A 72,089-nucleotide genomic window follows, 5' to 3' on the forward strand; every position below is an offset into this window, starting at 1 on the left:
GTCTGTGTCTGCCCTGGTCCCACGTCTCTGTTCCCTGTGTTGTAGTGCCTGCATGTGAGTCTGTGTCTTTTGTTCAGTCTGTGTTATGGGTTTCCTGTTTTACTTTGAAAGTCCATGTCTGATGTTAATGTGTCTGGTTTTGCTTCTCCTTGTCTCGTTAGGCCTGATTTGCCCCAGCTGTGTTTCCCTCCTGTTACCCATTCCCTGATTGCTCCCTCTGTGTATTTAAGCCCTGTGTTTCTCTGTGTCTGTGTTGTGATCTACCGTTTACCTAGCTGTGTGTTCTGGCAGTCCTCTGGTTTAAGTTTATTTTGATTTCCCCCACCCCCCCCCCCCCCACCCCCACCCCCACCCACCACCCCCCACCACCAGTTATGTTATATTTTGAGTTTTACATTAAAGCTGTTTTGAGTTCACGACTGTCTCCGGAGTCTGCACCTTGGGTCCTATTCCTGTCTGCACACAGCCACACATAACAGAAGATCGCGACCAGAACATGAACCCCGCAGACTCTTTTTCCTCGGAGTACAACACTGAGATGGAGCGGATGGTGAGCCTGCTCGACCGCATCGCACAGTCCCCGGATTTAAGGACCATGGCAGTTGGGCTGAGTGCGGTGGAGGCCATTATTCAATATAACCCCCGGCTTAGCCAGTTTGCTAAGGACACTGAGTTGGGGAACACCATAACTGCCTGGAGAGAGCAAGTCAGGGCTGGTGAGCTTGCTCTCTCACTCACTACATCTTCCCCACCGCCGCCCCAGGACAACGCACACTCTGCCTCATCGCCACTGCAGGCTTCCTCTCCTTCCCCACACCAGCCGGGACCTTGTTCGCCTGTCCATTCGCCTGCCTTTTTCCTGGTGGCTGTGTGGTCGGAGGATGAGGAGGAGGTCTCCATTTCTCCACCGGTTCCTGTTCCCTCGTCTAGAAGGAAGCGACGCCACCGTCGCTCCTCTCCTCGGTCATCCGTCCAGCAACCTGCCTCCGCTGGAGGGTCCGAGGGGCCCATCCAGCCTCCTGCCTCCGCTGGAGGGTCCGAGGGACTGCTTCAGCCGTCTGTTCCCGCTGGAGGGTCCGAGGAACCGCTCCAGCCGTCTCCTATCTCCGCTGGAGGGTCCGAGGGGCCCGTTCAGCCTTCTGTCTTCGCTGGAGGGTCCGAGGGGCCCGTTCAGCCTCTTGCCTCGTCAGCTGGGGGTCCGGGACAACCCAGCCAGCACATCCCAGTGTCTGCTGATGGTTCTGGCGAGGCCATTCAGCCACCACCGGCTCCACCGCCTGCAGCCTCTGCAGCTCCGCCTGGTCCAGCCTCTGCAGCTCCGCCTGGTCCAGCCTCAGCCTCTGCAGCTCCGCCCGGTCCAGCCTCCGAGTGTTCAGCTTCGTCTGCACCTGAAGTCCCCATGCCGTCTGGGCCTGCTCGGCCTGCTCGTTCCGTCCGGCCTGCTCGTCCTGCTCGGGCCTGCACGTCCAGTCCGGCCTGCTCGTCCTGCACGTCCCGTCCGGCCTGCTCGTCCTGCACGTCCCGTCCGGCCTGTCCGGCCTGCACGTCCTGTCTGGCCTGCTCGTCCTGGACGTTGTTGCCGTCATGGACGGCCCCCTGAACTACGCCGGTGCCTCCCGCCCGGCCGGCCTCCTGACCTGCTCCGTCGCCGCCGGTGCCTCCCGCCTGCCCGGCCCCCTGAACTGTTTTCTGGGCTCTTGGGCCGTCAGCCTCTGGGCCGCCCACCTGACCTGCCCGGGTTTGGACTGTTGTGCCTCAGCCTCCAGGCCGGCCCCCTGAACTTTTTGTGAACAATTTTTCCTGGCCGCCTGCGCCTGTCGTGAGCCTGTTTTTTGTTCTGTTGCTTTCCGGGCTCCGGTGTTTGCACTTTTTTTTTTTTTGTTTCTGGCTCCTTGTTTGGGAGCCAGCCCTTTAGGAGGGGGTACTGTTAGGATTCCTGGGTCGTTGACCCAGGGTTTTTGAGTTTATTATATTATTTATAATTTCTAGTCTTTGGTTTCTTTGAGTTCTGTCTTATGGTTTATGTCTCTGTCTTCTCTAGTTGCTCTGTCTCCCCTGTCAGCTGTATCCCTTGTCTAGTTCACGTCTCTGTGTATCCTTAGTTGCTATATCCCCGTGTCCAGTCAGTGTCTGTGTCTGCCCTGGTCCCACGTCTCTGTTCCCTGTGTTGTAGTGCCTGCATGTGAGTCTGTGTCTTTTGTTCAGTCTGTGTTATGGGTTTCCTGTTTTACTTTGAAAGTCCATGTCTGATGTTAATGTGTCTGGTTTTGCTTCTCCTTGTCTCGTTAGGCCTGATTTGCCCCAGCTGTGTTTCCCTCCTGTTACCCATTCCCTGATTGCTTCCTCTGTGTATTTAAGCCCTGTGTTTCTCTGTGTCTGTGTCGCGATCTACCGTTTATTTGGCTGTGTGTTCTGTCAGTCCTCTGGTTTAAGTTTATTTTGATTTTTTTTCCCCAGTTATGTTATATTTTGAGTTTTACATTAAAGCTGTTTTGAGTTCACGACTGTCTCCGGAGTCTGCACCTTGGGTCCTATTCCTGTCTGCACACAGCCACACATAACAACCTGGGGTGTATTTTTTTCCAGGGTTATTGGGGGGGGCTGTCTCTTTTCGGCTCTTTACGGCCACTGGCATTTTAGTTGTTGTTGTGTTTTGTTTACTTATTCTTCTTTATGAATGGCTAATGGAAATATACACCCCAGCATTGTTGGGTCAAGCATAGGGATGGGTACCGGTATCCGGTGCCATATTGGCACCGGTTCTGACATAAACAGTAGTAACCAGACCAAAAAGCAGCGCACATTTCGGTGCTTTTTTTTTTCCTGAGATGTCATACACTTTGGATTCCAGCCAATCATTCTACGTTTGTGAGCGTAGTAGGCGGGCCCAGGTACGTACGTTCTTTTAGAGCAGAGCTACAGATTAAAAATGCCCAAAGCGAAGCGGTCAAAGTCTGGCTGTACTTCACAGCAAAAGATGCAAACTCAGCAGCCTGCAACAAGTGCTTTAAGGTGATACTGTGCAAAGGAGGTAACTCCTCGAATCTGATGAAACACCTGGCGACGTATAGCATTTTGTTAAAAGCTGAGAAATGCGCCGTATTTGATAGCTTGCTGCGAGACCTCACACCATGCACATCTACTGCGGGTGGGTTGCCTGTTATCTGACCCGGAGTTAGCAACATCCCCCAAAAACCCGAAGAGTAGAGTCCTGGCCCCTAGCCCTGGCAGTGTAGCAGAAATGATGACGGATGATGATGGCAGCAGCAGCAGTTATTCTCTGCGTGAGTAGCTTAATGTTGTTCGTGTGTAATTTACGTTGAGTAGGCTAACCTCGTTATTAAATTATTGCATGTAAGGTTAACTAGCAAACATCATCATAGCTACATGCGGCTGTCCTCTTGTTTGAATGAATGAATGAATGAATGCTTTATTGGCCATATGCAGGTTGCCCCACAGAGGAATAGGACCCCCCCCCCCCCCCCGACTTACACACACAACAAAAACATCACATGGGAATACAGTCGGAGATCGGCAGCGTTGCAGAGAATAACACTGAAAAAAATTACACAACAATGGGAAAAGTACAAGAGGAAAAAAAGAGACCTCTTCACACACTGGGCAACCTATGGGAGGACAGCATGAGAACAGGAAACAAAAAAACTCCTCTGCACAGAGAGCACATTAATGTCCACAGCACAACATTAGAGCACATGACAAGCCACAGGGGATGGAAAGGGGGGTGGGGGGTAATCCGAAGGAACACAGCAGTCGTCCTACACCATGCTATCATTTCAGCGCGGTGCGCAGACCCGCTGTCTTCCCCCGCAGGAAACAAGCATCAAAGGCGTTTGGAAGGGAGGGGGGATGAGTGCGTGCTTATCAGTGTAAGTGTGTGTGTATGCGTGTCCAGAGTTCAGCGGAGACAGTGTCCTTCGCTCTATCAGGCTAAGTAAACAGTCTGCCAGCCAACCCAGGTGGCCTTCATGGGACGGGAAGAATAGTCATCACACAGTCGTTATCAGGGAGTTGTTTTGGTGGGCTCCAGCCTTGGGCCTAGCAGCTGGCGCCTGTGGTGTCCAAATGTTGAATATTGTTGATTTCTCCTTTGTGAGCAGCTCGAATTTAGCACTCTGACACTGGTCCCTCGATCTCCCGTTGGAGAGCTGCGAGCCTCCCCATGATGGTATCAAACTTCTATCAAAACTTCTTTGATGGCAGATACTCCCTTCACCCTGGCCAAAAAGGCTAAAATGACCAAAGAAAAAGTGGAAAACAGCTAAATATGAGAGGTTTTTGGACAAAGTTTATTTTTTCCATTGTTTAAGCACTGCTTCCAGCCAAGAGTGATGCCACATATCCCCTATAGCTGCAGAAAAGGTTAACATTGTTATCTTTTTACAAAAAAAAAGCAGCTGAACATGAGAGGTTTTTGGACCAATTTTGTGTTCTCCATTCTTTAAGCACCGGTTCGAGCACCGTTTAAGCACCGGCACCGTTTCAAAAGTACCGGTTTGGTACTGGTATCGGATAAAACCTAAACGATACCCATCCCTAGTTAAGCATGCCTCTTAGATTTATTAGTTGGAATATTAGAGGTATGGGTAACCCTGTTAAGTGATCTAAGGTTTTCACTCACTTGAAACATCAAAATTCTGATATAGCATTTTTACAGGAGACTCATCTTCGCATTAAAGATCGTTATAGGTTATATTGCCCTTGGGTGGGTCAGCTCTTTCACTCAAATTTTAATTGAAAAGCTAGAGGAGTGGCCATTCTCATTAATAAAAAAGTTCAATTCTCTTTGTTATCGCTGATAGGAATACATCATTGTTGCTGGTACTCTAATGCAGAAAAAGATTTTGTTGGTAAATGTATATGCCCCGAATTTTGATGATGCTGAATTTGCTAATACATTGCTGAGTAACATCCCCTTTTTGAATACTCATTTTGTTGGGTCTGTGTTTCCACAAGCCCCGCTGGTTCAGAAACTTATTCTCGTTAACGACAAAAGCAAGACGAACATCTTTTACTAGCTAGCAAGGGAGGCCTCAGCCGGTGTCTCAGAAAGCACTCTGAATCCTACCGCAATAACCCCAACGATGGCCTCGCTTGCTGCCTTTTATTGGGAAAACAGTTCACACAATACACATCACAGCAAAGCAACGCCCACCATAAAAAACCCCAAATGGTTCTAAGACAAGGCACTATGTGTGTGTATGTGTAAACATCTGTATGCATGTGAGAATGTGTGTGTGTATGTGAGAATGTGTGTGTGTATGTGAGAATGTGTGTGTGTGGAACAACATTTAGTATGATGATCTGGGAACAACACCAACACGACGATATCAGATCGTGCATTCCGTTACTCCCCAACACTGGCTATGGTTTGAAAATACACCCCACCCCTAACGGCTGCACCTCCCGAAAAATTTTGTCAGGGCTCTTATCTCACTTCTTTATTTCAAACAATCAACAGAAAATTTCACAGTCATATTTTTATATAAGGTTTTTAAGGCGTTGGTGTTAATTTTTAAGTAACATGAGCCCAGCGGCAGCAGCAACGCTAGGCTAACACTAACAAGCTAGCAAGATTATAAACCTGGTGCTAAACTAAGAGAAGCCAAAAAATCTGTTTGAATAAGAGTAAACATTTACTCACCAAGTCAGTGTATCAGGTAAAGATCCACAGCAATGACAACAATAATATCTTGAGCTGACGCTTTTCCAGGTTTGCTCAACATATTCCAGAAAAAAGTGCTGGCACCATGAACATGCGGACTGATCCATGATAGGGAGGAGGACGGTAGTGACGGGGCATTTTCAAAAAACATCTTTCATCCTTCCGCACTGAGAAGCAAAACTTCCAGCTTACTTAGTTTTTCTAAGTTAAGACAACTCAAATAAATTGAGTTGATCAGCGTTTTTGCATAAAAAGTACTGGTAACTTACTTAAATTGAGTTCTAATAACAAATTGATTAAAAATTGAGTTCAGCCTACTTAATATTTTTAATTAAACACAATATTAGATTTTACAGTAATTACAAAGTTATTACTAATTAGTTATTATTTAATTATGTCAATCACATACAACAAATAAACAGGCCACCTTCCCATGGTCTGAAGGGTGTTTTTATGGTGGTAATGCTGTGAGCTGGTTCCCTCAGATAAGGTTTGGGGGTAACTCAGAGCTGGCAAACCACAGTTTATGGAAAAATTATGATGGGTTATCCAATTTTGAAGTCACCAACTGCTTTACTTAGACTAACATAATTCTTGACTTGGACTATCCCACCTTAAGAAGTCCTTAGATTCTCCTAACAAATTCCCTCTCTGCTTTTTAATAATATTGGCTTAAATTGCTTACTTTCATTTACAGTCAATAGTTAAGCAACTATACACAAGAGATTTGTATCCATACATTCATTTCATTTCTGTTTCTCATGTATGGATGGCTGTGTGTATATGTTTGTGACAGTGTATAATTTTGCATCCTTGTATGCACAGGTACATATTTTTGTATATATGTGTGTGTTTTCTGTTTTTCCATCCTTGTTGCATGTCCTTGTCCCGTGCTGTTGTTGCTTTGTAGAAAATAAAAAATTTAAAAAGGATGCAAAATTATGTGCAATTTCAGTATTTGAGTGTGGAGATATTGTGTGTTGTTAAAAAAAGAAGCAGCAAGGTCAGGTTAGAAGGTTTTCTTAATGCTATTGTCATCAGTTCGGCTGGAGCCTATCTCCACCGAAATGGAGTACACTGTGGACAGATAGGCACATAAACCTGAATTGGGATTAGATTAGAATTAAACTAGCATTTGTGCGAGGAAGCTGCAGTACCATCACATCACACCAGTAGATGAAAATTCAGCTGTGTTTGTTTGGTGTAATTTGATCCAAATTCAGCCCAAGATCAATGTCTCTTTTGAACATGTATAGGTCTAATACAGCTCTCAAAATATCATGTCACTTACCTCACTGAACTCATTAAAAATGCTGAAAAATGTTGGTTGAAAAATAAAATATGTAGAGGTCGTTTTTTAGACTGAGGTCCATATTCTTTCACCAAAAAAATACTTCTAATTCAATGTGTAAACCTAAAATTAAAAGAGAATTATTAGAATTAGATTTAGTTTTACTTGTATCAAAAATCTATGAAGGGGTCTTAAGAGTGCTATTGTGGAGGTATGTAATAACGACAGGAGAGGTCTCTGTGTCTCACTCCAACTTTATTAACTGACTCTCAGAACTTCACATATATTGGGCGCCAAAATCTCCACTCCAACACTTCCGTTCAACTTGGGTGTGAGTGGAGCCACCTGGTGGTCCGCCACACATACCCCCCCCCCCCCCTGAACACACAGTTAGGTCTCTATTCAGTCCAGGACCCTGGGTCTAAGCAAACGACCCGAACGACTGAACCTGGGAGGGAGAGAACAGGCAGAGGAAGGTCCATCCTGTGAACGAGGCTGGTGAAGGCGAGCAGGAAAGGCAGGAGGAGGCTCAAACGCCGGTGGTCCGGGGGTAGTCCTGGGGGGAAAACCAGAGTCTGCCAACCCCATCGAAGGAGGGCGGCTACGGCGAGGGGCCTGGGCCGGCACTACATTACTGTGGTCCGCCACACTATGATAGTATTTCCTAATCAATTTTTTGAAAAGAAAAATTAGAGTAGTTGATTAGAGTAGTATATTTAAAAATCAAGATAGGCAGGGTTTGTTCAATGTCTTTAATTGAAGCTTCTTTAGTTTATCATGATAGACTTGTGAAGAACCTGCTTCAGAAAGAAAAAGGTGATATTAATATTATATTATTTTTATAGGGACAGTTCTTTAAATAATTTTAAATGTGTGTATCAGGATCACTTAGAATTTTTACCATAATTATCCAATACAATACAAACAGAATACATACAATAATAGAATACAATATATACAAGAAATATATTTAAATATTGACTGGTAAAGGTGACCAAAGAGGACATTTTCACACATCTTATATTTCATGAATGCCAGGTGAGGTGATGATTTCCTGATTATCACTTTCATTTTTTTTCACTCTCAGAGTCAGAAGCTGAGGAGATGCTTCATGGATTAAAACTTGATCTCATTGATATTAATAACTTACAGTATAACTTTATCACAGGACTTACATTATAAATTGACAACCAATGACACCTTTGTTGGAAATTATGTTAAAGTTTATATTGATAGATAACATAAAGGTTAATTTCAGTTTTAGCTACTTCTAAATCATGGTATGATTGCTCTTCATCAGAAGCTCCTCGTGGATTTTCAGTTGGAACAAAGTCCTTTTTCATACCCAGTCACAGGAGACATTTCCTCAAGTTATTTCACAAGAGCATCAGCGCAGATGTTATTGCTGGCCTGACAGGAGCCATGACAGCAGCACCATACAGGAAGCAGTGAGGAGACTGATCTTGTGGCTCACTCCATGTGACACTTTTGTAAATGTTGAGAAAAAGAAAAAAGGGCATTTCTTTCAGAAACTGTTCTGTAATATAGTAATATGTTTGACATGATTGAATTAAATATATCTTACATATGCCGTCCACAAGAATAGAACTGATATCAATGTCGAAGGGTGTTATCTTGGCTGCATCAATCAAAACCTGTGCAATCTCTTTTGCATTAGGGACCAGTGACATTGCAAATCCAATGTCCATGTTATTGATAATGGATCCCTTACTGTGAAAGGAAAAACCAAAAACTTAGTTTTGTTTCCTTTATTTACTTGAAATATTTGTAAAATTATGTACCATAAACAATTTACCTGAATGCAGTCACATTGATGGAGCGGAATGAAGGAAATCTGGCCAGGTAGAAAGGTTTAAGCTGCAGAAAAATGAATAAACACACTGTAAGTATGTATTCTTTGCTTTTTGGGATTGTGCTTCTTTACTACAATGTCATTTGGGACATATTATTAGGACATGTAATATCATAGTGTAATATATATACATAATAGTGTTTGGGGGGTTCTGGTCAATACAGGTTACAGGTCACCTTTATGTTTTATCTTTTTTTCTTTAAACACTTGCAAAAACATGGCAATGAGTTGGAAAAAATAGAAACACCAGAAGTATTTACTGTGGAATTTTAGTTCAGTTTAGATCATGGTGGAAATGTTTTTGGTATATAGTTTATTGCATATGATGTATATCATTTTTCTTTGTCTCAATTTGTATAATCTTATAAACAATGGAGAAATTGTTGACTTTAGGAGGGGATTCATAAATGTATGGATAGAAAAGATGGCCATACATTTTTTTAATGGTATGCTATCAAAATACTGTTATATGACAATATAAGTATATACTCTGAAATTATTCACAATACATACACTTAAGTATTATTTAACTGCTAGAAGAAAACTTACTGCTGTCTCTATCAGTGAAGCTCGTTCTTTAAAAGCTGTGGATGATGACGTCAGCAAGTCAGTTATAAATATCCCATTAACAGATCTGAATTGCACTGCCTTTTTTTGTACTGGCTCAGCAGTTGTAGTTGTTACAGTTGTAGTGGTTGAAGGAGTCGCTGTAGTTGTAGTTGCTGCAGTTGTAGTGGTTGAAGGAGTCGCTGTAGTTGTAGTTGTTGCAGTCAAAGTGGTTGTAGGAGTCGCTGTAGTTAAGGAAGTGTTGCTTTAACAAACAGTTCTGAGATATTATGAATTTAAAAATATGATAATATTAAATAGTGCTTACCTGGGTCACTGACAATAACAGAGTCTTTGCTAATGTTGAAGGTCGTTATGTTTGGAGCTGCATTGATCAAAACATTTTCAATCTCAGTGTTATTAGGCACTGATATAGATGCAAACTGAATATTAACGTCACTGATGATGGATCCATTTCTGCAAAATAGAAAACATTGTTTACTTGCATTCAGTTATCGCAAATATTTATAACTATCATAAAACATTTGGTATATTGCATCAGTATGTAAAAAATAAATTGCCTGAATCTGATCACTCTCATTGAGCGGAATGAAGGAAATGTTGTCTTGTAGAAAGGTTCGAGCTGCAGAAACACACACAATCACTGATCTTTGAGTGTCTATGCATAAGTGAGTGTAAACATTTAAATATGGCTTGACTTCAACAGCAAAACTTACTGTTGACACTGTCTGTCTGGCTCTTTCTGTAAATGCTGAAGATGATGAGTTTTCTAAGTCAGATGTAAATGTTGCTCCAACATCTCTGAACTGCAACTGCTTTGTTGTAACAGCCTCAACAATTGTAGTTGTTACAGTTGTAGTGGTTGTAGGAGTAACTGTGGATGCGTTTGTTGGGGTAGTGGTGATTGGTGTTGTAGCATTCACAGGTGTAGTTGAAGCTGTTGTAGACACTGTAGTTGTATTTGTTCCTGGTGTGGTGTTTGTAAGATTTGCTGTGGTTGCGTTTGTAGGGGTAGTCATCATTGGTGTTGTAGCATTCACAGGTGTACTTGAAGCTGTTGTAGACACTGTAGTTGTATTTGTTCCTGGTGTGGTGTTTGTAAGATTTGCTGTGGTTGCGTTTGTAGGGGTAGTCATCATTGGTGTTGTAGCATTCACAGGCGTAGTTGAAGCTGTTGTAGACACTGTAGTTGTATTTGTTCCTGGTGTGGTGTTTGTAAGATTTGCTGTGGTTGCGTTTGTAGGGGTAGTCATCATGGGTGTTGTAGTGTTCACAGTTGTAGGTAAAACCACTGTAAATGCCAAAAAATGAAAAGAGGTGTTGCTTGAACAAAACAGTTCTGAGATATTATGAATTTAAAAATATGATAATATTAAATAGTGCTTACCTGGGTCACTGACAATAACAGAGTCTGTGCTAATGTTGAAGGTCGTTATGTTTGGAGCTGCATTGATCAAAACATTTGCAATCTCAGTGTTATTAGGCACTGATATAGATGCAAAGTCAATATCAACGTCACTGATGATGGATCCATTTCTGCAAAATAGAAAACATTGTTTACTTGCATTCAGTTATCGCAAATATTTATAACTATCATAAAACATTTGGTATATTGCATCAGTATGTAAAAAATAAATTGCCTGAATCTGATCACTCTCATTGAGCGGAATGAAGGAAATGTTGTCTTGTAGAAAGGTTCGAGCTGCAGAAACACACACAATCACTGATCTTTGAGTGTCTATGCATAAGTGAGTGTAAACATTTAAATATGGCTTGACTTCAACAGCAAAACTTACTGTTAACACTGTCCATCTGGCTCTTTCTGTAAATGCTGAAGATGATGAGTTTTCTAAGTCAGATGTAAATGTTGCTCCAACATCTCTGAACTGCAACTGCTTTGTTGTAACAGCCTCAACAATTGTAGTTGTTACAGTTGTAGTGGTTGTAGGAGTAACTGTGGATGCGTTTGTTGGGGTAGTGGTGATTGGTGTTGTAGCATTCACAGGTGTAGTTGAAGCTGTTGTAGACACTGTAGTTGTATTTGTTCCTGGTGTGGTGTTTGTAAGATTTGCTGTGGTTGCGTTTGTAGGGGTAGTCATCATTGGTGTTGTAGCATTCACAGGTGTACTTGAAGCTGTTGTAGACACTGTAGTTGTATTTGTTCCAAGTGTGGTGCTTGTAAGGTTTGCTGTGGTTGCGTTTGTAGGTGTAGTCATTGTTGTTGTAGTTGAAGCCACTGTAAATGCCAAGAAAAGGAAACAAAGTGTTGCTTTAACAAACAGTTCTGAGATAATATGAATTTAAAATGTGATAATATTAAATAGCGCTTACCTGGGTCACTGACAACAACATTGGTAATGTTGAAGGCTGTTATGTTTGGAGCTGCACTGATCAGAACATTTTCAATGTCAGTGTTATTTGGCGCTGATGTAGATGCAAACTGAATGTAGATGTCAGTGATGATGGATCCATTTCTGCAAAATCAATAAGCCAAATATTGTTTTACTTGCATTAATTCATTGTGTATTATGTATTATATGTAGTCATCAAACAAAAAATAAATTACCGGAATCCAGTCACTTCCATTGAGTTGTATGAAGAAAATGTTTTATTGTAGATCGGTTCAAGCTGCAGAAACACACACAATCAAAGATCTGTGAGTCCATATGCTAAAGTGAATGCATGCATTTAACCACTTTTTGACTTCAAGAGAGAAAACTTACTGTTGTCACTATCAGTGATGATCTATTTTTAAATGCTGGAGATGATGAGATCAGCAAGTCAGCTGTAAATGTCTCTCCAACAGATGTGAACTGCAACAGCTTTGTAAAAACTGGCTCAGAAGTTGCAGTTGTTACAGGTGTAGAAAACAAAGAGGAAGAAAAAAAGCAGTTGAAAACAAAGTAATTTTTCATAAACACACAATGTTGTTTTTATACATGGTAGATCTCATTTAAAGGAGTCCCTCTGCTGTTTAACACATTACATTATGTTGGTTTTATCTGAAAAAATAATTAAATAAAAACTAGAAAGATATTCATGCTCAAAAAAATAATAAATTCTATATGATATTAAATATGAACAGGTATATTGCCTAAAAATAAACCACTTCACATGTGGCATGCGTGACTTCTGTTTACTCACTGTTTATTTGGGTTGCTACGACAGATGCTGAATCAATACTGAGGTTGAAAGTGTTGTTGGGGTTAGACACCGCTTCAACTAAGGTTTGTTGAACAGCTTCAGCTTCTGGGATTTGTGCAGGTGTTATTGTGTTGTTAAACACAACCTGCACTTCTGCTTCAGTATCAGATGCTCGTGTTCTGGTCCGAGCTTGTCTAAAGAAAAAAAAGAAGAAAAAACTCAATTCTTAATTAAATATGTTAAATTAACATTAATTATTTGCAATTACTGTTAATAAGATTAGTGTTGTCATAAATGAACAAAAGTAAAAATCTTACCTGAATGCTATGACAATTACACGTCTGAAAAGTAAACCATATCGACGTCTATAGATGATTTCATACTGTGCGGAGCAAACAAGCAGAAATTAATTAATTTAATGTAGTTGTAATCAGCTGGAATTTTAACAATATTCCATCTTAATATTTTACTCACCACTACTACCACTTGCTCCTCAAGTGCCTTAAATTGTGGACTGTTTTTATCTTGGAGTTGAGGCACAAAGGGTTGAAGCAAAACTGCTGCAACAAGAACAATTGGTGCTCGAACTACTGCCACTGCTGCTGTTGTTGTTGTTGTTGTTGTTGTTGTTGTTGTTGTTGTTGTTGTTGTTGCTGCAGCTGAACCAGTTGTTGTAGACACTGTAGTTGTATTTGTTCCTGGTGTGGTGTTTGTAAGATTTGCTGTGGTTGCGTTTGTAGGGGTATTCATCATTGGTGTTGTAGTGTTCACAGGTGTAGTTGAAGCTGTTGTAGACACTGTAGTTGTATTTGTTCCTGGTGTGGTGTTTGTAAGATTTGCTGTGGTTGCGTTTGTAGGGGTAGTCATCATTGGTGTTGTAGCATTCACAGGCGTAGTTGAAGCTGTTCTAGACACTGTAGTTGTATTTGTTCCTGGTGTGGTGTTTGTAAGATTTGCTGTGGTTGCGTTTGTAGGGGTAGTCATCATTGGTGTTGTAGCATTCACAGGTGTAGTTGAAGCTGTTGTAGACACTGTAGTTGTATTTGTTCCTGGTGTGGTGTTTGTAAGATTTGCTGTGGTTGCGTTTGTAGGGGTAGTCATCATTGGTGTTGTAGCATTCACAGGCGTAGTTGAAGCTGTTGTAGACACTGTAGTTGTATTTGTTCCTGGTGTGGTGTTTGTAAGATTTGCTGTGGTTGCGTTTGTAGGGGTAGTCATCATGGGTGTTGTAGTGTTCACAGTTGTAGGTAAAACCACTGTAAATGCCAAAAAATGAAAAGAGGTGTTGCTTGAACAAAACAGTTCTGAGATATTATGAATTTAAAAATATGATAATATTAAATAGTGCTTACCTGGGTCACTGACAATAACAGAGTCTGTGCTAATGTTGAAGGTCGTTATGTTTGGAGCTGCATTGATCAAAACATTTGCAATCTCAGTGTTATTAGGCACTGATATAGATGCAAAGTCAATATCAACGTCACTGATGATGGATCCATTTCTGCAAAATAGAAAACATTGTTTACTTGCATTCAGTTATCGCAAATATTTATAACTATCATAAAACATTTGGTATATTGCATCAGTATGTAAAAAATAAATTGCCTGAATCTGATCACTCTCATTGAGCGGAATGAAGGAAATGTTGTCTTGTAGAAAGGTTCGAGCTGCAGAAACACACACAATCACTGATCTTTGAGTGTCTATGCATAAGTGAGTGTAAACATTTAAATATGGCTTGACTTCAACAGCAAAACTTACTGTTAACACTGTCCATCTGGCTCTTTCTGTAAATGCTGAAGATGATGAGTTTTCTAAGTCAGATGTAAATGTTGCTCCAACATCTCTGAACTGCAACTGCTTTGTTGTAACAGCCTCAACAATTGTAGTTGTTACAGTTGTAGTGGTTGTAGGAGTAACTGTGGATGCGTTTGTTGGGGTAGTGGTGATTGGTGTTGTAGCATTCACAGGTGTAGTTGAAGCTGTTGTAGACACTGTAGTTGTATTTGTTCCTGGTGTGGTGTTTGTAAGATTTGCTGTGGTTGCGTTTGTAGGGGTAGTCATCATTGGTGTTGTAGCATTCACAGGTGTACTTGAAGCTGTTGTAGACACTGTAGTTGTATTTGTTCCAAGTGTGGTGCTTGTAAGGTTTGCTGTGGTTGCGTTTGTAGGTGTAGTCATTGTTGTTGTAGTTGAAGCCACTGTAAATGCCAAGAAAAGGAAACAAAGTGTTGCTTTAACAAACAGTTCTGAGATAATATGAATTTAAAATGTGATAATATTAAATAGCGCTTACCTGGGTCACTGACAACAACATTGGTAATGTTGAAGGCTGTTATGTTTGGAGCTGCACTGATCAGAACATTTTCAATGTCAGTGTTATTTGGCGCTGATGTAGATGCAAACTGAATGTAGATGTCAGTGATGATGGATCCATTTCTGCAAAATCAATAAGCCAAATATTGTTTTACTTGCATTAATTCATTGTGTATTATGTATTATATGTAGTCATCAAACAAAAAATAAATTACCGGAATCCAGTCACTTCCATTGAGTTGTATGAAGAAAATGTTTTATTGTAGATCGGTTCAAGCTGCAGAAACACACACAATCAAAGATCTGTGAGTCCATATGCTAAAGTGAATGCATGCATTTAACCACTTTTTGACTTCAAGAGAGAAAACTTACTGTTGTCACTATCAGTGATGATCTATTTTTAAATGCTGGAGATGATGAGATCAGCAAGTCAGCTGTAAATGTCTCTCCAACAGATGTGAACTGCAACAGCTTTGTAAAAACTGGCTCAGCAGTTGCAGTTGTTACAGGTGTAGAAAACAAAGAGGAAGAAAAAAAGCAGTTGAAAACAAAGTAATTTTTCATAAACACACAATGTTGTTTTTATACATGGTAGATCTCATTTAAAGGAGTCCCTCTGCTGTTTAACACATTACATTATGTTGGTTTTATCTGAAAAAATAATTAAATAAAAACTAGAAAGATATTCATGCTCAAAAAAATAATAAATTCTATATGATATTAAATATGAACAGGTATATTGCCTAAAAATAAACCACTTCACATGTGGCATGCGTGACTTCTGTTTACTCACTGTTTATTTGGGTTGCTACGACAGATGCTGAATCAATACTGAGGTTGAAAGTGTTGTTGGGGTTAGACACCGCTTCAACTAAGGTTTGTTGAACAGCTTCAGCTTCTGGGATTTGTGCAGGTGTTATTGTGTTGTTAAACACAACCTGCACTTCTGCTTCAGTATCAGATGCTCGTGTTCTGGTCCGAGCTTGTCTAAAGAAAAAAAAGAAGAAAAAACTCAATTCTTAATTAAATATGTTAAATTAACATTAATTATTTGCAATTACTGTTAATAAGATTAGTGTTGTCATAAATGAACAAAAGTAAAAATCTTACCTGAATGCTATGACAATTACACGTCTGAAAAGTAAACCATATCGACGTCTATAGATGATTTCATACTGTGCGGAGCAAACAAGCAGAAATTAATTAATTTAATGTAGTTGTAATCAGCTGGAATTTTAACAATATTCCATCTTAATATTTTACTCACCACTACTACCACTTGCTCCTCAAGTGCCTTAAATTGTGGACTGTTTTTATCTTGGAGTTGAGGCACAAAGGGTTGAAGCAAAACTGCTGCAACAAGAACAATTGGTGCTCGAACTACTGCCACTGCTGCTGTTGTTGTTGTTGTTGTTGTTGTTGTTGTTGCTGCAGCTGAACCAGTTGTTGTAGACACTGTAGTTGTATTTGTTCCTGGTGTGGTGTTTGTAAGATTTGCTGTGGTTGCGTTTGTAGGGGTATTCATCATTGGTGTTGTAGTGTTCACAGGTGTAGTTGAAGCTGTTGTAGACACTGTAGTTGTATTTGTTCCTGGTGTGGTGTTTGTAAGATTTGCTGTGGTTGCGTTTGTAGGGGTAGTCATCATTGGTGTTGTAGCATTCACAGGCGTAGTTGAAGCTGTTGTAGACACTGTAGTTGTATTTGTTCCTGGTGTGGTGTTTGTAAGATTTGCTGTGGTTGCGTTTGTAGGGGTAGTCATCATTGGTGTTGTAGCATTCACAGGTGTAGTTGAAGCTGTTGTAGACACTGTAGTTGTATTTGTTCCTGGTGTGGTGTTTGTAAGATTTGCTGTGGTTGCGTTTGTAGGGGTAGTCATCATGGGTGTTGTAGTGTTCACAGTTGTAGGTAAAACCACTGTAAATGCCAAAAAATGAAAAGAGGTGTTGCTTGAACAAAACAGTTCTGAGATATTATGAATTTAAAATGTGATAATATTAAATAGCGCTTACCTGGGTCACTGACAACAACATTGGTAATGTTGAAGGCTGTTATGTTTGGAGCTGCACTGATCAGAACATTTTCAATGTCAGTGTTATTTGGTGCTGATGTAGATGCAAACTGAATGTAGATGTCAGTGATGATGGATCCATTTCTGCAAAATCAATAAGCCAAATATTGTTTTACTTGCATTAATTCATTGTGTATTATGTATTATATTTAGTCATCAAACAAAAAATAAATTACCGGAATCCAGTCACTTCCATTGAGTTGTATGAAGAAAATGTTTTATTGTAGATCGGTTCAAGCTGCAGAAACACACACAATCAAAGATCTGTGAGTCCATATGCTAAAGTGAATGCATGCATTTAACCACTTTTTGACTTCAAGAGAGAAAACTTACTGTTGTCACTATCAGTGATGATCTATTTTTAAATGCTGGAGATGATGAGATCAGCAAGTCAGTTGTAAATGTCTCTCCAACCGATGCGAACCGCAACAGCTTTGTAAAAACTGGCTCAGCAGTTGCAGTTGTTACAGGTGTAGAAAACAAAGAGGAAGAAAAAAGCAGTTAAAAACAAAGTCATTTTTCATGATGCTCTCTTGTTTCTATATATTGGTAAATCTAATTTAAAGTACTCTTTCTGCTGTTTAGCACATTAAATAATTATGTTTATTTCATCATTCTCTGAGAATGATGAAATAAATAACTACACAGACTATATATCAAACTATATCAAATTGAATGTGATATATTAAACATGAATAGCTATATTGCTTTGTTTAAAAAAAAATCCTTTGGGAATCACATGTGTGATTTCTGTTTACTCACTGTTTATTTGGGTTGCTACGACAGATGCTGAATCAATACTGAGGTTGAAAGTGTTGTTGGGGTTAGACACCGCTTCAACTAAGGTTTGTTGAACAGCTTCAGCTTCTGGGATTTGTGCAGGTGTTATTGTGTTGTTAAACACAACCTGCACTTCTGCTTCAGTATCAGATGCTCGTGTTCTGGTCCGAGCTTGTCTAAAGAAAAAGAAGAAGAAAACACTCAATTCTTAATTAAATATGTTAAATTAACATTAATTATTTGCAATTACTGTTAATAAGATTAGTGTTGTCATAAATGAACAAAAGTAAAAATCTTACCTGAATGCTATGACAATAACACGGCTGAAAAGCAAACCATATCGAGCTCTATAGATGACTTCATACTGTGTGGAGCAAACAAGTAGAAATTAATTAATTAATTCAAATCAGCTGGAATCTTAACAACACTTCAAAATGAATCTCAGTATTTTACTCACCACTACTACCACTTCTGTCGCAAGTGCTATAAATTCTGGACTAGTTTTATCTTGGAGTTGAGGCACAAAGGGTTTAACCAAAACTGCTGCAAGAACAACAACTGGTGTACGAACTACCGCTGGTGCTGCTGTTGTTGTTGTTGTTGTTGTTGTTGTTGTTGTTGTTGTTGTTGTTGTTGTCGTCGTCGTCGTCGTCATCGTTGTTTTTTCTGTTGTTGCTGGTGTTGAACCATTTGTTGTTGTTGCCGCAGATTGTGTTGTTGTTGCCGCAGTTGAAACAGTAGTTGTTGATCCAGGTGTTGTTATTGAAGCAGGTGTTGTTGTTGCTGGTGTTGAACCAGTTGTCGTTGAAACAGGTGTTGTTGTTGCCGCTGTTGAACCAGTTGTTGTTACTGTTGTTGAACCAGTTGTTGTTGCTGGTGTTGAACCAGTTGTTGTTGATCCAGTTGTTGTTGTTGAACCAGGTGTTGTTGTTGCCGCTGTTGAACCAGTTGTTGTTGATCCAGGTGTTGTTGTTGAACCAGGTGTTGTTGCTGCTGCTGTTGACCCAGTTGTTGTTGCCGCAGATTCTGTTGTTGTTGCTGCAGTTGAACCAGTTGTTGTTGATCCAGGTGATTTTGTTGAACCAGGTGTTGTTGTTGCTGCTGTTGAACCAGTTGTCGCTGAACCAGGTGTTTTTGTTGATCCAGTTTCTGGTATTGTTGTTGCCGCTGTTGAACCAGTTGTTGTTACTGTTGTTGAACCAGTTGTTGTTGCTGGTGTTGAACCAGTTGTTGTTGAAACAAGTGTTGTGTTTGTTGGAGTTGAACCAGTTGTTGTTGCCGCAGTTGAACCAGTTGTTGTTGCTGGTGTTGAACCAGTTGTTGTTGATCCAGTTGTTGTTGTTGAACCAGGTGTTGTTGTTGCCGCTGTTGAACCAGTTGTTGTTGATGCAGGTGTTGTTGTTGAACCAGGTGTTGTTGCTGCTGCTGTTGACCCAGTTGTTGTTGCCGCAGATTCTGTTGTTGTTGCTGCAGTTGAACCAGTTGTTGTTGATCCAGGTGTTGTTGTTGAACCAGGTGTTGTTGTTGCTGCTGTTGAACCAGTTGTCGCTGAACCAGGTGTTTTTGTTGATCCAGTTTCTGGTATTGTTGTTGATGCAGTTGAACCAGTTGTTGTTACTGTTGTTGAACCAGTTGTTGTTGCTGGTGTTGAACCAGTTGTTGTTGAAACAAGTGTTGTGTTTGTTGGAGTTGAACCAGTTGTTGTTGAACCAGGCGTTGTTGTTGCCGCAGTTGAACCAGTTGTTGTTACTGTTGTTGTTGCAGTTGTTGTTGCTGGTGTTGAACCAGTTGTTGTTGATCCAGTTGTTGTTGTTGAACCAGGTGTTGTTGTTGCCGCTGTTGAACCAGTTGTTGATGATCCAGGTGTTGTTGTTGAACCAGGTGTTGTTGCTGCTGCTGTTGACCCAGTTGTTGTTGCCGCAGATTCTGTTGTTGTTGCTGCAGTTGAACCAGTTGTTGTTGATCCAGGTGATTTTGTTGAACCAGGTGTTGTTGTTGCTGCTGTTGAACCAGTTGTCGCTGAACCAGGTGTTTTTGTTGATCCAGTTTCTGGTATTGTTGTTGCCGCTGTTGAACCAGTTGTTGTTACTGTTGTTGAACCAGTTGTTGTTGCTGGTGTTGAACCAGTTGTTGTTGAAACAAGTGTTGTGTTTGTTGGAGTTGAACCAGTTGTTGTTGAACCAGGCGTTGTTGTTGCCGCAGTTGAACCAGTTGTTGTTACTGTTGTTGAACCAGTTGTTGTTGCTGGTGTTGAACCAGTTGTTGTTGATCCAGTTGTTGTTGTTGAACCAGGTGTTGTTGTTGCTGCTGTTGAACCAGTTGTCGCTGAACCAGGTGTTTTTGTTGATCCAGTTTCTGGTATTGTTGTTGATGCAGTTGAACCAGTTGTTGTTACTGTTGTTGAACCAGTTGTTGTTGCTGGTGTTGAACCAGTTGTTGTTGAAACAAGTGTTGTGTTTGTTGGAGTTGAACCAGTTGTTGTTGAACCAGGCGTTGTTGTTGCCGCAGTTGAACCAGTTGTTGTTACTGTTGTTGAACCAGTTGTTGTTGCTGGTGTTGAACCAGTTGTTGTTGATCCAGTTGTTGTTGTTGAACCAGGTGTTGTTGTTGCCGCTGTTGAACCAGTTGTTGTTGATCCAGGTGTTGTTGTTGAACCAGGTGTTGTTGTTGATCCAGTTTCTGGTATTGTTGTTGATGCAGTTGAACCAGTTGTTGTTACTGTTGTTGAACCACTTGTTGTTGTTGCCGCAGATTCTGTTGTCGTTGCCGCAGTTGAACCAGTTGTTGTTGATCCAGGTGTTGTTGTTGAATTAGGTGTTATTGTTGCTGCTGTTGAACCAGTTGTTGTTGCTGTTTTTGATCCAGGTGTTGTTGTTGAACCAGGTGTTGTTGTTGCAGTTGAACCAGTTGTTGTTACTGTTGTTGAACCAGTTGTTGTTGCTGCTGTTGAAGCAGGTGTTGTTGCCGCAGTTTCTGTTACTGTTGGGGCAGTTGAACCAGTTGTTGTTGCCGCAGTTTCTGTTGTTGTTGCTGCAGTTGAACCAGTTGTCGTTGCCGCAGTTTCTGTTACTGTTGGGGCAGTTGAACCAGTTGTTGTTGCTGCAGTTTCTGTTGTTGCTGCCGCAGTTGAACCAGTTGTTGTTGTTGCCGCAGTTTCTGTTGTTATTGATGCAGTTGAACCAGTTGTTGTAGCCGCAGTTTCTGTTGTTATTGATGCAGTTGAACCAGTTGTTGTAGCCGCAGTTTCTGTTGTTGTTACTGCAGTTGAACCAGTTGTTGTTGATGCAGTTTCTGTTGTTGTTGTTGCTGCAGTTTCTGTTGTTGTTGTTGCCGTAGTTTCTACTTTTGCAACAGCAACTGAGCATATGGACAATAACATTTAGTTTTTTCTCTTTCTGAGACCTGTATTATGATTTTTTGTAATGTATTCAGTTACTTACCCAAAATGGTTAACAAAACAGTCAAGCCTCGACCAGCACCCATTGTGGCCTGAAATATTTGACAATGTGCATATTTGTTATAAATTGCAAGTTGTTATTATTGATAAGTGTGTATTCATGGACTTGCTGTTTATTTTTCTCTTTCCAGGCACTTTGCCAATGCATGTTTGGGATCAGTGTCACGGTGAAAAATTAAACTGTTGCCAATCAGACACTTTCCAGATGGTATTGTGTGATTGATCAAAATCTGATAGTACTTTTCTGCATTCATAATTTCATAGGTTTTGACATGATCTCAAACACCATTCACCTGAAATGGACTCAGGTGGATAGGCATAAGTCAAATTGTCTTTGGCATTTTTAGAATATTAAAGAAAATGGAACAAATTTTATTTATTTATTTATTATTTGACAGTAACAAAGTCATTTATACTCCTAGATAAATCTGCCTACATAAGAAGTAGTTGTCTGTTACGCACTGCCTCCACTAACCCCTGCAACCCCCAAAAGTGGAAAATTGTGTACATGGATCTCCAAAAGTTGATTCTGTTCATCTGGACATAGCGTTTTGTGGGAGAAACGTTTCGTCACTCATCCAAGTGACTTCTTCAGTTTCAGCTGACTGCGGGTTTCCCCAATCTTATAAACAGTACATTTGCATAATGACTGACTTTTGGAGATTTACTGTCCTGGATGATTGAGAATGCATCAGGATGTGTACATGGATATTAAAGTGAGACTGGGCTGATGAAAATATGTGTTCTGGGACACAAAAAGAAGGTTGGAAAGTTTCTAATTCAGAAATTTGTGACCAGAAAACAAATCTATATTCTAAAAGTTGTGATATAACAGAAAACAAAGCAACTTCAGTTTATTAATTTAACTTGTTGTTCATTTAAATTGTTTTTTCTAATAATATTATTTATTTTGTAGTATATACTATGTCATACAAATTGGAAATAATAATCATGCAATTTTTTTAAACTTTTACAAGGTACTGTTTAGATCATTATTAGGAGCCAGTGAAGTAAATTTTTAAGGCTTGGTTTAAGTTTAAAAACACTACCTGCAGTGAGCTTGTATGTAAAAAAAAAAAAAAAAAAAAAAAAAACCAAATCACAATAGAACTTTTTTTCCATTATTATTTTAGGTTAAATGTAATAAATGAAAATAAATGACAATAACTAATGCACAATCAATTTCAAATCAAAATGCCTAGCACAAACTCATTACATATAGATCATAGACATAAAAATGTCCTTACCCCAGGGCTGTAATTCTTAGAATCCTTATTATGCCTCCCCTGTGCCTTTCTGATCTCTTGTGTTGCCACCCGTTTGTTCAGGTGTTATATATTTGCTTCACAAGTATGTGATGTGTACGCACAATTCTATTGAAACGTTTTGAACCAGCAGTTGAAGATGAAAAGATTAAAAAAAAAATTTTAAACATTCCCGAACAGCATTAAGTCGGGTTCATGAGCCAGTCAGCAGCGTTGTTAGTCACCTTTCCACTGACGTGAACTAATCAGATGTCATAACATTATGTCTTTCACAGACTGACCTCTGATCCTTTGAATTAAAATATTTTGGCTCAATAATCCGAAAAGGCATAAAATATATAACAAGACTTCTGAGGTTAACTGTATATATTTCCACAAATCTTTAACAGAATGCTTCATTAAATTAAAGACAAGCAGACAAGCAGATGATATCTATCTTGTAACTTCATCTTTGGCTTTCACCTTGGAACAGTAGACAAGTATTTTCAAAATGCGTTCAGTACACATTGCAATGTTATCTTTTTAAACAATCCACTGACTATCAATGTGAGATCTACTGGCCAAAAATGAAACCAGAAATGCACAAAATCCCTGTCTTTATGTTTGTCTGTTTCTCTTCATGTTCACCTCCTTGGGAGCTGAACATCTAAGTCTCTCAAACAGCTACATCTTATCCCTGGAAGGTTCCTATTCATATCAGACATGATCAGTGTTGGGGAGTAACGGAATACATGTACCGCTGTTACGTATTTAAAATACAAAATATGAGTAACTGTATTCTGTTACAGTTACCGTTTAAAAAGGTGGTATGCAGAATACAGTTACTTTGTTGAAATAAATGGATTACACTGCGGTACTTTCCTGTTTCATTTTGTCGCGGGTCAGGACTGTTTGGGTTTTGTTTGACAGCTACGTTCTGTTGTTCCAAGCGGCAGCGTTACGGTTGCCATGGTTACAGGGCGACGCTCTCTCTCTCTCTCTGCGACTGTGTGTTTCCTGGGTGAGAGAGCGCCTTTTCGTTGTTGTTGTTGTTGTGCTAAGCTAACAGGCAGAATGCTACAAGCATAGCTTTAAAGAATGTAGCATCATGGGCAGTGCAGTCCGTGTTGCAGGGAGAATGGACTGCCATACACGTTATGGGTCTGTGAGCGCGAGGAGGGAGAAAAAGGGGAGTGGAAAGGTACGAGTTGTCATCGAGGAAAAACGGGAGCTGGAAGCATGTAAATATAATAATAACCACTTCAGCCAAGAAGAGTGCCTGACGAGCCCAGCTGTAAGTAAGCTATTAAGACTCGACTGTACACCGTGTTCGTGTTTTCCTCCGAAACAATAAGTTCCGTTGGGGCAGTCTTTCAACGCCTCTCTCTGTCTCTCGCAAGAAAAGTTGACCCACACAACAAAGTAAAGCTATTTTTCGGCTACAAGCCGACAGGGACCCCGCCGTATTAGTCAGAGGTCCCTTTACTACAGTTCGGAGACGCGGACCTTCAGTAATAGTAATAAATCACAGCAACAGTACATTCACGTTGTTGTAAAAAGCATGATAATATATTAAGTAATCCAAAGTATTCAGAATACATTACTGTCATTGAGTAACGTAACGGAATACGTTACAGAATACATTTTGGGGCATGTATTCTGTATTCTGTAATGGAATACATTTTAAAAGTAACCTTCCCAACACTGGACACGATGGCATCTTCATTATGTAGAGCTATAGGTATTTTATGCACCTAGAACACCCTATAAAAGCATCATACCATTTTCATTTGATGACAATAGTATCACATTTATATACACAAAACAGGAATTTTTTTTTATATATATATATTGGATATATTACAATGCAACACATTGCCTGGCATTCACCTTACTATAGACTAAAATGACAGTCTATAGTGTTTGCGTGGGTTCCCTCCGGGTACTCCGGCTTCCTCCCACCGTCCAAAGACATGCAGCTTGTGGGGATAGGTTAATTGGATAATCCAAATTGCCACTAGGTGTGAATGTGAGTGTGAATGGTTGTCTGTCCCTATGTGTTAGCCCTGCGACAGACTGGCGACCTGTCCAGGGTGTACCCCGCCTTTCGCCCCATGACAGCTGGGATAGGCTCCAGCGCCCCCCGCGACCCTGAAAAGGATAAGCGGAAGCAAATGGATGGATGGATGGATGGATGGATCTTGCTTTTCCCAGTTCTAGCTTCACTTGGTTCTGGTTAGTACCCCTGTTTTCCATCCCCTATTAGTTTGAACCCTCCTGTTACATTCTGATCTTTCTCGGTGTGTTTGTTACTCTGCTGTCAGTTCAGCTCAGGAAGTCATAGAATTCATCCTAGGCACCTTATTTAACATAATTGTTTAACATTTTGTTTATTTTTCATGTAGAGTGCTGTGTGGCAGGCAGAAGGGAGGTGGACCCAAAATGCAGGACTCTTGGAGACAGGACTTAAACTCAAAACACAGATTTATTGCTGGAAACCACCCTACATAAGAATGTATTTCACAAAAGAAAAACAAAACCTCAAACACAAAACTAGACTTGACTGGACTGGAGAAACAAAAACTAGAAAAAACAACCAGGACCATAACAAGACCACACAGCAAAATGAGAGCACAATGCGATAAAGGGCAAAGGCAAACGCAGGGCTTAAATACACAGTGGAGTAAGCAGGGAATTGGAGACAGGAGGGAAACACAGCTGGGAGAAATTAGAGCTAACGAGACAAGTGAAACAAAACTAGACACACTGAAACGAGACAGGCTTTCAAAGTAAAACAGGAAACATGACAAGCACAGACTTGACACTGAACTAAACCTGCACTAAACACAAGGGCACAAGAACAAAACCTAACTCTACCTAACTAAACTCTTAACCAGAATTAAACTGAAACATAAAATAGTAGTAATCAAAACAGCACAACTAGAGAATCAGAGCATAAATCATATAGAATAATATCAAAATATCAAGAAACTGAAAATGCTGAGTCATAATGAACCAGAACCATGGAAATTTTGTTTATTAGGTTTGTTGTTTTATGAAAATAAAACCAAATCATTACTACAGCCACACAAACAATATTTCAAATTCATGTTGTCATTTTTAACAGTTGTCAAAAGTGAAACAAAATAAATATATTTTTAAGGGGTTTTTGTAAGCCAGTTTAACTGGAATCTTGTATTATCTGTTTTGGTAAGCTCCATTCTTCCACAGACCTGTACAAAACTGTTCATTGATTTAACTGGTTCTTGCTTTGGATAATAAAAATCTTCTTGTAGAGTATTCATATCTATCTATACTGAAATCTATTTTTTTATACAAAATGACTGGACTCTTTGTAATAATAATATTTCTAATAAATACAAAGAATAAATCAATCTGTATTTTACAATCAACCAATTAAGACATGTATGCATTCTGACAATATTAGTTCATTCATGCTGCTCTGTTTTGTACCATTTGCAATTTCTTAATCTGTTCCATTGTACCACCAGGCCATACTGGGCAATAATCAGGATTAGACAAAATCAGTGGCTGAACTAATTGCCACTAACAAATTGTTATTCCTTTTTTCTATAAACCTATATCAATGTTAACTTGTGTTGCTAAGTCTGTCATCAAGATGCTTATATTTTAATTTTCATTCATAATCTGTTAATGAAAGGCTCGACATTTATCGCAATTTATATTTGCCATTGTATATATCTCAAGAAAAATCTCAAGAAAAATACCTCAAGAAAAATTCCTAAAGACGACTTAAAGACTACTTAATGAAATTTCTGGAAAACTCGGCTAAGAGAAATTTAGGTTCTGTTGTTGTCATACCAGACATTGATTTTCAAGCTCAATGTAAATCTTTTTGCCTCATATACTGTATTTCTTTTTATGTTTGTACATCTTTCAATAAATCACTACACGTGTTATAGTGATATTTTATGGTTGTCATTTGTACTTAGAAACATATAATCAATAATGCTTAGAAATATATAATCGATTGCATATTGATAGAATGTCTCATCCGTAGTAGTCTGCACTCTGTGTGCTTTCCAGAGTGTTCTGGCATACAACAAATGTCCGAGAGAGGTCGTACCTTCTCGTTCTATTTTTTGCTTGTCCCCGTTTTGTGAGTGTGGACGCTTCCTCTCTTTGCTCTTTAAATGCTTTGCTTCTTTTGTTGATTTTTATTGATTTTCATGCTGATTTTTTCCCCATATAAGCTTACCTGCGATAGCTTCTGGACACTTATAGATCATTAGGACTAAAGTGTTCTTTTTTTTTTTTGTTTTTTTTCCCTGTGTCTGTGGCCTACACACAGCTGAAGCCTGATTACAGCGTCTGGGCACCAAACAGCCTCAATAGCCTGGAAAGGTGCTAACCGCTAGGCTAACTAGCAACAAGATGCCTTCCCTCTCCACAGATGACTACCACAGCCTCCTGCAGAAGATTGTAGTACTGGAGACAAAAATTCATCGCTTAGAAGTAAACGTGGAGGTAAATGGACTGTGTGGAAATGAAACAACCTTGCCTTTGATTCAAAACAATGGCGATGAGCAAGCTAGTACACAGCTAAGAAGCACAGATAACATGACCAAGAAAGTAGACTCTGTGCATTATAATAAATCCTCAAGCGATAATCCCCCTTCGGTCTGTTTTGGTGCAAAACCAAGACATAAATCATGTCTCCTGGAAGGGGGAGGACGTATCACAGGCAGGGCACAGCGGGCTGAAATCTCTGAAACCGACTGGCCTTCACTTCCTATGAGACAGAGAAGCTCTTCTAACCCTGTATATGGGAGGAAACAGGACTGGACAACCGTGAATAGGAAGGTTAACAACAAACCTCAAAACCACTGAATGTGAAACTGCAGAACAGATTTGCTCCACTATCAAGGGACCCTGGATCTTCATGATTTGGACAACTACGGGGGATGATTACACTGTTGCGGTCAGACGGCAGAAGGTCTGTTATGATGTGTTTGCTAACAACTAGCCGAACTTATTCAATGAAAGACACTATTTCTGACTGTAGGAGGGGGAAAATGGCAAGGTATGAGACAGTAGACTGGAAGAGTATTACTGTGAAGCTGCAGGTGGATATGGAACTGGGACCGACGGTGTTACAATTATGCGCGAAGACGAGATATAGATCTGAGCCGCAGTTATGTATGGATCGGAAAGAACTGTATAGCTATGAGTGGTTTTTCAAAATATGTTGTGAAATACTTGGGTATGTCATAAGGATAACAGACATTCAAAGAATACTCAATCACAATGACTGAAGATTCGGATTACAAATTACATGATTTTGAAAATAATATCGATCCAGAAAGGAATGTGCTTAATGCAATTAATGTTACATGCGAGTATTATACTGAGAATCAATTTAGGGATAATGTTGACCTAGGCAATACATTTTCATTAATTCATTTCAACTGTAGAAGTCTCTATAAAAGTTTTGTTCTGATCTATGATTTTTTGAATAGTCTGAAAGGCAAGTTTAAAGTGATAGCACTATCAGAAACATGGCTAGGTGAGGAAAGGGGTTGGGACTTTCACATTGATGGGTATGAATTACATCATATAAATAGATCTAATAAGAAGGCAGGAGGTGTGGCACTTTTTGTTGATAGTGATTTGAAATGTAAACAGGTTGAATATATGTCTGTGGCTATTGATGATTTAATGGAGTGTGTGACAGTAGAAATAGAAAGGGAAAGAAAGAGTAATATAATTGTTACTTGTATGTATAGAAGGCCTGGGACACTGATAGAAACATTCACAGAAGTAGTAGAAGATTTATTGAACAAGGTAAAGGGAAATAAGACATTCTGTATTTGCGGTGATTATAATATTGATTTTTTAAAAATGTCCAATCATAAGGCATCATCAGATTTTTTTGAGTTATTATTTGGAAGAGGGTTTTACCCTCTGATTACTAAACCTAGTAGAATAACTGAAAAGTCAGCTACTTTAATCGATCACATTTTCATTAATTGCTTGGAAAGCAACATTATAAGTGGACTTGTCATAAATGACATAAGTGATCATTTACCTGTTTTTGTTACTTTAGATTATAAAATGACACAAAAGGAGGAAGTGTGTGTGGACAGATATATAAGAATTAGAAATGATGATGCAATAAATGAGTTCAGGCAAGATCTTATGAAAGAAGATTGGAATGAGGTTTATGTAAATGACGTTAATGCTGCATACGAGGCATTCTTAAATACTTATTTGGTTTTGTATGAAAATCACTGTCCACTGGTATTATATAAGCAAAAGAAAAAGAAAACTACTGGTAAACCATGGATGACAAAAGGACTAGAAAATGCATGTAAAAAGAAAAATAAATTGTATAGAGATTATATAAAACTTAGAACAAAGCCTGCTGAAATGAAATATAAAGATTATAAAAATAAGTTAGTATTAATTATCAGAAAGGCTAAGAAAGAGTATTATAATAAATTATTTTACAAAAACAAAAATAATGTTAAGGGTACGTGGAATATCTTAAAAAACTTATTGGGTAATAAAAATACATCTTTAAATGTACCTACTTACTTTAATAAGAAAAATAAGGTCGTACGTGATATGAATGAAGTGGTAAATGAATTTAATTCTTTTTTTGTAAATATTGGGCCTAACCTGGCAAACTTAGTTAGAAAACAGGATGATTCAGAATGGAAAGGAGACAGCAGAGTGGTACGGTCTATGTTTTTAGGGGAAATCACTGAAAAAGAAATCATAGCTATTGTAGCAGAATCTAAAAACAAGACATCCACTGACTGTGATGGGTTAGACATGGTCATTGTAAAAAAGACCTTGGATTGTATAACCAGACCTCTCTGTTATATTTTTAATCTCTCATTTTATTCGGGTGTATTTCCTGACCGAATGAAAGTGGCAAAAGTTATCCCTCTTTATAAATCGGGAGACAGACATAGTTTTAATAATTATAGACCAATATCATTGCTATCACAGTTTTCTAAAGTGCTTGAAAAACTCTTTGCACAAAGATTTGATAGTTTCATTGAAAAACATCAACTGTTAAGCGAAAGTCAGTACGGATTTCGACGGAACAGATCAACAGCAATAGCGTTAATGAATACTATTGAAGACATTTCATCAGCAACACATCATAATAAATATACTATAGGGGTATTCATTGATTTAAGAAAAGCTTTTGACACTCTGCAACACTCCATCTTGATTTCTAAGTTAAGAACTTATGGTGTGAGAGGAATAGTATTGAACTGGTTAAGCAGCTATTTAGATAATAGGTTTCAGTATGTGCAGTGTTTAGGCAATTCATCTGATAGAATGAAAATAGAATGTGGGGTCCCTCAAGGTTCTGTTTTAGGACCAAAACTTTTTAATTTATATATAAATGACATTTGTGATGTGTCAAAAATGTTGAATTTTGTTTTGTTTGCAAACGATACAAATTTTTATTGTTCCGGAGAGAACTTGAAAGAATTGGCTAAAATTATGGTTATTGAAATGAAAAAAATTAAAAAATGGTTTGATGTAAATGAGTTATCACTGAATTTGGAAAAAACAAAGTTTATGATATTCGGAAACCGTGTAAAGGAGGAAGAGATAGTATTATCTATAGAGGGAGTATTAATTGAAAGAGTGACAGAATTCCGTTTTCTGGGTGTAATAGTGGACGACAAGTTAACATGGAAATCACATATTGAACATGTTAAAAAAAAAGTTGGCTAAAAGTATTTATATCCTGGGTAATGTTAGACATATATTAGATTACAAGACAATGAGAATATTATATTTTTCATTGTTTCTAGCTGAGCTATTGTGTTGAAGTATGGGGAATACATACGTGACTAATATGAAACCATTATATTTATTACAGAAGAGAGCACTTCGAATTATGCATAATGTTAAATATAGAGAACATACTAATAGTTTGTTTATAAAATCTAAATTGTTCAAACTAGAAGACATAGTGAAATTACAGACTTTAACTATTATGTTTAGGGCGAAAATTAAAACACTACCTCTTAAGTTACAAAGTTTATTTGTATTGTGTTCAGAGAATGGGGATGGCAGAAGGAGAGCAGGGCGATATGGCCAAAAATATTTATCACGATATATATTTGAAAATTTGCGATAACGATATAACTGACGATATAATTGATGCGAGACAAAATACAACTCCACAACATTACTAGCGCAAAAAGACAACCTTCCATTTATTTTCACTTAAACAAGAAGCTGGTTTTTATGTACATTAAAGCTTTATAAAAATGTAATGGTGCAAATGCAAATTCCTAGCTGAAAGTTTAACCAAAAGGCATTTCCAGTAGAAATGGGCTGACATATCCTGAGCATAACCATGTATAATATCCACTGAAGTTAAAAATAGGTGCTTTGCAACATTAAACTGCAGCGTGCAGTGCGTATTTTTCGGACCATAAGGTGCACAGGATTATAAGGCACATTAAGCGAAACAAAGCAGTCAGATAAATCAAACTTTATTAAACTCATTCTTCTTGCTTCCTCCACTTCTGTACCATTGATTCATTAATGTTGAATTCTCTGGCAGCTGCTCTATTCCCATGTTGCTGCAGTATATTAATGACTAACCTCGTATTGTGGATGGATTATCTCAGTTGTTCTCCTGACTGAAGTTTGGTCCGTTTACAGCATCCTGCCATGCGATTACATTTGTCTCTAACTATCAGGAACTTTAACGTTAACTTTTATAAGTGGAAAAGTGTTAGTGTTCGTCCTCCAGCTTCACTGTTTATGTTATGCTAACATAGCTGTGTCGCTAGCGATCAGGTAGCACATCATTATATACCAGCTAGCCCAACTTCAGTAACCCTACAAACGTCACTGTTGTTTAGTTTCCTGTCTTCATTTATGTTGGAAGTGATAGCAGAGCTGTACGTTTGAATTTTTCCAGAAATATCTGTCAGAACATGCTTAGGTAACTAGCGAAACTAGCGAGCTAACTTCCGCTAGCTTCCTGCTAACTTCTAACTCTGTTAAATGTAATGAATTTTGTTTTCATGGATGCCTGGAAGTTAAACTTCATAGTTTCACCTGGTTAAGCAGCAATGCTGATCGTTTTATTAAAGATGAAAGAATTGAAACAGTTTTTAACTCTCAGTGATGCTGCAGTGTTCGTTTGACCTGAAGGATACGGAGTTTAGGACCCAGATTACTCCCAGATTTAAGAGCATCTTAGTCCGACAAATACGACAATAACGACGGCCGCTTGCATGTTCTGCAAAAAAATGTGCTTTGTCGTGTATCTGACGGACAAACACCAAACCAGTTCCACGTCACTGAAGTTGCACCATTTTGACAAACCAATTCTGGTTCATCTGTTTCACTCAACAATCGGCCATGTGCGTATGAAAACAAAGGCACTGCGCATGCGCGTTTTACTCATATTCTATCGCGATATTTCATTTTCCTATCTTTGCCTAACATTATACCGGTATTACCGTGAACGGTATAATATGGCCCAGCCCTAGGCAGAAGGAAGTTTTATTTTAAGCACCGGTTTGCTCGAACCACACAAAGGCAAATGTGTCCAACAGTCATAGGCATTAGAAACTGGAATTCTCTCAGTGATCATCTTAAGTGTTGTATAAATGTTTCTCAATTTAAAATCTGCTATAAGAATAAAATGATAAACCAATATGAAGAAGTTGAAAAGAATATAATTTAACTGTAGAAAAATGATCCTTTTAGTTTGATACTTAGTGGTATTGTTCATTGTTGAGTATATTGTTCTGTTTGCTTTGTTTTGTTTTGTTATGTGCAGAAAATTGTCATAGTGTAATTTTGGTTGCCTACTTGTATTACCACAGATAGGGGGCAGGTATCAATAAGAATTTATTCTTCTTCCTGCTCCTTTTCATGCATGGAAACAGTGTTACTTTAATTGAAAGGAAGGTTGTGTATGGGAATGCATTACTGCTGTACCATGTGTGAAACAAAAAAATAAATAAATAAATAAATATCGGACAACCATCCATCTAAAAGTAGCAAAGTAAGGTCTGAATATCTGTTGAAAAGTAAAAGGCCACAGGGAAAGCTAAAGGCTCTGCCTGAAACTCTGATTGTTGGTGACTCTGCTGTAAAGGATGTACAAAGGATGTGCGGTAAGAACACTAAAGTCCTCTGCTTTCCTAAGGATATGGTCAACAACCTGAAGGAGAGAATTCTTCAAATTGCAGATGAATATCCAACTGTGACAAACATTGTTCTGCATACAGGATCAAACGATGTGTCCAAACAATAGTCTGAGGTTCTGAAACGGGACTTTATTGGATTATTAAATACTGTAAACTCTCTGAATGCAGCTGTATTCATCAGTGGACCTGTACAGCCCGTCAGAGGAGGAGGCGAGAGATTCAGCAGGTTGTTTGCACTGAATAAATGCCTTATATCAGCATGTACTGACCACTCAGTTTTTCATAAACAATTTTAATATTTTTTGGGAACGCAGGCATCTGTTTAAAGCAAATGGATTTAATTTTAACAAGTCAGGGGTGAAACTGTTCACCTCCAACTTGTTTTATTCCATACGTCATCCATCTGTGTTTGGTGCCAAGACTGAGATAAATGAGGAGTTATCTCATAAAGAGGAACAAACAGTACTGCAAGAACAGACAGCCCAGCAGAAACCTTGAGGAGGAGCCTCATCTGCCCCCACCCGGGAAGAGCCTCAGAAAGGAGAGACATCAGAGGCAAGAAGAGGGGTCCCTATTTGCCTCCAACTCTCTCAACAACACCAACAACCAGGACCAGGGACCACAACCTTCCCCTGTCCCCCAAACCCCTGACAGGCCATCACCCTCCTCCACCTCCCTTTCTCCCTCCTCCCCACACCTGAAATTCACTGAGAAGATGATGGAGCGGGTCAATGCTGGGATCAGATCTCCCCCCCTCCCCGCCCAATCCCTTTTTGTCCCCCATAAACCCCCCACCCGAGCAGCCAAAGGTTTGCCATCGAGCCCCGCCCTCAACAGAGCAATCGAAGTCACATTGCCCAGCCTCGCCCTTAGTTCCTCCTTACCACCTTCATGCTCTGTCTCCGCAGTCTGATGTGTGATGTGTGGAGGGCCCGGGCTGCGAGGATTATGGCAGTGGTGACTTTTCCCAGGAGAAGCTGGGACCCTGTTTACTAGAAATGAATGAAATTCCTGTACTTTTAGGTGACAGAAGGAGACATGTGGCCTGGTCAAAACACACAGAGCGGCACTCTAAAAGACCTTTAAATATAGTAAACATACCTTGTGTGCCACAGACTGCTCCCAAACACGAGGGGACAAGTAATACCTCTAAAACACTTAAGCTGCCTTTATTAAACGTTAGATCTTTAGCTGGGAAAACATTTTTAATTAATGATTTAATCACTGAGCACAGCCTTGATTTTATGTTTTTAACTGAAACTTGGTTGGACCAAAGTAACAGTGGAGCTGTTCTCATCGAGACAACCCCTCCTAACTACAGTTTTATCAGTGAGGCCAGGGTGAGCAGGAGAGGAGGAGGGGTTGCTGTCTTATTTAATGAATCATTTCAATGTAAGCAGCTATCTCCTGGAAGTTTTCAGTCTTTTGAATATGTGGCTTTACAGCTGAAGGCCCCATCCAAAGTTGTGTTTCTTAATGTTTACAGGCCTCCCAAACACTGCACAGACTTTTTTAATGATCTCAGTGAACTGCTGTCTGTGTTCTGTGTTGATTTCGACTGTGTAATTATTGTTGGGGATTTTAACATCCATGTGGACAACCCTCAGGACAAAGGGACTAAAGACCTGAGTAACACTCTGGGCAATTTTGAGCTGACTCAGCATGTAACAGAGGCCACACATAATAGAGGACACACTCTTGACCTACTGATCTCCAAGGGCCTGAGCATTTCAAAGGTTACTGTGTCTGATGTGGGCCTGTCTGATCATTACTGTGTTTTCTTTGAAAGTAAAATTTCAGCCCACACAAATATATCAACAGCAGTGATCACAAAACTGTGTATAACTGAATACAGTAGTGAGATCTTTAACCAGGTCTTCCATTAACACCTGACCTGTCCAGAGGTTCAGTCAATGAGCTCATCAATAGCTTCAATGCTAACATGTTAAATGTAATGGACACTATTGCTCCCATTAAGGTGAAGGTTATCTCTGGAAGAAAAAAGTCTTCACGAAGAAACTCCACACTGGTGAAAAATGAAAAAAGACAGTGTAGGAAAGCTGAGCGCAGATGGAGAAAAACAAACCTCCAGGTTCATTATGACATCTATAAAGAGAAACTTCACAATTATAATTTACAACTGAGGAGTGCAAGAAGGTCCTACTTCTCTGACATCATCACCAAAAACAGCCATAATGCTTGGGTCTTATTTTCTACAGTTGACAGGCTAACAAACCCGCCTGTGTCAGTGGCAGCTGAACTTCATTCGACCATGGCCTGCAATGACTTTGCCAAATTCTTCACAGAAAAAATCCAAAAGATTAGACAAGCAATTGGTACATCAACAGCAGATTCAGGATATGTACTGTGTCCACCGAAAAACTGTTTAAACACCATCAAACGGTTTCACCCTATTAACAGCAAAGACCTGGAGGACATCTTAGGTCAACTGAACTCCTCCTCTTGCTGTTTAGATGTCCTGCGAACAAGTTTTTTCAAAAAGGTCTCAAAGACTTTTGAGTCAGACCTGTTACAGATCGTCAACTTTTCTTTAATGTCAGGTGTGTTTCCAAAACCACTAAAAACTGCTGTAATTAAACCTATACTGAAAAAGGACAATCTTGACAAGACACAAATGAACAACTACAGGCCGATCTCAAATCTCCCATTTTTAAGTAAGATCATTGAAAAAGCAGTTTCTCAACAGCTCAATTACTTCTTAAAACAGAATAACTGCTATGATGCCTTCCAGTCAGGTTTTAGACAGAACCACAGCACTGAAACCTCTCTGACCAAAGTGTTTAATGACATATGTCTGAACACAGACAGTGGAAAAATGTCAGTCTTAGTTTTACTGGATCTCAGTGCAGCATTTGATACAGTTGACCACAACATATTACTCAAACGACTGGAGAACTGGGCAGGTCTTTCAGGAACTGTACTAAACTGGTTCAAAACATACTTAGAAAACAGCAAATACTTTGTATCAATAGGTAACTGAGCAGACAAGTATCACATGTGGAGTTCCCCAAGGTTCCATCTTGGGACCCCTTCTGTTTAACATTTAGATGCTCCCACTTTCACAGATTATAAAGAACAACAAAATAAACTATCACAGCTATGCAGATGACACACAAATATATATCACAATGTCACCAGGAGACCAAGGCCCTGTACAGGCTCTTGGTAAATGCATTGAGGAAATTAATGACTGGTTGTGCCACAATTTTCTCCAGCTAAACAAAAACAAAACTGAAGTAATAGTCTTTGGTACCAAAGAAAAACAATTACAGGTCACCAGAGAACTTCAATCTATACACCTAAAAACCACAAACCAGGCGAGAAATTTGGGTGTAGTGATGGATGCAGACCTAAACTTAGAAAAACACATTAAGACAATAACAAAGTCAGCTTACTGTCACCTCAAGAATATTTCAAGGATAAAAGATCTGATGTCTCAACAGGACCTGGAAAAACTAGTCCATGCATTCATCTTTAGTAGGCTTGATTACTGCAACAGCATCTTTACAGGTCTACCTAAAAAATCAGTCAGACAACTACAGCTCATTCAGAACTCTCACTAAGGTCTCACTAAGACCAAAAAAGTGGACCACATCAGTCCAGCTCTGAGGTCTTTACACTGGCTGCCTGTCCGTCAGAGGATAGACTTTAAAGTTCTGATGCTGATCTATAAAGCTCTGAATGGTTTAGGACCAAAATACATCAGTGACCTCCTGACCCAGTATGAACCTTCCAGATCCCTCAGGTCATCTGGATCCGGTTTTTTATCAGTTCCCAGAGTCAGAACCCGACACGGAGAAGCTGCATTCAGGTTTTATGCTCCATATATCTGGAACAAACTCCCAGAAAGCCTCAGATCAGCTGAAACACTCAGTTTATTTAAATCCAGGTTGAAGACTTACCTGTTCTCAGCTGCATTTGAATAAAACACCAAATCCACACTTTTAAGCTTAAATTTCAAAACTTACATTTTAACTACTGATTTTATCTACTGTTCTGATTTTACCTACTGTTTTTTTTTATCAATTTTAAATCATGCTTTTTATTTGTTTTTGTTTTTTAATGTCTCTGTAAAGCACTTTGAATCACCTTGTTGAATTGTGCTATATAAATAAACTTGCCTTGCCTTGCCTATATAGTATGGGAGGACACCTACTCTGTATCTGTTTGAGTACAAGAGCCCTTTCTTTAGGTGGACCGCTGGACTCCTAGCACCGGTTTTTTAAGGAGGCGTTCACAGGGTCGTATCTTGACCCACACACACACATACATATACATACACATACACAGACTGGTACTCTTTGTTCACGTATATTCCTTTTGAGATGTCATATGTTAATGAGACTATGCATATTCATGTAACCACAATAAAGAGCAGTGCTATGGGGCGCTGACTGAGAGTGACTGGGGTTCGAGCGGTAGCGCTCATCTCGATCATCTCGGTCATCTCCCTCGTGCACGAGATCACACAAAGAATTCTTCCTGGTGTCCTATGATTTGCTAGCTGCAATTGTCTCAACTGTTCCACACTGTAAAAAAAAATCATGATATAAAAGTATTTTACTGTGTATTTTACAGTTTTGTACTGTTCTTCTAGAACAGTAGTTCTTAACCTTGTTGGAGGTACCGAACCCCACCAGTTTCATATGCGCATTCACTGAACCTCTCTTTAGTGAAAAATAAAATATGATTTTTTTCAAATTCAAGACATAGATATGTTTTTTATTGGTGCACAAAATGAGCCATGCATGTCACGGTGGAAGCTCTGCTGAACCCCTGAGACAGACTCACCGAACCCCTAGGGTTCGATCGAACCCAGGTTAAAAACCACTGTTCTAGAATATCATTAAATTCACATAAATAGACTGTGATTTAACATGTCAAATGTAAATTAACATAAAACCACTGTAAACATAATTTTCTTGTTTTTTAAAAGTATCTGTCTGTACATATGCATATTTAGATTGTTAAAATACATTCACAAATGCATCATAATTTCACAAATATTTGTCCATTATTTGAAAGATTGAACTGTTAAATTCAAATGTAATGCTATGGAAAAATATATAAAATGATTCGTATAAACTTTTTTTTACATCAAATAATTATTATTATTGTTATTTAGGGCGATCGTGGCTCAAAAGTTGGCAGTTTGCCTTGTAATCAGAAGGTTGCTGGTTCGAGCCACGGCTAGGACACTCTCGGTCGTTGTGTCCTTGGGCAAGACACTTCACCCACCACCTACTGGTGATGGCCAGAGGGGAATTATAAAGTGGAATTGTAAAGCGCTTTGATGGTCTCATAAAGCACTATATGAATGCAATCCATTATTTAAACCAACTGTATATTTCTGTGCATTTAAGTATTATCATTAATATTGCCGCATTCATTGAGTGATACATCTCCTGTTGTCAGGCCTGCAGGTATCAGGCTTGTGATGTTCTCCTTTATCTCATAGTGGACTGTAAGGAAGAGGACTCCCTTACTATATTTATTTATATTATCTGTATAGCACTTTAGAGCACACCTTTCACTTTATTAAAAGCACCTTATCAAGCACTTTATTTAGCATGGCACTTTAAGCATGGATTTGTACACACAAGAAGTTTAAATATTTATTGACTATTTATTGGGAATTTTAAAATCAGTTGGTAGCCTTATTTCAGATCCGGCACAGCTGCTCCTCATCAAGGAATGTGGTGGTTGTCTGTCAGGAGAGAAGAATGGTGGTGGTGATCAAGGTTTACCAGTAAGGAAAACTAATGCAAATTTGTGTGTGAAATCTAGGGATAAAAGTGGTGCAAATAGGTGTTTGCAAGATAACGATTACTCACCTTTCTTGCCTGTGTCCTCTTCAAGGTGTTTGGGCAAATGTTTCCCCGGGGGTCCAGACACCATTTAAAGGTTCCGGGAGAGACCATTGGTAAAGAGAGTGTGGTGAATCTTTTTGTGCTTGGGTTTCTGGGTTTTTATAATATTGGGTTTGGTGTAACATTAAGGTGTGAAATATTTATTAATATGTAAATGTGAAAATGTATTTATGTATTTATTTATTCTTATTGATATATGGTATACTGTGGTGGAAGGTTGGGATTTAAGAATTTACCTGAGTGGAATAATGGTTAAGTCTGTGACAGCTGAACATATTTAAGGCTGCCAGTTGTCATTAGAGTGTGGATTTTTGTGCTGTGAAGAAGCTTGACAAATTAATTGTTGTAAGGAGAGCTGTATAGCAAATAAATGCTTTTTTTGTTCCACTACACTTGCCTTGGTCCATCTCACTGTGTTTCCAGCCGCTAAGGGCTGCACTGCTACATGGACAGAAATTATTTTTTGGAGTGGCACAAATAATTTGTGTGGCATCAAATTTGATGCAGAACACCTGATTGTTCTGTAAATAGTTTGAAATGCTTATTTTAAAAAACGCCTTGGCTGCATTTTTTGGTAAACAGCTGCAAAAAACTTTGGTTTTTTTGCATAACTCAGTTACTTTTTTGAAGAAGTAACTATATAATTAATTGCCTAACATTGGTCATTATTTACTGTATTTTGCAGACAGAGAGTTACAGGACTCTCTCCCAGACCACAGACTCATAATACAAGTCAGAGCTTTATAAAAATAAAAAAAGAAAGAAAGTTGTGTTTACAAAATTGGAGTTCAAGTTATTTTTACTTCCAATAGTGTTAACATACTACACAGTTCATGAACAAGATTTTTTTTTTAAATTTTCATTGTAAGTGGGCTAAAGCACTTAATTAAAAGTAGTCTAACATAAATGTAAATGCTGTAATTTGATTATTTTAATAAACCATGTAACTTGGATGGATTCGATGTTGGCGTGCCCAAAGTGCACACGTCTACTGTTGCTCACAGTGGTCCAAAGGACCGCTCAGGGAGTTTGTGGGTTCGCTCAGACACATGAAAATTTAGAGGGAACATTGGCGTCGAGTATTGTTATAAGAATTCCTCCCATATTATCCACACACACACACAATAGCAGCCCCTCTCGCTCAGTTTTTGCATTTGTGGTTACTCACAATGTGTTGCTTGCGCTCTCAATATTTCTGCCCATGCACGCTCAACTCTTTCTGTACACTGTAATATTTGTGCCAGAAAACCAGCCAGTCACAGACTTGGATGCAAAAAAAATCTGATTGCCTGTTTTGGTCTCCAATCAGCTTGAAATGACAAAATGGGTCCAGGATGGGCGTGAGGTTCTGGGGGCGCTCCGTCTCTGGGCTGGGGCCCGGCCCGGGCCTCGGGGGCTTGGGTCCTGGTTGGTGTGTTGCCGGGGTTGTGGGCGGGTGGGTGCATGGGGGCCCAGCCCTGGAGCAGGGTGCCGCCGGTGCATCGAGCCACCTGGGGGGCTCTTCAACTGGTGGGGAAGATTGTCACATCTTGCAGGAGCTTTCCTCTCCTAAGGGGCTCTCTCTGCAGGAGGGGGAGATACAGGAGAGGTGGAGGAAGATCTCAGCCTGGGTGTTTATTGTCTTATGTAGTCTGGAAGATGAGTGGATGGTGGGGTGGGTGCAGTTTTCTCTGTGGTGGGGTTGGGTGGACTGTCCCGGGCTCTGTGGGGCCAGGAGGCGCTGCTGCGCTGGGCCCCGGTCTGGATGGGCCTGGGCCCCCTTTCCCTGGCGGGTCGCGGAGTATGGGGGTGCCTACTGGGGTCAGCGGGGGAGCTGGCCCCAGGGAGGGGTCACTTGCCCCTCCCTTCCTTCCCTCCCCATCTCCAGCTGCCTCCCTCTTCCCGCTCCACCACAACCACCCACACATGCAGGACCTTGGAGTAGGGGTATGTCACCAGGGTGCAGAGGAGGCTACCCCCCCCCCCCCCCCCCCTGTCCCCTTCTGGCTGCCTCTGCCTCAATTTTATCCCACAACTTAGACATTCACATTACTCACACTCTCATTACACATACATATAGGATCTTGGGGGTGGGCACGATACACGGAATCCAAAGTACCACCAGGGTGTAGACCCCACCCCTGGCGTCGTTGCCCACCTCTCAATTTTAAATACACGTAGACATTGAGGGCTAGCAGGAGGGACCATGCGCTTACCTGCTGCTCTCTGGCAGGTAGCTCCATGCCCTCCTGGGTTTTAAATGCACCTTAGAACACACATGCATCAACACTACAATGAGCGGGTGGAGGGAGGTTTGGAGTCTTCTCTCACCCCCATTCTCTGCGACCTGCTGGAGCGGGGGGGCTAGGAGGAGGAGTTGGCCGTCCGACTGCGGTCTGGAGTGTGGGGCCTCCCTGCTGCTGCGGAGTCGGGGCGGTCTGCCTCCCCCCACCGCAGGGAAAAGGGTAACACCACCTGGGTCTGGGTGCAGTTCCTCCCTCCAGGGGCAAGGGTACCTAGACCCGGTTTGTAGAGTATGCTTGGGGAGTGTGATCGTGTGTACAGCATCTCTTTATGTCTGTCTCCACGTTGGTTGAGTGTGGAGTAAGTGCATATGAGAGCATGAGGGTGGGAATGGATGTTTGTATCTGTGTGTGCCTGTATTTCTGTGTCTATATGTCAGGTTGGGTGTCAGGCGCCACCTCTCTGGGGACATCTTAGGCCCTCCAAGGTTTGGAGGCCTATCTCCCCCTACCACCACTTCCCCTGCCAGTGGCGGACTCCCTCAGACATCGGTGCGTTGGTGGTTCTTTGTGTCCGGGGATGGGCGTCCAGGTACACACCGGCTCACTCCTTGGCGGCCGCTTATCGGGGCCTGGAGCCTGGGGCTCGCTCGGGCCACTTCGGAGGTGGGGTGCCCCCGGCCTCTCGGCCTGGGGCTCGGTCACTCAGGCACGGCTGGCTGCCGGCGGAGCTCACGGGCGCGTCACTGCAACTCCTCCTGGCTTCTGCTCCGCGGCTGCTGAGTGAGCCCTCATCTGGGACTCTCCTAAGCTCTTTCTGGGACAGTGGCGCCTGCCCCTCTGTTGGTCTTCCTTGGTCTCTTGTGTTCTGGGGGCCTCTGGATGTCTGGAGTTTTGATCTCCTCCATACCTGCTTCATGCCCTGGAGGACGGGGCTGTGGCCCCCCCACACCCTCTAGCAGATCATTACATGAAGGAACCTTTTAAAAAAAAAACAAGCGCGTTCATGCTCACAGGTGTACACACGGGTGATCACACCCACAAACTACACCCTTTTTGGCTCCTACCTCAAAGCACACTGTGTTCTGTTGATCTTATGTGCTGCACAATAATGTTTAATATTTAGTATTTACTGTCATATTCCCATATATCATTGTGATGTTGTTTATTCTATTACTCTTGTTCTCTTCTGCTTGTTTTCTTTTTTCTTTCTCAGCAGGTGATCCAGGTGATTGATATATGCTTTTTTTTTTCTTTTTTTTTCTGCTCATTCTGTTGGTTTTTGTCTTTTGCCCTTCTCCCCCGTCCCTCTTCTCAGCTGTTTCTCTTTCCCTCTTTCTTTCTCCCCTTCTTTCCCCCAGTCAAGTCTGTCCCGTATTCAGTAAGTGAAAATAAAATAAACAATAAAAGGTGAAAAAAAAAAAAAAAAAAAAAAAAGAATTCCTCCCCTTAATAAAACCTGTCTGGTCAACATACACAATAGAGCACATTACTTTTTCTAGCCTAAGAGCCAGTATCTTTGAAAGTATTTTATTATCAACACCAAGAAGGCTAATAGGCCTGTAAGATGAGCATGACTCCGGATTTTTATCTTTTTTAGCTATCAATGTTATATTAGCCTGGTACATAGATTCTGGGAGTTTCGATTCTTCAAATGCTTTATTAAAAACCCTTAATAATAAACTATTTAACTTCACTTTCATTACCTTAAAAAATTCTACTGGGAAGCCATCTGCCCCAGGACATTTCCCTGACTGGAGTGCAGCTATAGCTTTATCCACCTCCATCAATGTTATGGGTGGCTCCAGCAGGCTAACCTGATCTTCAGAGAGCTGAGGGAATACTAAGTCATTTAGGAAAAAGCCTGAGTTAAGCCTTGTTATGTCCATCTCAGACTGGTATAAATTTGTATAGAATTCTCTAAAGCAGTGGTCCCCAACCTTTTTTGCGCCACGGACCGGTTTATGCCCGACATTATTTTCACGGACCGGCCTTAAGGTGTCATGGATAAATACAACAAAATAAAACTAGTACCGGTACCGAAAAAAAGGAGATTTATTGATAACACACCTGAAAAGACCCAGGAAAACCGAGTTAACGATAAAAACGATAACAAAATAACGCTGAAAACCGATAAAAACCCTGAAAACCATACATTTCACACCTGAGCCTCAACTCTCGCGGCCCGGTACCAAACGACTCACGGACCAGTACCGGTCCGAGGCCCAGGGGTTGGGGACCGCTGCTCTAAAGCATTTATTAATCTGACGGTTTCCTACTTGCCTTTCACTATTCACATCCACAATAGCTGTGATAAAAGAACTTGATGGAGTATTCCATGCAAGACAAGCCAGAAAGCGGTTAGGCTTATTAGCTGATTCAAAAAGACGTTTTCTGGCAAAAAGGACATCTCTTTCAGCCTTTCGCATTATCAAATTACGAAAGGAGGTCCTAACAATATTAAGCTCACTTAATGTTTCAGCTGATTTTGTTCCCAACGTTTTTCTTTAGCGAGTAACTCTTAGTTCTTCTCCATGTTTGAGCAATGTTAATATTTAACTTTGAAGTACTTTATGGTCAAAAAGCTCTGTCAATATATACAATACTGCAACTCAGTTAAAGTACAGTAACAGTTTATAGGACTGGACTGGGGATCAGTGAAGCAAGGCTCAAAGATGCTTACCCTTGGTTTTAAAAGGCATATATATTCTGCTATTTATGTCATGACGCCTCCACAAATATGTGTATTCTTGACTATAGATTTTTTTTATCCCTCATTAAATAAGGGGTAAATACATGTGATCATATCAGCATATAGCCAAAATGCATACTGTGTGGAATGTATCTAGAATTTGAAATGATATGGAAGCAAAGGTGGGGGAATACTGTTAAATCATGCATAAGGCTGCCAGAAGCGAGGCTGCTACAACTGTAGCTTGCCTTCACCAGTGTGTGAATGTGAGAGTGAATGAATAGTGGCATTGTAAAGCGCTTTGGGTGCCTTGAAAAGAACAATATAAATCCAATCCATTATTATTATAAACAGTAATATTTGTCAAATTTGTGATTACTAACTACTGTTTAGGGGGCCCAAAGTTTCACAAATACCACAGCTACCGTAATGATTTGTTGCTTATTATTTAATCTTGAATTTAGCAGGTATGATGAGTCTCTTTGGCTTCCCCCAGAGCTTAATGAATGGTATATAATTTTAAATTCATCACTTGTTGTGAATTCTCCCACAGACAACAATGTCTCTCTGATTCCTCTTGTCAGTCATTAGTTACCATCATTCATACCAGAAGTATTACAGAAGTATTTTACATACCACCATCAAACTGCTGGGACTGTTAGCTCAAGGAGTGTGCGCTTATAATGGTAGAGAAGTTTGAGGAAGAACTGGCAGGGGATGGGGTGTGGAACCTGTGGCTGTGCATGCCACACACAGCAAGTGAACTGCTCCTATTTGGATTAAAACATCTTCCAGCCGTGTTCAGTTTCTGTAGAAAAATGCACATGAGTATTCAAGCTCTCAGTTGATATTACTCTTTCAGTGTATCAGATGCTTAAAATTACTTCATTCATGGATAAGAATTCAGAGTTAAACAGGTAAACAAACATAGCTCAAATCAGGGTTCATGCTATCAAGGCTAAGCAAGGCGAGGCTTTGCTCCTTATGCCTTGTGTTTTCTGTTTGCATCTAAAAAATTTGGAATGTCATCTCATTTTTTGGCAACACACTTAGCGTGTAAAGGCCTTTACATTTATAGTTCAACATTCAACATTTGCATCATAGACTAAACTACCTCTTCTTTCAGTGGGAACAAAGTCCCTTTTTCATACCCAGTCACAAGCAAACATTTTCAAAAGTGATTTTAAAAGAGTATCAGCACAGATGTTATTGCATGTCTGACAGGAGCCGTGACAGCAGCACCATACAGGATGCAGTGAGGAGGCCGATCTTGTGGCTCACTCCATATGACACTTCTGCAAATAATGAGAAAAAGAAAAAAAGCAATGTTTTCAGAAAGTGTTCTGCAACATAGTGATATGTTTGACAAGACTGTATTAGGCAAATCTTACGTGTGCCATTCTCAGATATAGAGCTGGTGTTGATGGTGAAGGCTGTTATGTTGGAGGGTGCATCAATCAAAACCTTTCCAATCTTAGTTGCATTAGGAACCGATGAAGATGCAAATCCAATGTTCACGTTATTGACAATTGATCCAGAGCTGCAAAAAGAAAAAACAATTATTTGTGTTCATTTGTGATAAACATTAGTAAAATTGCATCCATCAAAAATTAAAATACCTGAATGAAGTCACATTGATTGAGCGAAATGAAGAAAATATTCTGAAGATTGGCTCAAGCTGCAGAAATAAGAAGAAATAAACTGTATAAGTATATTTTCTTTTAATGGCTTGTGCTTCTTTACTTCCCAGCTAACGATTGTATGCATTTATTATGTTTCACTTGAACTTAGTAAGAACTAATCATTTTTGATTATTTTGTATATTTTTTTAAATATATATGTAATTTTAATTTTTTCATTCCAGTCTAATGACTTTATAAGTCAAAAGAAAATGTAGCTTATTTTAAGAATATAGAATCATTATAATTTTTCATAGCTAATTATTTCAAAACTATATAAGAGCTGTTTGACTTAAAAAAAAAATACTATTTTAACTATCAGCCTCACTCGTTGTTGAAATGCTGTAGATGTCGAATTCAGCAAGTCTTGAACTTCTATTTGTGTCACACAATTGGGGCAACAACAACAACAACAACTGGAGTCTGGAGAAGTCCCTATTGTTGGATTTCCAGTTATGGTCACTTTAGTTGTAGTTGACCCAGTGGTTGTACTTGTCCCAGTTGTAGCTGCCCCAGCAGTTGTAGCAGTTCCAGTTGTAGTTGACCCAGCAGTTGTTGTTGACCCTGATATAGTTGACCCAGTGGTTGTAGTTGTTCCAAATGTAGCTGACCCAGTTGTAGTTGACCCAGTGGTTGTAGTTGTCCCAGTTGTAGTTGTTGTCCCAAGTGTACTTGACACAGTGCTTGTAGTTGATCCAATTGTAGTTGACCCAGAAGTTGTTATTGTTAACCCAGATGTAGTTGACCCAGTAGTTGCAGTTGTCCTAGTTGTTGCTGACCCAGCTGTAGTTGACCCAGTGGTTGTAGTTGTCCCAGTTGTAGTTGACCCATTAGTTGTTGTTGATTCTGGTGGAGTTGACCCAGTAGTCATAGTTGTCCCAGTTGTAGTTGAACCAGTAGTTGTTGTTGTTGACCCGAGTGGAGTTGACCCAGTAATCGTCGTTGTCCCAGTTGTAGTTGGCCCAGTTGTTGTTGTCCCAGGTGTACTTGACACGGTGCTTGTAGTTGACCCAATTGTAGTTGACCCAGAAGTTGTTATTGTTAACCCAGATGTAGTTGACCCAGTAGTTGCAGTTGTCCTAGTTGTTGCTGACCCAGATGTAGTTGACCCAGTGGTTGTAGTTGTCCCAGTTGTAGTTGACCCATTAGTTGTTGTTGATTCTGGTGGAGTTGACCCAGTAGTCATAGTTGTCCCAGTTGTAGTTGAACCAGTAGTTGTTGTTGTTGACCCAAGTGGAGTTGACCCAGTAATTGTAGTTGTCCTAGTTGTAGTTGGCCCAGTTGTTAATCCAGGTGTAGTTAAGCCAGTAGTTGTAGATGCCCCAGTTGTAGATGACCCAGTGGTTGTAGTTGGCCCAGTCGTAGCTGTCCCTGCAGTTGTAGCAGTTCCAGTCGTATAGTTGACCCAGCAGTTGTTGTTGACCCAGGTGTACTTGACACAGTGCATTTAGTTGGCCCAGTTATAGTTGACCCAGTGGTTGTAGTTGTCTCAGTTGTGGTTGACCCATCAGTTGTTGCTGTTGACCCAGGTGGAGTTGACCCCGTAGTTGTAGTTGTCCTAGTTGTAGTTGGCCCAGTTGTTGTTGACCCAGGTCTAGTTGACCCAGTAGTTGTAGTTGTCCCAGTCGTAGTTGACAAAGTGGCCGTAGTTGTCCCAGTTGTAGCTGTCCCTGAAGTTGTAGCAGTTCCAGTTGTAGTTGACCCAGCAGTTGTTGACCCACTTGTAGTTGACCCAATTGTAGTTGACCCAGTGGTTGTAGTTGCCCCAATTGTGGTTGACCCATTAGTTGTTGCTGTTGACCCAGGTGGAGTTGACCCAGTAGTTGTAGTTGTCCTAGTTGTAGTTGCCCCAGTAGTTGTAGTTGTCCCAGTCGTAGTTGACCCAGAAGTCGTAGATGTCCTAGACGTAGCTGACCCAGTTGTAGTTGTTCCAGGAATTATACTTCTACCAGTTGTGGTTGAACCTCCAGCAATTGTTGTTGTTCTAGTTGTAGTTGAACCTCTAGATGTTGTTGCCATGGTTGTAGTTGTAGTTGCCCTAATTGTGGTTGACACAGCAATTGTTGTTGTCCCATTTACCTCACAACTTGAGCAGAGCAGCAGTAATAACTGGAACTTGAACATCCAGTTGTTTGTGCTCTAGTTGACCCACAACTGATGCAATCACAACAGCAACTGGGGGTTGCACTTCCAAATATGTTTACTTGTGCAGGGACAGGTGAGGTGTCAAGCTCAATTGCCACTATATGAATAGAATGGAAAGATAGATATGTTTTTTTATAACTTATATATATATATATATATACACACACACATAATATAGCCACCATTCCCTGAGGTTATGTGATCAGGGCCTACTTGTCATACAGCATACAAGACTGAGAACTAAGGGGGACAGAGCTTTTCCACTGTGGCCCCCAGACTGTGTAACTGTCTTCCTCTGAGCTTAAGATTGATGGACGCAGTAGTCTCTTTTAAAAAAACAACTAAAATTTAGAATAACATTTGGTTAACTTTTTGTCTGTTTTTGTTTTATGCCTTGGTATTTCTGTGTGAAGCACTTTTGCCTTGAAGGGTTAAAGCACATTATAGTCAATAATTTAATCTAAAAACAATTGTATTAAACTTGAAACAATGAAGCATATATATATATTTAACCCTTGTGTTGTCCTCGGGTCAAAAATGACCCCTAGGTGAATGGCAAACATGTATATGGGAATCCCAAGGACATATATATACAGGGAGTGCAGAATTATTAGGCAAATGAGTATTTTGTCCACATCATCCTCTTCATGCATGTTGTCTTATTCCAAGCTGTACAGGCTCGAAAGCCTACTACCAATTAAGCATATTAGGTGATGTGCATCTCTGTAATGAGAAGAGGTGTGGTCTAATGACATCAACACCCTATATCAGGTGTGCATAATTATTAGGCAACGTCCTTTCCTTTGGCAAAATGGGTCAAAAGAAGGACTTGACAGGCTCAGAAAAGTCAAAAATAGTGAGATATCTTGCAGAGGGATGCAGCAGTCTCAAAATTGCAAAGCTTCTGAAGCGTGAACATCGAACAATCAAGCGTTTCATTCAAAATAATCAACAGGGTCGCAAGAAGCGTGTGGAAAAACCAAGGCGCAAAATAACTGCCCATGAACTGAGAAAAGTCAAACGTGCAGCTGCCAAGATGCCACTTGCCACCAGTTTGGCCATATTTCAGAGCTGCAACATCACTGGAGTGCCCAAAAGCACAAGGTGTGCAATACTCAGAGACATGGCCAAGGTAAGAAAGGCTGAAAGACGACCACCACTGAACAAGACACACAAGCTGAAACGTCAAGACTGGGCCAAGAAATATCTCAAGACTGGTTTTTCTAAGGTTTTATGGACTGATGAAATGAGAGTGAGTCTTGATGGGCCAGATGGATGGGCCCGTGGCTGGATTGGTAAAGGGCAGAGAGCTCCAGTCCGACTCAGACGCCAGCAAGGTGGAGGTGGAGTACTGGTTTGGGCTGATATCATCAAAGATGAGCTTGTGGGGCCTTTTCGGGTTGAGGATGGAGTCAAGCTCAACTCCCAATCCTACTGCCAGTTTCTGGAAGACACCTTCTTCAAGCAGTGGTACAGGAAGAAGTCTGCATCCTTCAAGAAAAACATTATTTTCATGCAGGACAATGCTCCATCACACGCGTCCAAGTACTCCACAGCGTGGCTGGCAAGAAAGGGTATAAAAGAAGAAAAACTAATGACATGGCCACCTTGTTCACCTGATCTGAACCCCATTGAGAACCTGTGGTCCATCATCAAATGTGAGATTTACAAGGAGGGAAAACAGTACACCTCTCTGAACAGTGTCTGGGAGGCTGTGGTTGCTGCTGCACGCAATGTTGATGGTGAACAGATCAAAACACTGACAGAATCCATGGATGGCAGGCTTTTGAGTGTCCTTGCAAAGAAAGGTGGCTATATTGGTCGCTGATTTGTTTTTGTTTTGTTTTTGAATGTCAGAAATGTATATTTGTGAATGTGGAGATGTTATATTGGTTTCACTGGTAAAAATAAATAATTAAAATGGGTATATATTTGTTTTTTGTTAAGTTGCCTAATAATTATGCACAGTAATAGTCACCTGCACACACAGATACCCCCCTAAAATAGCTAAAACTAAAAACAAACTAAAAACTACTTCCAAAAACATTCAGCTTTGATATTAATGAGTTTTTTGGGTTCATTGAGAACATGGTTGTTGTTCAATAATAAAATTATTCCTCAAAAATACAACTTGCCTAATAATTCTGCACTCCCTGTATATATATATATATATATATATATATATATATATATATTAGGGGTGCAACGATATTCGTATCGATATTGAACCGTTCGATACAGTGCTTTCGGTTCGGTACGCATATGTATCGAACAATACAACATTTGTAATTTATTTTATCAATTTTCCTTCTGACGATGCTGTCTGTGTTGAGCGCCCAGTGAATCTGTGTTCGACTACTCCGCCTAGGCTGCACTGTCGAGCGCAGATCCACTGAGCGCTCAACACAGACAGCATAGTCAGAAGGAAGAGTGCAGGGCAAGCTAGCGAGACAGAAGTTAAGCTCTACTTGCAACAGGCAAATTGAACCTCATTCAGATCTGGCGTTTGGAATTATTTTGGTTTTCATGTGACGTATGACCCTGAAGGTAAGCGAGTCATGGACTAAAGTAAAACAGTATGTTGGATGTGCCACGCAATGCTCAATTACATTGGTGTGAACTAGTGTGTTAGCGCAGTTAGCTCGTTAACGTGTTTGCCGTCTAGCCCCATGCACGGAGCGATCGGCGGTAGCTCGTTAACGGAGATTTGCCGTGTTGTGGCGTTAAGGTCATTTCAACGAGATTAACCTGAAAGCACTAGTGGGAACACAACGAATATGACTGCACATTTACGCCGACATCATCCTAGTGCAAAGACAAGTGGAAGCAGACAAAAAAAAGCAAGCATGCTACTAACTTTAGCCGAGTCATTTAGACAGCTGTTAGCACATGATTCTCCTTATGCTGCTGAGAATATAGCCCAGAAGAAGCGGATAGTATAGCTTTTATTTTGGAAAGAGCCATTTCTCTGTAATAAACTCTCTTTTCCAAAGATGAGTGATTCCTCAATCAGATACAGGGCTTGCAATATCGCTAGCCCGACGTCCCGGAGCTAGCGATTTTTTCAGTCGGGCTACCAAAATCTATCTCTTCCCTGCCCGTCGGGCTATTGTAGGAAAAATATATGTCAATGCTTTTGCATTCTTTCAGAAATGTAGCTGGGTAATTATGTCATTGGCATCGGTGAGCCACTGTCAATATGTGACATATTGAAGTCGCGTTTGAATTTGCGCTTGTTTTTTTGCTTTCACTTTGCAATCGCGCGAACTGTGTATAGAGAGCGACAGCACTGATCTGTGAGTGATGATAATTTGTGCACCAATTCCTCTGACATCGTCTTATTAATCGTTAGCTTACTATGCAAACATGACAAGTGAAATCTCCCGCAGCAAGCTTAAACATGTGAGAGGTTGATCGCGCAGAGAATCGCTGAGCTTATGTGAGTGAGCGTGTAAAAGCATTTCAGTTCTGCTGAGCCAAATAAGACAGGTCAGGGTGAAGAAGTGACAGCCAAAGAAAAGCTTACCACAAAACGGAGAAGTTATGACAAATCAGACTATAAGGCAAAAAGAAAGTGCAGCTTTATGGTTTCATGGACAAAAGAATTTCTGTGGCTGCAATATGATGAGCTAAATAACCAGGGCTGCACATAAGTGGTCCGCAGGTGCGCATTCGCTGTCAAAATAAAAAACACGCACAAGGGTTAGGGTTAAATTTAAAAACTGTACTTTTGAGTTAAAATATATATTTATAATTTTAATAAATGACAAATTAAAAATGCATGAACATTTTTTTGTATCGAAAAAATATCGAACCGTGACACCCAAGTATCGAACCGAACCGAACCGTGAATTTTGTGTATCGTTGCACCCCTAATATATATATATATATATATATATATATATATATATATAGGGATGGGTATTGATAAGATTTTCACGATTCCGATTCCATTATCGATTCTGTTTAACGATTAGATTCTTTATCGATTCTCTTATCGATTCTTATTTTTAAAAAGAGGAGAACACACAGGTCGATTAGCTTTGAACTTTGTTTTATATCTTATCTTTGAACAAGCAAGCAAGCAAGCAATTTATATAGCGCTTTCAGATCAGCCACCAGCTGAACACAAAGTGCTGTACACTTGACATGCCAAACATGATACATTGAGCATGTTAAAAAAAAAATGAGAAAAATAGTAATAATAATATAAGATAAGTAAAATATATATATATAAAATAAAAAAAAACACATTTAAAACAATAAAATCAGCACATTAGATTAAAACAATAAAATCAGGGTCAGACTGTGTCATAAGCCAAAGAGTAAAAATGGGTTTTAAGACGTGTTTTAAAAGTGGACAATGAAGGGGCCTCTCTAATGTGCTGGGAAAGATTGTTCCACAGATTAGGAGCAACAATAGAGAAGGCCCTATCCCCTCTGAGCTTTCTCTTGGACCTGGGTACCTCCAGGAGCAGCTTGTCAGCTGACCTGAGAGACCTGGGGGGTGAGTAAGGATGCAGAAGCTCAGAGAGGTAAGTAACAAGACAGAAATGTAGAAGTAGCATGACCTTACAAACCCAAGAGTGAGATCTTAAGCGATCCACAGCCTATTGCTCCTCGATGGGGTGCCACGAGAACCCAGGAAAAAAAAAAGTTGTAAATGTAAAATAATAATAAAATAAATATTCTGTTACAGCAATAACAAAGTATAACATAAATTATTCAGTGGCAATTACACAAGAAACTCCAGTAACATTCACACTCTCCTTTTTAAAAGTATATATATGAGCTGGGCACTCAAAAATAAAACTATATCAGTCAGCAAAAAATACAATCAACTCAAGTCCAATGGAACTGTGCACTGTGCAATTCTGCATCCATCAATTCTTTTGCAGAAATATAAGCATATCTGCTTTTTCAGGAAGGATACGTGATCTTTCTGGACTTATGGTCTCTCCAGCTGTGGAGAACACCCTGTCAGACGGGGTGGAGGATGCCTGAACACACAGAAACCTTTCAGCCAGTGCTGACAGCAGGGGCAGAGTCTCTCTCTTGCTCCACCACCATAGGGCGGTGTTATCCTTGCAGGGGATGGGGGTTAGGCTTCTATACAGCTGGATCTCCTGATCCACTCTCTGGGCCAGGGAAAGAACGGGCTGCCGTTGTTGGAATGACTGCTGCTCGTTGTCCTCTTCTTCAAAGAGTTCCTCCAAGGCCTTTTTTTTTTTTTTGCTTTACTGGTGGCGCCTGAAATTAAATGGACATGATAAAAAATTAAGCAAAACATGAACAATCCATGACATTTAAATTATCATCACTATGAACTAAACTTACATAGTCTTCTTCATCCTCATCTTCAAACAACTCTCCCTGTGTGTCTCCTTGCTCCAGGTGCTTGAGTAGAAAGTGGCAAATAAACAAACAAATCAAACTAAGTACCACAGATCCATAGATGAAAGGTCTCACTCTCACAATGGAAATGTGCTACAGTGACAGACACCGTCATATTGAAATACCTCATCTGCTCCTGCCTCTGTCTTTGCTGCAGTTGCTGCTTCCCTGATCCTGTGCCAGACTTCATCCTTATCCACTTTGGATTTAAATCGGGGGTCCAAGATGGTGGCCTCCTCCAGGAAGTTCTTGATATCAGCGTCCTTAAATTTTTAAGACGGAGGAAAATGTGACATCATGACAATCCTTCAGTATTTATAACTGTTATTTTATTTATGATAAATAAATAAATCATCAATTGTACCTGGTATCGTTTGGAAAGATCTTTCCAAATGTTGTCCTTTATGCTCCTTGTGAAGGCAGAGTCATCTTCTTGTACGGTGTAGTGTTGCTGTAGCTTTTGCAGGATGGGCAAAATCTCACCACAGGTCGGACTTTTGTCACTGGACACTGCTAGTGTGGAGGTGTAGTGCTTCCGCATGAGTACCACAAACTCCTCTGATTTCTTAAGTCATCATTGCCCATTTTAGCCAGTCTGCAATATCAACAAAGCAAAAATACAACAGATATGTTGCATAAAACAAACAAAATAAAACCTGTGTCCAAATTAAGCCATATTATCATTATTTTTCAATACCACTCACCTTTCCTTTTCTATGGACTTTCTTATCCGTGGATCGATGGCTGCAGCCTGGATGGCAGGAAACTGCTCGCAGAATCTCTCCATCATCAAATACAAAGAGTTCCATCTGGTCTTTACATCTAGGAGCAGCATATGCTTGGGCAGCTCTGAGGGGTAACACGTTCACAACTTAAATGCTAATGTAAGGTCCCATATGGTCCCACATATCTTAGTTTATAAATTTAATTTGATCATGATCTAATGATTATAATATACGCAATCTTAAAAAATATTTACTATGCTTACTGAGCAACTCTTGCTTCTCCTTCAGGACCACTTTTGCCATGTGGGACCTCTTCATCCATACAATCACAGAGCGAATTCTTGCCGCCCAGTTGGAAATGGCAGGACAGTTGTAGAGCTTCTGAGCTCCAAGGTTCAGGGTGTGTGCAAAGCATGGAAACTTGAGAATTTGTAGCTTTTTGACAACTACATCCATGTTGGCTGCATTATCAACGGTGGCTGCCACAACCTTGTCTTTGATACCATACTCCTCCAAGATCTCATCAATCTCCTCTGCTACAGCTGTTCCTATCTGTGCCTGGTACACTGGTTTGGTTTTGAGGACTTTTTCATGAGCCTGGCAATTCCTGACATAAAGCAGCATTGCTGTGAGGTAATGACCTTGACTAAATCTTGTCCATCCATCTGCAATGATGGCTGCCTACAACACGTTTCAGCTCAGAAATCAGATTTGCCTTTTCGACTGCATACCAAGCAGGGATCAAGTGGTTGGTTAAACTGTCTCTATTTGGGGCTTTGTACTTAGGGTTCAGAGTCTTTGTCATTTCTCTAAAAGATAGAGAAATGGAAACGGATGAAACATCTGGTAAGAGGAGAACATGCAACTTTGACATTCCCTGACTTAGCCTACAATTAAACATTCACTTACCGAAACTCGGGGGCATCTACTGTGGCAAAAGGGTGTAAGCCTTTTACAACAAACTTAGTCACTGCTCGGTGACATTCATCTATCCTGGCCTGTGTCATTTTACTTTTCCCTGCCTCTGTGAAAGGAGACGCCACCCGTAGACTGCAGCGAGAACTGCCAGCATCTGAGCCAGACAGACTCTGTCTGTCTCTCTCGTCATGGTTATCTAAATGCAACGCACAGTAATAGCAGGTTTTGTAATAAGGTAAATCGCGCTAACATAATATGCAATGCTAATTGATTAGTTACCTGCAGTATTAACGGGAGAGGACGTGGAAACGCTACCGCTGCTGCTTGGTTGAGCTTCGCTAGTCCGGAGCGGATCAAAAACACGACATTCGTTGAAAGCAATCGCATGTTTTTTGAGCAAATGTTTTTGCATGTTCGTAGTGTTTCCTCCCTTTGATGAAATCTCTACTTTGCAAGTATTGCACGTTGCCCTGTAGTCATCCTTTCTCATAAAGTGTAACCAAACTTTTGAGCGTTTGTGCCGCTCAGGCGCCATGTTTCCTACTGGGTAAAAGACGCTACTCAACGTGATGACGTCATTCGGGGCGACTGGAATCGATAAGGGAATCGTTTTTAAAAATGGCAAACGATTCCAAGGAATCCAACAAGAACCGGTTTTCGATACCCATCCCTATATATATATATATATATATATATATATATATATATATATATATATATATATATATATATATACTTAACACCCAGCACGCCCCTGCGGGCGGTTTATCCTTCAAGCTTGGGTCCTCTACCAGAGGCCTGGGAGCTTGAGGGTCCTGCGCAGTATCTTAGCTGTTCCCAGGACTGCGCTCTTCTGGACAGAGATCTCCGATGTTGTTCCCGGGATCTGCTGGAGCCACTCGCCTAGCTTGGGAGTCACCGCACCTAGTGCTTCGATTACCACGGGGACCACTGTTACCTTCACCCTCCACATCCTCTCGAGCTCTTCTCTGAGCCCTTGGTATTTCTCCAGCTTCTCGTGTTCCTTCTTCCTGATATTGCTGTCATTCGGAACCGCTACATCGATCACTACGGCCATCTTCTTCTGTTAGTCTACCACCGCTATGTCCGGTTGGTTAGCCACCACCATTTTGTCCGTCTGTATCTGGAAGTCCCACAGGATCTTAGCTCGGTCATTCTCCACCACCCTTGGGGGCATCTCCCATTTTGACCTTGGGACTTCCAGGTTATACTCGGCACAGATGTTCCTGTACACTATGCCGGCCACTTGGTTATGGCGTTCCATGTATGCCTTGCCTGCTAGCATCTTGCACCCTGCTGTTATGTGCTGGATTGTCTCTGGGGCATCTTTACACAGCCTGCACCTGGGGTCTTGCCTGGTGTAATAGACCCCAGCCTCTATGGATCTTGTTCTTGTGCTGCCATGCCATGAGATATATATATATATATATATATATATATATATATATATATATATAGATATAGATATATAGATATATATATATATATATATATATATATAGATATATATATATATATAGATATATATATATATATATATATATATATATATATATATAGATATAGATATATATAGATATAGATATATATATATAGATATATATATATAGATATATATATTGTAAGGTGGTGCTTGTCCATGAAGAGCTCTAAAAGTCAGAACCAGAATCTTAAGAATATTGGGAGGAAGACAGGACAAAGATGGAAGAGAGCCAGAGATTAATAATAACTAATAATTGAATGTAGAAAGGTGTATAAACAAAGATGTTTAACAAAAATGAGAGTGTGTCATGGTCCTGGGTCATTTGACCTAGCGTTTTCAGTTTTCCTGTTTTTTGGTAATTTTGTATTATGACCTATGTATATGTTCTCTTTGCTTGTCTTAAGTTTATTTGCCTAGTATATTATAGTGTTTGGTTATCCTGTTTTGAGTTTCTTATGGTCCCTGTTTAGTTCCTTGATTATTTTATTCCCTCTGCGTCTCCCTCTGTGCGTCTCTGTTTGTGTGTTTGTATGAGTTCTTGTGCCTTGTTTTCCCTTCCCGGTTTATTCCATGTTTATCCAGTTTCCCCAGTCCGTCATGTCTAACTCGTCTCCTCTCTCTCTCTCCCTCATGCTCCTTTGTGTTGCTCCACTCCCTCTCGTCTGCCTCTCCTCCACTCCTGTGTCACATTCCCCAGTTTCCTGTTTTATTGTCTCGTATTTCCATGTTTCACGTATCTTGTTTTGCTTTCCCTGTGGTGACATGTTAATTTGTGTCAGCTGTGTCCCCCGTGTGTCCTCACTTCCCTCGATTCCTTCTCTGTAATTATGTCAGTGTCTCCCTCAGTCCCATGTCGTGATCTCCCTCATAGTTGTGTGTGTCCTTCAATGTGTATTTAGTGCTCCCAGAATAGTTCGTGTTATTTTTCCCAGTTTTGTATCCCTTTTCCTTTCTCAGCAATAAAGCTGCATTTTGAGTTCACATTTCACCTAAGTGAGGTTCTTTATGCATTCTATTCAAGTGAACTCCTCAATTGTAACTACTTTCTTTTTACTGCTATCTTTTCAATAGCATTAAATCATGATTACTGAGTGTAAAATATATGAGTGTCTTTTGTCCTCTCTCCCTCCTCACATCTCTAGCCAGTAGTGGCAGATGGCCAGTTTTTCCTTCCCACCGTGACGGCATAAATAAAATTGAATGGGATTTAATGTATAGATTTTAAAATTAAATCATTCCTTGGAAATCACTCATTTCTTTGTTCTTTCACAGTAGTTATGAAAACCAGATGCACAAGTGGCTATCTTCCTGACAAACACATGGGTGGCTTAGAGTAATTTTAGATCATTACACATTTTTGAAGAGATTTTGAATGTCATCTGTCAATATGAGCTAGCAGGCTCTATGAAGAGCCATCAGAAGATAAAAAATGGCTATTCAAGCTTTGCAAGAAATACTGGGAGAAAAATGTAAGCAGTTTGAAACAAAAACTAGCCCAAAAGGAAGAAAGAAACAGATTTTAAACGGTCTTTATTATATCAAAGATTTTATTTTGATAGTCCAAAATATTTACAGGCAGTCATAAATCAAAACAAATGGCGGTCACAGGATAGTTAATTAGATATAGAAAAACTGTTATCATTCAGATTTAGCACACTTTGATTAAATTGTTACTGTAATGTCCAGACTGTGCTAATCACCAGGTCTCTCTGTGTGACAGAGGCAGCTGGACACATGTTATATATGTGATGTATGGGCTTTAACCCTTTCACGCATAGTGGTTACTTTAGTGGACAGATATTAAAAGGCTGTTTTCTTGTATTTGTGACAGTGTTGATGGTATACTAGCACATCAGCTACCACATTGGACACTGATGTGTCACTCATGTCACCCTGCCACCCACTGGTCAGTCAGTGTTGTCCACCTAAGTGGACATGTAAAAAACTCCTTGAAAAAAAATGAAGAACCAAAATCCTTTTTTATGCCAAAACATGAATAAAAATACTTGAGAAAAAATCCTGATTGAGGTTGTAATAATTTATGCATGAAAGGGTTAATTCTGAAACTGTCACACTTGTTGCGATCCCTGAAAACCATTTAAACTTGAATAGCTTTTGTATAATCTAGCAATTCTGTAATGTTGTGCAGGTGTTGCTCATATGATGAAAATCGAGTGTGCTCATTAACTTCAAAGCTATTTTTTGAATGTTCCGAATGAAAAGAGGGACAAACACCAAAGCCCTGCTGCCTGAGCCTGGGAGAGAATTTTGGTGACTAATAATACATAACAATGAGAATTTAAATAATGATAAATTTGAAAAATAGCAACTACTGTGCTCCAGTGCTTTTGCTTTGGTGCACCTAATTATGCGTTAAACTTAATTATGATTAAAGACTGTTGAGCATTTATACACAGAAAAGAACTTAAAAACAGCTTGGCATACTAAAAAGCACAAATTATATACAATTTGTACATATGTGTATTCTTTTTCGTTCTTTTTTCATCATGTTCGTTAACACACCTGGAAACTTGAATTCAAACAAAGAGAGGAGTGCAGTGTACCTTACTTAAACACCACGAACATGTCAGTGCTTGGCTCACTTTTACAATCATTGTTACAACAATTCAGAGCATAAATGAAACTCAGGTTACTTCTTGCTGTACACCATTTATTTCAGAGCTACAGCCCATCTAATCTATGTAACATTCTGCTTCACATCAATGGGCAGGTGAGCTAATGAAAATAACACGCAGAACGTTGCAAAACCAGGTCTTTCACTGTCACAGACATGTGGGATCAAGACAAGCTGAAGGCAAAGTATTTTTTTTCTTCTTTTACGTCACTTGATACAACACATTTTGCTACAGTCTCTGACGCATTTTTTTCTGTGTTATTGCTCTCCAAGGGGGCCATCAGGTGACTATCAATCAGGTGCTGCCTGCCTGAGTGTAATTAAAAGAAAGAACATTTATTACAGCATAAAAAATAAAATCTTGCTAGCTTTTTTAATATTTAAACAGAGGTGGGTCGAGTATCCAAAAATTGTACTCAAGTAAGAGTAGCATTACTTTAAAATATTATTACTCAAGTAAAAGTGAAATGTAATCGTCAAAAACGTTACTCAAGAGCAAAAAAGTACTTGGCGAAAAGACTACTCAAGTAGCGAGTAACTGTTTGAAATGTCCGATTTATTTTTTAAATAAATGCTATCAGACAAAGAAAAATTAATAAATATACAAATTTTAGTATTTTCAAAAGGAATATATGTTAAAACATCAACAAAATAAGGCACAACTATTTTAATTTCCAGATTTCAGTTTTAAAGCCTATTTAACCAATATCTACAGTAAATAATATAAACAGTGCAAACAATTTCCAGTGACAAAATGCTGTAAACTTTATATTCATTTTTGCCTCAGAGAAAACATTAGAACGAGGCATCTTCAACATATGTACATACAAGGGACCTCAGTTTACCATAAGTTGTATGGGTGTGCATCTATTTCTGCATATTTAGCAAAAATGTGCCATTTCTTCACTCAATGAGGTGATGGTTAAGCTTCAGCAGCAGTTTGCTCTCAAGGTTCTTTCTGTGAAGCTGTAACTGTTTAGCAGTGAACAGGAGTCCTGCATCACTGAGAAGTCCTTCACAAGCTCCAGATGCAGGAAGAGCTGTATTGATTTTGATGGACAGCTTCTTGATGTGAGGAAAGCCATGCAATAGATCCACACCTCCAGTGAATGGACATGAAAGGTACCTCTCCAGCTTCCCTGCTTCTGGCTTTCCTAACCCCCAACAATATACTTTTCATGTTTGTACAATATACCTTTCACGTTTGAACAATATAATATCACGTTCGTATATAATATTTATATTGTACGAACGTGATAATATATTGTTCAAACGTGAAAGGTATATTGTTAGAACAATATACTTTTCATGTTATAACGTGATATAGCTCTATTTTTCTTTTGCCTGGGTGGCAGCTCTACGCTTCCGTATCCGAGGCTTTTCAATGTGGCCTCACAAAATTATCTCGACTACAACAACCATGAAAAGAGTTGGATGGACATTGCTGCTCAATCACAGGTGCCTGGTCAATGTTTTTCATTAGTAATTTAGCAAAGTTGATGGTGGTGGTGTGTGTGTGTGTCTGTAAGACAGAGAGAGGGAGAGCGAGAGACAGATTTTGTATGATAAGCTTCATGTTATGGACGCACAGTTTGAGCAATCAGGTCGCATCAGAGCATCAGGCCGTCTAGTGTGAGACCCTGCATGGTGACCTATGAACTTTTAACCCCTGAGATTTAATTGTACAGTTTGAGCAGGAGCTGAATAAAAAAATCGCACAGTGTTTGCCAAGCTTAATACAGACTGTTTAAACTAAACAAGCTGCTGTTTCACATAATAAACCCTGTCACCCGCAGTATTGCCTTCTGTTTTAACAGTTAAAGCAGTAGAGACGAGCTGTTCGCATGTGCGTTGAACTCTAGCGTCATTAACCAGGCTAGCTGTTAGCTTATAGCTCACGCTAGCTAACCAGCGTGCAGTTAAAAGAACAGCCGAAGCTGCACAAAACACCCACAAACTTGTCTCACTACAACGTAGCGCCGAAAATATGACTCGCAGCTCGAGCTCGACACAGCTGCTGTAACATAAGACTGACATCCAGTTAACTACAGCTAAAATGATATTTAGAGAAAACTTACCGTTTCCTCAGGTTACACGAGCTGAGTTTTTTCACGCTGAAAAGTTGGTTTGTTTTGGCTCTCACTGAAGACATAGCTGTTCTTTTGTACTGCTTTTAAACGAAACTTTGTTTGTCTATGAGGCCAAGGCTGTCCATCCTCTTCAGCTCTAGCGTAGACGACTGGCTCTGCCATGTTATATTGTTTCTTCTTTCCGTGTGTCCACTACTTTCAGACGCTTGGGCCGCTCTGCCCGCCACAGTTTCAAACTGGTCATGTGACTGCATGGCCACATCTGATTGGTAAAAAAGTTATCGGAAACTCCACTGGCGGCGTGTTATCTAATGTGTTAAACTATTTATTTTTTTAAAAAAGTAACGAGTCAAGTTTTGCAAATGTAGTGGAGTAAAAGTACCGTTTCTTCTTTGTCGTGTTATTCAATTATACGCGGGTCCACTGTACGATTCATAACCACACTTTTATTTTTCTTGTTCTTGCTCTGCCACCACATAACATAACATTCTATACAGAAACACACCGGTCTCGCCCTCTAGCTGCCATCAGCCTAACTACACTGACCGGCTGCATTAACATCTACTGTACAATGCAATTACACCACATCTCCCCTTTCTAGAATCAATGGGTAGACTACCATTGACTCACCAGACCTTAGAGGGTTATTCTGCCTCTGTGGCTGGAAGGTCTGGTCCTGCGCTTACCTGTAAGGAATACTATATAATGAAAATCTTAACTCTAATTAACCCGTTAAGTAACACACATTCTTACATGCTAACTTGTCACACCCCCTGCATTTCCCAACTTCTGAACATGCATATTTGAAAATGACACCCTTTTAGCTTTTACACTTTTACCCATATTGTGCAAACAATACTACGAAAGAGGGGTATTCTTATATAAAACAGTCCTTTCCATCGTATCCGTTATAAGTCCAATCTGGTTGGTCTCACAACCACTCTTCCGGATCTGGTTCTGGGTGTAGATGGAAGCTCTGGAGAAACTGTCTCTGGCATGTCCGTGGAGCACTGCTCCCCGGCTTCTGCAGATTCTGGCTCCCCATTATTGCTCTCAGTTTGGTCTGGAGAGTGTTTCATGGGAACAAGATGCCGACGATTCCGCCTAATTGTCCCACGAGGTCCCTCCACGAGATATGATCGTGGTGTGGAGTGGCTGCCAATAACGGTGCCGCTGGCTCTCTGGTCTGTTATCCACACTTCTTGGCCTGGAGTGAGCCTGTCGAGGCTGCGTGCGCAATGACGAAGGTTATATGACTGTGCCTCTTTAGTCCTCCTCTCCTTTTCCCTCTGGGTGACAACCACACTATCAGGAAGTGCGGGGTCAAGCAGAGATGGCAGTATTGGCACTGTGGTGCGAAGCCGTCTCCCCATCAAGAGTTGGGCTGGACTATAGCCATTCTGCAGTGGGGTGGCTCTGTAAGCGAGCAGAGCCAAGTGTGGATCAATAGCTTTCCGCAATAGATTCTTGACAGTCTTAACTGCTCGTTCGGCTTCGCCATTGCTTTGGGGATATTTCGGGCTGCTTGTAATGTGACAGAAGCCATACACTTTTGCAAATGTCTCAAAAGCTGCCCCTGAAAACTGTGGCCCATTATCTGTTACCAGCTGCTCGGGGATCCCATGTCGTGCAAAAATCCCTTTGAGATGATGGATTGCGTCCTCTGATCTTGAAGGTGTGAGAGGGGCAATCTCAACAAATCTTGAGGCATAATCCACGACAAGAAGGTAGGTTTTCCCTCTCAGCATAAACAGATCGGCTCCTAGCTTTTGCCACGGCCGCCCCGGATACTGTGATGGCATCAGCGGTTCTGTGTGGTTTTCTCTCACTTGGCAACATGTCCGACAGTTAAGGACAAGCTCATTTATCTGCTGGCTTAGCCCTGGCCACCAAACCGACTGTCGTGCTCGCTGTCTGCACTTAACCACTCCCTGGTGACCTTCGTGTAGTCTGGTGAGCACATCATTTCTCATAGTTGCAGGTATAACCAACCTGTCCCCTTTGATTAGCAGACCATCATGTACGGTGAGGAACGCCCGTTCTGCCCAGTACAGTCTTAGCGCTGGTTCGCTGTTGAAATGTGTGGGCCATCCTTCCTCACACAGCTGCATCACGCGAGCACATACGCTGTCCCCCTTCAGCTCTTCTCTCAGCTGCTCCAAGAAATTGTTGCTAGCTGGCAGATTGTCCATCAACATGTCCACGTAAATATTTGTGCTCTCCAACAACTCCTTGTCTTGAAGTGTTTCTTTTGCTTTCACTGGAGATCGTGAGAGCGTGTCAGCTGTCCACAGGTGTTTGCCTGGTACATGTGAAATCGAGTAGGAATATCGCATGAGGCGCATCCTAAAGCATTGAATTCTGGGAGGGAGCGCATCCAGAGTTTGTGCCCCCAGCAGACTTAGCAGCGGCTTATGGTCTGTCTCCATTTGAAAGTGTTTGCCAATAAGAAAGTTGCGAAACCGCTCACAAGCCCAGGTCAGACCTAAAGCCTCCTTTTCAACCTGAGCGTATCTCTGTTCTGTTGCAGTGAGGGAGCGTGACGCGTAGGCAACGGGTCTCCACTCCTCGTCCCATCTTTGAAGCAACACACCCCCTAAGCCATACGATGATGCGTCCGCTGACACCTTGCAGTCACGGCTTGGGTCATACATGGCCAACACTGGCGGTGATGTGAGCGCATCTTTCAGGTTCTGAAATGCTCTAGCCTGGTCAATGTCCCATCTCCAGCAGTTTTTCTTAGACAGTAAGTCTCTTAGAGGTTTGTCCTTCTCTGCGAGCTGTGGGATAAACTTTCCAAGCTGGTTAACCATTCCCAGAAAGCTCCTTAACTCACTCACACTTTGTGGCTCCTTCATCTCCCTCACAGCCTGGGTCTTGCTTGGGTCAGGGCTGATACCGCTGGCTGAGAGAACATGCCCTAAAAACGTCACCTGCTGTTTCGCGATGTCGCACTTGTTAATGTTTAGGGTGATGCCAGCTTTTTGGATCCTGCCCAGCACAGCGTGTAGGCGAGAGTCATGCTCTTCCTGCGTTCTGCCCCAGACCAGCACGTCGTCCATGTGGCAAACCACCCCTTCCATACCATCTGTGACCTCTGTGACCATCCTGTTCTGGAAATGCTCCGGTGCTGAAGCAATCCCAAAGGGCAGTCTCTTGAAGTAATAACGCCCAAACGGTGTGATGAAAGTGGTGTATTTGGCTGAGTTTTCCGTCAGAGGTATCTGCCAAAACCCCATGTTAGCGTCCAGCTTGCTGAATATGCTGGCACCAGCCAATCTGCCCAATGTTTCCTCCACCGATGGCAGTATGTACTTCTCTCGACACACAGACTCATTGAGGTGTGTAAGGTCGACACATATGCGTACATCTTCTGTCTTCTTCGGTACCACCACCATGCCTGAGCACCAATCAGTTGGCTCCTCAATCCTGCTGATCACCCCTAGTTCTTCCATACGGGCCAGCTCCTGCTTAACTTTGTCCATCAGAGGCAACGGGATTCTCCGTGGCGTCTTCAAGGAAAAAGGTTGAGCTCCAGGTTTCAGTTTGATGTCGTACGGCTGACGTACTTCACCGAGACCACTGCACAGCTTTGGGTAGCACTTTTTAAGCGTCTCTATAGTTATGCTCTCCAGACGAGCCACAAGCTCCAGCTTGCTAATAGCAGGTCTCCCCAGAAAAGCAGTGTGCAGGTGTCTGATGACAAAGACATCCTCAAGTATTTCTTTGTCTCCCTTCCTCAGTGCAAGCTCACTGACACCAACGACATCCAAACGACTCCTCCCGAGACCCAGCAGAGCCTTGTTTGATTTGTGGAGACTGGGGAGATGGTTGTGTCTGTAGAGCTCCTTAAACACCTTAAGGGGTAGGACTGTCACATCAGCCCCTGTATCAATTTTAAATGACACGTTTTTATTGTTTATGCTTAAGTCGACAGTCCACGGCTCACCCTCACACTTAACACTGCCCAGGAACAAACCATGTTCATCCTCTTCAACCTCATGCACTGTTTTTGGTGCCCTGCATACACGCCTGTAATGTCCTTTTTTCCCACATGCATGGCATTTCACTTCATTCGCTGGACAATCCTGCTTTGAATGGGATGGAGCGCCACCACATTTCTGACAGGTTGGCCCTTTTCTGCCTTCTTCTCGGAATCCACGTGTTTTAGCTTGACGACTATCAGTCTGGAGCAGTTTGGTTCTAACAGGCTTATGACTGATTTTATGCACTCTATCTACTGACTTAGCATCGCTAGCCTCAGCTCTAGAGTCACCTCGCAAGGAGGATTGTTGTCGCTTTACCTCTTCACTTTGCCTCGCCATGTTGATAGCCCTCTGCAAAGTCAAATCTGGGTCAAGCTGCATGCGTTCTGACAGCCGTTTGTCCGTGAGACCGACAACGAGCCTATCACGTATCAGCTCATCATGTAGCACTCCATAGTTGCAATGTTCTGCTAGCGCATACAGTGCTGTCACAAAAGCATCCACTGTCTCATTGTCTCCCTGTCGGCGCATATTGAATTTGGCGCGCTCATAGATCACATTTTTCTTCACAATGAAAAAAGCCTGGAAACCATCACGTACCCCCTCGTACGTTGTCCTTTGCTCCGCTGTTAAACTCAGACCGCGAAGCACATCGTCCGCCTCGTCTCCCATGCAGTAAATCAACGTGTTGACTTGGTTTTCCTCCGAGCTGACGTTCAAATTACTGGCGAGACGGAATCTCTCGAACCTCCGTATCCATTTGGACCACTCCTGCGGTTTTGAAAAGTCGAAGGATTCCGGTGGCTGGATGCTGAATGTCGCGCTCGGCCCCGCCGGTGCTCTCTGTGCAGTCTCATCCGCCATATTCTCCCCTCGTTTTTCCGCGAGCTCCGCCAGACACAGGTTCGTTCAGTCGAGGTTATATGGATCAGTACAGGACTTCTGACACCATGTCGTGTTATTCAATTATACGCGGGTCCACTGTACGATTCATAACCACACTTTTATTTTTCTTGTTCTTGCTCTGCCACCACATAACATAACATTCTATACAGAAACACACCGGTCTCGCCCTCTAGCTGCCATCAGCCTAACTACACTGACCGGCTGCATTAACATCTACTGTACAATGCAATTACACCACATTCTTCACAAATGTACTCAAGTAAAAGTAAAAAGTATCGTGCAAAAAAAGGTACTTTAAAAGTACATTTTTTTCAAAAACTTACTCAAGTAAATGTAACGGAGTAAATGTAACTCGTTACTACCCACCTCTGTATTTAAATATAGTTGTATTAGCGAATTCATAAAGCATCTTATATTAATATACACGCACACCCTGAAAAATATAAAAGCAAGTTCTTTGCTATGTTGGCAAGTACACTTCAGTGTGATGTTTTGGAAAAGTCTTTAAGATATAGATAAAAAAAAAAAATAGAAAGCTAAAGTGACAAGCTGGTTTGCCTAAACATCAAGAGCAGGTGGATGTGAAACTGTCTGTCAAAAAGAAAAGGTCTGAGCATTTTTCTTTACCTGATTTGTGTTGTTCTGCAATTGTTCTTCTGGGTTTGAATCATTGGAAGCAGGAAAGCTGATCCGGTTCACAATTGGATAATCAAAGATAAGAGGGGTCAGAGTGGCAATCTTGGGTGTATACTTAAAAAATATTGTGTTGGCCCTAGATGAGGGGAAAGATGTAGAGTTAACTTGGGGCCCTGTTGTGTTGGCTTGGGCAGTGTTTGGTGATGATTGCTCTGTAGAAAATAGTGAAGGCGAACTCGACTCTATTACAGCAGTGGATTTTGGAACCATTACTGTAGATGGTAAAGAGCTGAATGAGGGTGAGGGTGTGACAGAATTGTTTACATTTTTGTTAGCAGCAGTTCCTTTACTTTGGGAAGGAGTCCCATTTGTTGTTCCCTCAGGTGTACTCTGAAATGTTTCCAGTGAAGTGTTTTCTGTCATGGTTGATTGTGCTATATGTTGTATGGCCTGAGTTGGTGTTACTGACGTAGTTGTCACAGATGCTGCAGATTTGGTAAATTCTTGTGTAAACTGATCAGTACTGCTACCTTCCTCCTTGGTTGCTTGTCTTGTTACAGATGTGGGTGACACATTTGTGGATGCTGTGGCCAGTGGTTGAAGAGTTGTGCCTTCACTTCTATGTGATGGTGTGTAGGTTGGTTTTGGGACATCTGTTGGCATTTCTTTTGTTGATTTTAAAGTGGAAGTTTCTGTTTGCATGTTTGTTGTTTCATCGCCTGTACTTTGTTGTGATGCTGTGTTTCCTGATAAAGCTTTTTGATTTGATGTGATTGGAAACGATGTTGTGGTTAGGTTCGATGGTACAGTGCTATTTGTTGGTGTTGTGAATCCTGTTTCTGTGTATGATGTTGCCTGCCTTGTTGTGGTGATGCTTTCCTTTGTAGATGCTGTAGGCTCAGTTGTTGTTGCTGTAATAGACACTGTCGTTTGTGTTGATGTAAGGGCTGTTGTAGATGCATGTATATCAGTTGTGAGTGGACCAGACTGTTTGGGAGTTGTAATGGCCACTGTGTCCGCAGATCCTGCAGTTTGGGTTTTCACCCCTGTTGTACTAGAACCAGATGCACTGTTTGTTGGTGTTGTGTGTCGGGTTGTTCTTGAGCCATAGGTTTGATTGCCACCTGTGGATGGCTCTGTTGTAGATGATGCTGACACTGACATTGGTGAAGCCGCTGATTTGACTGTCTCTGATGGTCTGGCTCCTGCTGGAGTTTCTGACTGTGTTGCCGGAGTTAAGATTGTTGATAAATCCTGTGATTTTGCAAGCGAAGCTGTTGTAGTTTGCGTTATTGTGTTGGTCACTGATTCACCATATGATGGTGTGGAACCTTTACCATCTGTTGATCCAGCAGACTGATTTGAAGTTGTATACCATTCATTTGTTTTTGATGGGGCCGTTTCTGATATGCTAGATCCTGTTAGAATAGCCATACTTTTTGGTGATTCTGGTGTTCCCTCAGGTGTACTCTGAAATGTTTCCAGTGAAGTGTTTTCTGTCATGGTTGATTGTGCTATATGTTGTATGGCCTGAGTTGGTGTTACTGACGTAGTTGTCACAGATGCTGCAGATTTGGTAAATTCTTGTGTAAACTGATCAGTACTGCTACCTTCCTCCTTGGTTGCTTGTCTTGTTACAGATGTGGGTGACACATTTGTGGATGCTGTGGCCAGTGGTTGAAGAGTTGTGCCTTCACTTCTATATGATGGTGTGTAGGTTGGTTTTGGGACATCTGTTGGCATTTCTTTTGTTGATTTTAAAGTGGAAGTTTCTGTTTGCATGTTTGTTGTTTCATCGCCTGTACTTTGTTGTGATGCTGTGTTTCCTGATAAAGCTTTTTGATTTGATGTGATTGGAAACGATGTTGTGGTTAGGTTCGATGGTACAGTGCTATTTGTTGGTGTTGTGAATCCTGTTTCTGTGTATGATGTTGCCTGCCTTGTTGTGGTGATGCTTTCCTTTGTAGATGCTGTAGGCTCAGTTGTTGTTGCTGTAATAGACACTGTCGTTTGTGTTGATGTAAGGGCTGTTGTAGATGCATGTATATCAGTTGTGAGTGGACCAGACTGTTTGGGAGTTGTAATGGCCACTGTGTCCACAGATCCTGCAGTTTGGATTTTCACCCCTGTTGTACTAGAACCAGATGCACTGTTTGTTGGTGTTGTGTGTCGGGTTGTTCTTGAGCCATAGGTTTGATTGCCACCTGTGGATGGCTCTGTTGTAGATGATGCTGACACTGACATTGGTGAAGCCGCTGATTTGACTGTCTCTGATGGTCTGGCTCCTGCTGGAGTTTCTGACTGTGTTGCCGGAGTTAAGATTGTTGATAAATCCTGTGATTTTGCAAGCGAAGCTGTTGTAGTTTGCGTTATTGTGTTGGTCACTGATTCACCATATGATGGTGTGGAACCTTTACCATCTGTTGATCCAGCAGACTGATTTGAAGTTGTATACCATTCATTTGTTTTTGATGGGGCCGTTTCTGATATGCTAGATCCTGTTAGAATAGCCATACTTTTTGGTGATTCTGGTGTTCCCTCAGGTGTACTCTGAAATGTTTCCAGTGAAGTGTTTTCTGTCATGGTTGATTGTGCTATATGTTGTATGGCCTGAGTTGGTGTTACTGACGTAGTTGTCACAGATGCTGCAGATTTGGTAAATTCTTGTGTAAACTGATCAGTACTGCTACCTTCCTCCTTGGTTGCTTGTCTTGTTACAGATGTGGGTGACACATTTGTGGATGCTGTGGCCAGTGGTTGAAGAGTTGTGCCTTCACTTCTATATGATGGTGTGTAGGTTGGTTTTGGGACATCTGTTGGCATTTCTTTTGTTGATTTTAAAGTGGAAGTTTCTGTTTGCATGTTTGTTGTTTCATCGCCTGTACTTTGTTGTGATGCTGTGTTTCCTGATAAAGCTTTTTGATTTGATGTGATTGGAAACGATGTTGTGGTTAGGTTCGATGGTACAGTGCTATTTGTTGGTGTTGTGAATCCTGTTTCTGTGTATGATGTTGCCCTCCTTGTTGTGGTGATGCTTTCCTTTGTAGATGCTGTAGGCTCAGTTGTTGTTGCTGTAATAGACACTGTCGTTTGTGTTGATGTAAGGGCTGTTGTAGATGCATGTATATCAGTTGTGAGTGGACCAGACTGTTTGGGAGTTGTAATGGCCACTGTGTCCACAGATCCTGCAGTTTGGGTTTTCACCCCTGTTGTACTAGAACCATATGCACTGTTTGTTGGTGTTGTATGTCGGGTTGTTGTTGTTGAGCCATAGGTTTGATTGCCACCTGTGGATGGCTCTGTTGTAGATGATGCTGACGCTGACATTGGTGAAGCCGCTGATTTGACTGTCTCTGATGGTCTAGCTCCTGCTGGAGTTTCTGACTGTGTTGCCGGAGTTAAGATTGTTGATAAATCCTGTGATTTTGCAAGCGAAGTTGTTGTAGTTTGCGTTTTTGTGTTGGTCACTGATTCACCATATGATGGTGTGGAACCTTTACCATCTGTTGATCCAGCAGACTGATTTGAAGTTGTATACCATTCATTTGTTTTCTGATGTGCTAGATCCTGTTAGAATAGCCGTACTATTTGGTGATTCTGGTGTTCCCTCAGGTGTACTCTGAAATGTTTCCAGTGAAGTGTTTTCTGTCATGGTTGATTGTGCTATATGTTGTATGGCCTGAGTTGGTGTTACTGACGTAGTTGTCACAGATGCTGCAGATTTGGTAAATTCTTGTGTAAACTGATCAGTACTGCTACCTTCCTCCTTGGTTGCTTGTCTTGTTACAGATGTGGGTGACACATTTGTGGATGCTGTGGCCAGTGGTTGAAGAGTTGTGCCTTCACTTCTATATGATGGTGTGTAGGTTGGTTTTGGGACATCTGTTGGCATTTCTTTTGTTGATTTTAAAGTGGAAGTTTCTGTTTGCATGTTTGTTGTTTCATCGCCTGTACTTTGTTGTGATGCTGTGTTTCCTGATAAAGCTTTTTGATTTGATGTGATTGGAAACGATGTTGTGGTTAGGTTCGATGGTACAGTGCTATTTGTTGGTGTTGTGAATCCTGTTTCTGTGTATGATGTTGCCTGCCTTGTTGTGGTGATGCTTTCCTTTGTAGATGCTGTAGGCTCAGTTGTTGTTGCTGTAATAGACACTGTCGTTTGTGTTGATGTAAGGGCTGTTGTAGATGCATGTATATCAGTTGTGAGTGGACCAGACTGTTTGGGAGTTGTAATGGCCACTGTGTCCACAGATCCTGCAGTTTGGGTTTTCACCCCTGTTGTACTAGAACCAGATGCACTGTTTGTTGGTGTTGTGTGTCGGGTTGTTCTTGAGCCATAGGTTTGATTGCCACCTGTGGATGGCTCTGTTGTAGATGATGCTGACACTGACATTGGTGAAGCCGCTGATTTGACTGTCTCTGATGGTCTGGCTCCTGCTGGAGTTTCTGACTGTGTTGCCGGAGTTAAGATTGTTGATAAATCCTGTGATTTTGCAAGCGAAGCTGTTGTAGTTTGCGTTATTGTGTTGGTCACTGATTCATCATATGATGGTGTGGAACCTTTACCATCTGTTGATCCAGCAGACTGATTTGAAGTTGTATACCATTCATTTGTTTTTGATGGGGCCGTTCTGATATGCTAGATCCTGTTAGAATAGCCATACTTTTTGGTGATTCTGGTGTTCCCTCAGGTGTACTCTGAAATGTTTCCAGTGAAGTGTTTTCTGTCATGGTTGATTGTGCTATATGTTGTATGGCCTGAGTTGGTGTTACTGACGTAGTTGTCACAGATGCTGCAGATTTGGTAAATTCTTGTGTAAACTGATCAGTACTGCTACCTTCCTCCTTGGTTGCTTGTCTTGTTACAGATGTGGGTGACACATTTGTGGATGCTGTGGCCAGTGGTTGAAGAGTTGTGCCTTCACTTCTATATGATGGTGTGTAGGTTGGTTTTGGGACATCTGTTGGCATTTCTTTTGTTGATTTTAAAGTGGAAGTTTCTGTTTGCATGTTTGTTGTTTCATCGCCTGTACTTTGTTGTGATGCTGTGTTTCCTGATAAAGCTTTTTGATTTGATGTGATTGGAAACGATGTTGTGGTTAGGTTCGATGGTACAGTGCTATTTGTTGGTGTTGTGAATCCTGTTTCTGTGTATGATGTTGCCTGCCTTGTTGTGGTGATGCTTTCCTTTGTAGATGCTGTAGGCTCAGTTGTTGTTGCTGTAATAGACACTGTCGTTTGTGTTGATGTAAGGGCTGTTGTAGATGCATGTATATCAGTTGTGAGTGGACCAGACTGTTTGGGAGTTGTAATGGCCACTGTGTCCACAGATCCTGCAGTTTGGGTTTTCACCCCTGTTGTACTAGAACCAGATGCACTGTTTGTTGGTGTTGTGTGTCGGGTTGTTCTTGAGCCATAGGTTTGATTGCCACCTGTGGATGGCTCTGTTGTAGATGATGCTGACACTGACATTGGTGAAGCCGCTGATTTGACTGTCTCTGATGGTCTGGCTCCTGCTGGAGTTTCTGACTGTGTTGCCGGAGTTAAGATTGTTGATAAATCCTGTGATTTTGCAAGCGAAGCTGTTGTAGTTTGCGTTATTGTGTTGGTCACTGATTCACCATATGATGGTGTGGAACCTTTACCATCTGTTGATCCAGCAGACTGATTTGAAGTTGTATACCATTCATTTGTTTTTGATGGGGCCGTTTCTGATATGCTAGATCCTGTTAGAATAGCCACTTTTGTTATGTTTGTTGGCGGCTTTATTTATTCCTAAACAGAGGGGAAAAATAAAGAAAAAAGAGCAAATTTTACCACTAATGTGCTTAATCTGATGTGAAGTAAATTGCACGATCGGTGATCAGGCAGCATAATCGACGTACGTCTTTGTCTCAGTTTTGACAAGGTCATTTGGATCATCTCTTAATGCAAGGTCCTCCTTGAGAGCCACATCTGGATCTGCAACGCTAATAGGGACATTAACACGACACTGGACATGTTGAATTTCACAGTACCGCTGGTAACATCCTCCCTCGTTCCCTCTGATGTGC

At 40.8% G+C, this 72,089-nt stretch overlaps 2 protein-coding genes across 2 annotated transcripts in view; both read right to left on the reverse strand.

The window, feature by feature from the left end:
• Positions 1-18,228: 18,228 nt before the first annotated feature.
• Positions 18,229-52,312, reverse strand: LOC120721733 (probable cyclin-dependent serine/threonine-protein kinase DDB_G0292550). The gene is made up of 11 exons (XM_040012241.1): positions 52,277-52,312; positions 46,701-46,817; positions 46,273-46,359; positions 45,958-46,176; positions 45,590-45,861; positions 44,810-44,958; positions 21,163-21,211; positions 20,840-21,079; positions 20,576-20,638; positions 19,889-20,143; positions 18,229-19,249 (listed from the first exon to the last, which is right to left on the reverse strand). The coding sequence occupies exons 1-11, from the start codon at positions 52,310-52,312 to the stop codon at positions 18,253-18,255; spliced, it is 2,484 nt and encodes an 827-aa protein (XP_039868175.1). The 3' UTR covers positions 18,229-18,252.
• A 19,466-nt stretch (positions 52,313-71,778) lies between these two features.
• Positions 71,779-72,089, reverse strand: part of LOC120721821 — a 1,616-nt gene continuing 1,305 nt past the window's right edge. The window contains exons 5-6 of the mRNA XM_040012453.1: positions 71,922-72,005; positions 71,779-71,811 (exon numbers count right to left, since the gene is read on the reverse strand). Coding sequence (XP_039868387.1) covers positions 71,802-71,811; positions 71,922-72,005 — 94 coding nt within the window. The 3' untranslated portion in view covers positions 71,779-71,801. The remainder of the gene's footprint in view (positions 71,812-71,921; positions 72,006-72,089) is intronic.

The sequence above is a fragment of the Simochromis diagramma genome, unplaced genomic scaffold, assembly GCF_900408965.1.
Source record: "Simochromis diagramma unplaced genomic scaffold, fSimDia1.1 OVJJ01000604.1, whole genome shotgun sequence".
NCBI classification, from domain to species: domain Eukaryota; kingdom Metazoa; phylum Chordata; class Actinopteri; order Cichliformes; family Cichlidae; genus Simochromis; species Simochromis diagramma.

Bases quoted from the DNA above. Each gene is read 5' to 3' on its own strand.
- LOC120721733 (XM_040012241.1), bottom strand. From the start codon at position 52,312: ATGGTGGTGGAGCAAGAGAGAGACTCTGCCCCTGCT. The intron at 46,360-46,700 runs GTCAACTAGACC...AACTACAACTAG, and splicing joins GGGACAACTACAACTACTGG to GACAACTACAATTACTGGGT. The intron at 20,144-20,575 runs CAGCAACAACAA...CTGGTTCAACAC, and splicing joins AACAACACCTGGATCAAAAA to CAGCAACAACAACTGGTTCA.